This window comes from Solanum verrucosum, unplaced genomic scaffold, assembly GCF_900185275.1.
Source record: "Solanum verrucosum unplaced genomic scaffold, falcon-dt-bn FXZP01000206.1, whole genome shotgun sequence".
Taxonomy (NCBI): domain Eukaryota; kingdom Viridiplantae; phylum Streptophyta; class Magnoliopsida; order Solanales; family Solanaceae; genus Solanum; species Solanum verrucosum.
The window spans coordinates 787565-859653 of NW_026020104.1; the positions used below are offsets into that span (position 1 = coordinate 787565).

A 72089-nucleotide genomic window follows, 5' to 3' on the forward strand; every position below is an offset into this window, starting at 1 on the left:
ATTTGTCTATGCTTTAATTTCGCTCAGCTCAATTTTCCTGCACTTGATCAGACCATGTATTTTTCCACATACCAAACTTGCCCACAATCGATGTCGGTCAGCGCCCATGTCATGTCATGACACTGCCTTGCCAACTTTGTTTGGCATCAACTAAGCAATGCTAACACTTTGCCCACATGATTGGTTTACCCTGCACCTAGGTCATTGACAAAGTCATTTATGTCAACCCTTTGCTGCCACCGTGCCATGTCGAGTCTTAGGATTAGGCCCCTTACTATATATATATGAATTAATGAAAATATATATCTCATAAAAATTAGCTATTAAATAATAATAAAAATTAAACTAATACAGACTTCAACTAGCGTTATTAGAAGTCATATGAACTTTTCTTCATCGAAAATACTAAAATGTTAAGAAATAGTAAATTAGTAGAACAAAAGGGCAATGTTTACATAGTAATAATGATTTTTAAGTAAACTTCCTGGAAATCTTAATCACATGAGTAACATTGATAAATAAACTCATTATTTTGTCTTGAGCATAAAAACAACAAATCGTGATAATTCTCTAACTTTTGAGAAGTTTAATAATTTTGGAAAAAGATATTCAGAAATATATATCTAAATCAAAAAAGAAATTGTTAACAAAAACAAATGAATTTAGACTACAATAAAAATTAAACTAATACAAACTTCCACTGGAGTTATTATAAGTCATATGAATTTTTCTTGGTTGAAAATACTGAAATATTAAGAAATAGTAAATCAGTAAAACAAAAGGGCAATGTTTATATAGTAATAACTATTTTGAAGCAAACTTCATGACAATCTAAATCACTTGAGTAGCATTGATAAATAAATTCATTCTTTTGTCTTGGGCATCAAAAAAATAAATCGGGATAATTTTCAAACTCTTAAGAAGTTTATTAATTTTGGAAAAAAAATATTCAGAAGCATATATCTACATCACAAGAGAAATTGTTAACAAAAACAAATCAATTTAGACTATAATAAAATTAAACTAATACAAATTTCAAGTAACGGTATTACAAGTCATATAAACTTTTCTTCGACGAAAATACTTAAATATTAAGAAATAGTAAATCAGTAAAACAAAAGGGCAATGTTTATATAGTAATAACTATTTTTGAAGCAAACTTCATGACAATCTAAATCACATAAGTATCATTGGTAAATAAAGTCGTTCTTTTGTCTTGAGCATCAAAAAAACAAATCGTGACAATTCTCTAACTCTTGAGAAGTTTAATAACTTTTGAAAAAGATATTCAAAAACGTAACAACCCTTTCAAAAAGTCACAACTCTTTGGAAAGTCACAACTCTTTGTGAAAAACACAACTCTTTGGAAAAGTCACAACTCATCGAAAAATCACAACCCTTTGAAAAAAGTCACAACTTATCAAAAACGTCATAACTCACTGAAAAAGTCACAATCTAAGTTAGGGATATTATAGTAATTTAACATTCAATTTAGGAGTTCATGCTTTTAAGATTATATATATATATATATATATATTCTTAAATTGATATATCAATCTTCAGTTATAACTTTAAAATAATGATATCAACATATAATTATTTTTTTCATGTTTGTGTGTAATTACAATTCAAAGTTAAAATTCCACTTTAATTTTTGTAAGTAATTTTTTGTTTATTGTGTATTGATATGATGAGTTTGTTTATTTTGTTGATTATATAATTATGTTTATTTGATAAATTTATTTTGTGTTGCAGCTTTTTTTAATTTTTTATATTGAATAGATGAATTTCCGACAATTATTATGTATGATAAATATTGAGAAATTTACATTTTTATATAAAATTTACTTCTACGACTTTGCTACAACAAATCATTAGCCGATGATCATTTATGAAATTAATTCTTTTCATTTTATTTAAAAAGTCAAATACTTACTAGTTACTATAGTATATTTATTATTGTACAACTTTTTATCAAGTACATCACAAATTCACCCTAAAGATTATTATTCAACTAAATAAGTATTATATTGTTTTAGATTGTGACAATAGACAGTCGGACAAAATGTGAAGCAAAATAATACTGTAGACAATAAAATTTGCGTCGAGAAAACAATAATCAAGAATGGAAAAATATCGCAACAGTCGTATTTATCATTTCATGTGCAAGTGTTACAATCTCTATATGATTCCTCTAAATTCGCCTTTTCAAATATAAATTCAAGGGCCCTTAAGCTTGATCTTGAATTTGTCTTGAACTTTATCTTGATCTTGACTTTTACTTGAATTCAAGGGCTTAGAGTTTGTTCTTGAATCCGATGGTCTTGATCTTGATCGTTCTTGAACTTGAATGCTTGAATTCTTAAACTTATAGCTTTATAGAGAATTTTATGGCGTTTGTACCACGGATTTTCTCTAGCTTCTTGTTTAGAATTTTCTGTCCTCTTTTTTGAATTATGAGGACCCATATTTATAGTTTTAGAATAGAGGAGTTGCGATTGGAACAGGATTCCCTTCAGCCAATCAAATTTAGGTGACATGGCCTATGGGCTTTATGGAGCGGACTTGTCATCTTTGACACATGTCATGATCCTATTGGCTTCTTGTTTAACTTGGCATGCCACGTCATTTATCACGTGGTACCAAAAGAATGGGCCTCTAGGATAAGATGACATTGGACTTAGCAAATTGGGCTCATCTATTGTAGCCCAAATCAATTAATTTTGACTTTAATTAAATTCATATTTATTGGACTTGAATAATTAGCCCAATTATATTAATCCATAATTTATTTGAACTAATATATTCATGAATTTAATATAATCCGAATTTTTATAAATTTATATTTAATAAATTTTAAATGATTACAAATGGCCCCTGCTTCAACTTTTGTCAAAATAGTTTATCTTTTGAAGATTAGGCTTGAAGTATTAATTACACAATAATTGTATATCGTGTATTTTAAAGTTAACTATAAATATATTTAATTAATGTATTAATGCTCCATCATAATTGGAGAAATATATATATATATATATATATATATATATAAATATTATATTTGGGTAATTAAGAAGACTCTACTTTGAGTCTTTAAGTCACGTGGCCAGTGCCACCTTTTATCTAGATTCGCACTTCCTTTTATTGTTTTGTCTGTTTCCAAATCCTAATTGAAGGTGAATTAAGATAGAAAAAGAAAGAAAAAAAAAATTCCTTCCTAGGATCCTAACTAAAGAAGAATTATAGTTAAAGATAGGAATGGATCTTCTCACCGCCTCTTATCATCTATAATAAAAGGAGGGTTGCTCTTATTTTATTTTTTTATTCTCAACATCAGCAATTACAAGTTTTCTTGCAGATCATCGGAGCTTCCACGAGCAGGTATCAAGGTTCGTGTTTTATTCTTTGTTTTTTTGCTTTATTCCCTTTTTTTTGTTCTTCCTCTTTTTTTCGTCTTTCTTTTCAGAGACAAATATAAATAATATTTGTATTTTGCGGAGGCTAAACAATGGAGAGCTTTATCACAACACAAGAGTTTAATCTTGAGGTGTGAAGGAATGTGTTTAACGTCCCTGCCTAGAAGATTACCAATTTGAGGCTTTACTAGAATACTGTGTTTAACGTTCCCGTCTTGGAAAAATACACTACTCTCAAGGCTTTACAAGGTCCCGAATACTTAAGCATAAGGTGTGAAGGGATGTGTTAAACGTCCCTGCCTTGAAGTTCACTAACTTGAGGCTTTACTAGAATACTGTGTTTAACGTCCCCGCCTTGAAAAAACACTACTGTCAAGGCTTTACAAGGTCCTGAATACTTAAGCATAAGGTGTGAAGGGATGTATTTAGCATCCCCGCCTTGAAGATCACTAACTTGAGGTTTTACTAGAATATTGTGTTTAACGTCCCCGCCTTAAAAAAAACACTACTCTCAAGGCTTTACAAGGTCCCGAATACTTAAGCATAAGGTGTGAAGGGATGTGTTTAACGCCTCCGCCTTCAAGATCACTAACTTGAAGATTTACTAGAATATTGTGTTTAACGTCCCCTCCTTAAAAAAAAATACTACTCTCAAGGCTTTACAAGGTCCCGAATACTTAAGCATAAGGTGTGAAGGGGTGTGTTTAACGTACCCGCCTTGAAGAACACTAATCTTGATGCTTTTCAAGATCCCTAATGCTTAAATTATTCTCCCCTTCTTAACTACCCTTTTTTTCAAGTTTTATCTTCTTTCGTGCATCATTATAAATAAATATTAACACTCTTTTTTTTTGCAGTTTGAACAATAGTTTTCTTTAGGGATTGTACTTGTCCATCTTCTAAACTCAAATATCTCATCATTGGAATGGAGGGTAGTACGGTGGAGACTAAGTTTTGGGTCCAGGATCCTTTAGTTGGTCGTTATGTTGATTCATGGCCACAATTGAGGAACATGCTTCATATGAGAAGTTGGACATCCGAATACGATCACAAATCTAATAAAGCCTCCAAAGTGTCGTATCTTGAGAAACCAAATCCTCAATGTACGAATATCGCAAGCACTCTTTCAAATTTAGGTCGTCGTAGGATTCAAGACGAACTGCATTGGGGAGGACAACATTGTGCTTGAAGGTGAATATCTTTGCATTCCGGGATATTGGGAATGGACAGAAGATGTATTAAGCAAAAATGGGTAAAGTCTAAACAATGCTTATATTTGTGATGTTGTATTTGCTTCTCTTTTTACTTGTCATCGGAACTCCAATATTATACAAGCCTTTTGTGAGGCTTGGTGCCCTCAAACAAATACATTACTTACATCTGTTGGAGAAGCATCCATATCTCTTTGGGATTTGCATATTCTAGGTGGCTTGCGAATTAGTGGAGTCCCTTACGAAGAAGTGATACCTAATGCCACGGAACTTGCAGGTTTTGATGACAAGAGGGAAAGATTATGCTTGCTGCCTTTCATCATCTTAAAGAGGAAAATGATGGTAATATAGAGGTCTCTTTTAGTGAATGGATACAATTTTGGTGCAAGAAAGCTCTCAAATATGAGCTAGCTCCCCAAGAAAAGAGAAGAAATCTCGACGTCTGTCATCTACTCATACTCCAACAGGTGAGATACTAATGAGTCCACGATTTGGACTCATTTAGGGCTTTATTTTAATAGATTTAGTGTCCTCAAATGCATATTTTGTGCCAATAACTGATGTAAATCATTTATTTTCAGGTATTTGGATTGAGGAACAAATCATGGACACTAATGAGCAAAAAGGAACAAGGCAACTGAAAGAACGAAGAAAAAGAAGGTCTGATGATCGCCTAACCCATTGGGCGAGTCGTCGAATGGCCATGATCTCGCCTAAAGTTCCTGTGTGCCAAGCCATGATGGAGAAGATCAAGTCGGCGATAGAAATGAGCAGTTGGCGAGTCACAGAACGGTTCCGCGATGTAGTGCTATATCGCCCAAAGTTACAGAACTTAAAGATGTTGAAGGCCAAAGAAAAAAGGTGATGGAATTGACCAAAGGGTGGATCGCCGATTAGATCGGCATCCCGACTTATTGCGCCGAATGGTCTTTCGCAGCACATTTTTTTGGCAACTATAAATACACTTTTAAATTCTGAGTTCAGTATTTAGTTTTGATTATAGACTAATAATTATCAGTTTTGAAGTTTTAGAACTCTAAGTTTGGAGACAATATTTTCCTTAGCTTTGAAGATTTCCATTTTTGAGAAATTGGAAGTGTGTTTTTGAAATTCTTCAACCTTGACCTTTGTAAAGACGAAACTAATCGTACCCAGTTGATGGAAACAGAATTTGGTAACGATTTCTATCTTTTTATGATGTCTAGCTAAAACTTCAATTCTTGGGGTGTGATTATGTGATTATGGGTTGATTTAGCAACTGGGTATTGTTAATTGATAGTTTAAATGTTGTTTAAAAGTGATTTCGATCAGTAATTGGGGTTTAATTTAAAGGGTTGTAGTTGCAAATGCAATTCTAACTTCGTGTTTTTGGCTTGCTCGAGAGAGAGGTTTTAAAACCAAGACTACTGATTTGATGGTCTATGGGTATTGGGTTGTCATGGGTTCAGCTCAAGAGATTGAATCCTAAACCATTTTCCATACATTCATCTCGAGAGAGTGAATGGACTAAAGTGAAGGTTGTTCTTAATTGCTGCTCATTAGTGTTCGAGAGAAACCAATTTGATTCGGGGTGAACTGTTTGAGAGAAAGTTTATCCCCACTAAAGTCTAGCTTATTCACTGATTTACAGCTATTTACTATCAATTGCAATTACCAATTTGTCTACCTTAACCCATAATCCAATCACATCCCAAGAACCCGTCTCTTTACTTGTTTATTCGTGTTATTTGTTGTTGTTGTAGTTGATAATTACAATCAAAACCCCCCATATTTGACACTTGTGTCACCCTTAATTTGAAACCATGCTTTTATTCATAAATGTTTTTACCTATGATTGATTTGAACATATTTGTACTTGGCTCTTGAATCTTAAGCACGTACCACTCCCTGTGGGATTCGACCCCAACTCAGTTAGTTGAGTTTTATTCTGACTAACGATCGTTGGCACTTAGTATTGGAAGAAGTGTCATGATACATGAAATCAAAATGGCGCCGCTGCCGGGGAGTGGTGTTGTTTAAGATTCTTTAGTTAAGTTGAATTTTGTTCTTGGTAGCCATAGTTGAACTTACTTAGTTTTAATTTTGTTTTGCTTGTTTGTGTTTTGAAACAGGAAGTATGAGTGTGAACGGCAGCAATGGCAGTCAAGTAGGCCATCAAGATGACATCGGTAACCTCAACGATGTCAACGAGCCTAATGCTAAGGACCCCTATCTTATGGGTGGTATTGGTGCCATTCGCTTGCCCCCAACCGAAGGGAATGCGGTGTTCCACATCACAAGTACTATGTTGCAACTCTTGCAATTGAAGGGGCTGTTCGGTGGTTTGGCTCATGAGGATCCCCATGAGCATATTAGAAACTTCGTGGATGTATGCGGACCCTTCTCCTTCAAGAACATATCCCAAGAGTCGGTCCGGTTAAGGTTATTCCATTTCTCTTTGATGGGAGAAGCATGTAAATGGCTGGCTGAATTGCCACGTGAATCAATCACTTCGTGGGAGGAGTTGGTCACCACATTTCAAGTGCAATTTTTCCCTTCTTCGAAGATGATGACTCTTCAGGATAGCATTCAGAGCTTCAAGCGTTTAGAGGGTTAGCCAATTCATGAAACTTGGCTGCGATTCAAGAAGTTGGTACTTCAATGCCCAACTCATGGCTTGCCTGATAACGTGTTGCTGTAGTATTTTTATCGGAGTCTTGACTTGGTAAACAAGGGTGTTGCTGACCAACTTTCTCTGAGAGATTTGATGCAGCAACCTTATGTGATAGTGGCTCAGCTCTTGGATGGCATGATGATGTTTGCGTAATCAAGACACAACGTCCGATTCAAGTGTCTAAGATCGTACAATAGTAATATAACCCAACCGAATGGGTTGGGGTCGAGTCCCAAGGGAGAGGTTTCTGAGAATTAAGAGTTAAGTGTGAATATACTAGAGTTAACCATAGCTAAAAACATTATCGAGTAAAAACATAATAAATTAAGGGGTTGACATGAATGTCAATTATCAAGGGGGGTTTGTATTTGATTAACAACTAAAACAACGAAAACAAAAAGATGTGAATATAGGGAGACGGGATTCATGGGATGTGGTAGGAATATGGGATAAACTGCACAATTGAGTAAATGCTATTGATAATCAGTTGCTGAACATTTGTAACTAGGCTAGACTTTAGTGGGGGTAAATTCTCTCTTGAGCAACTTACCCCGAATCAACTCAAAATCTCTCGAACACCGAGTTGCCGCTTTTAAGCACAGCCTCCGCCTTAGCCCATTCACTCTCTCGAGTTGAATGTGTAGGAAAAGGCCTAGAATTCACTCTCTCGAGCTGAACCCATGACGACCTAATAACCACCGGCTATCGATTTAGTTTTAAAACCTCACTGTCAAGCAAGCCAAAAACACTAAGATGAAATCGTATTTTCAACTACAATTCCATTAAGTTCAAACATAACTACTAAACGTAATCACATTTAAACAGGAAATAGACTAACAATAAGCAATACCCAACAGGAAATTTAACCGATATTCACAAAATCACACCCCAAGAATTGGGGTTTTAGCTAGACATAGAGAAAAGGAAGAAAATGATACCAAATCTAAGTAACATCAATTGGGTATGATTTATATTCACTTTAAACGAGTCTAAGATGAAGAATCTTCAACACCCACTTCCAATTTCTTGGAATTGGAAGTCTTCAAATCTTCAAAAGCTAAGAATAAGGTCTCTCTACTTCAAACTTAGAAAAATAAAATGTTGTATCTAAAATTGCCTACTAAGATAAAAATTTAAACTAGTATTTATAGTTGTCAAAAAATGTGCTGCGAAGGATCACTCGGCGCAGTTATTCGGGATCGCCGATGCACTCTGCGAACCGCCCTTTGGTCTGTTTCATCGTCTTTCAACTCTTGCCTTCAGCATCTTCTCGTTCTGGATCATTGGGCAATATAGTACTGCCTCACGGAACTGTTCAGCGACACGCCGACTGTTCCTTTTCATTGCCGACTTGATTTTTTCCTTCAGGGCTCAGCACACTGGAACTTTGGGCGAGGTAGAGGTCATTCGGCGACTCGCCGAACGCATTAGGCGACTCGCCGAATGCATTAGGCGACTCGCCAAATGCATTAGGCGATCCTCAGACCTTCTTTTCTTTGTCTTTTCAGCCGTTTTGTTCCTTCTTGCCAAGTAGTGTCCATGCTTTGCCTCAAACTCCAAATACCTGAAACTTAAGAATTTTACATCAGTTATTGAGACAAAATATGCATTTGAGGACATTAATTCTATTAAAATGAAGCCCTAAATGAGTCCAAATTGTGGACTCATCAACACCCCCAACTTAATTTTTTGCTTGTCCTCAAGTAAAACTCAAATTCGGCAGTTCAAAAAGGATGTCTCGAATAGTGCTATACAAGACTTAATCATGAATGCACACACAAGACTCAATTTACTCATGCGAAGATCAAATGTGCACTCAAAGTTTCAAGTTGTTACACACCATTATCAAAGAATCTCAAGCTCACTATACTTGTTTCAAATGCAAGTTCAAGTTCAACAAAGGAAATCAAATGCTTTCACAAAAAGGATGATTCCATATTCACACATAATGGTTCAACAATTAAAAGTTCTGGAATCCAATGCAACGCTCACACTCACAAAGAAGAACACAATGCATGCTTTCACCCATAGGTTTGCCCGTATTTTCCAATAGACAATTGTTTCAGCTCACTCAAGATCAAAAAGGTCTTTTCAAGGCTTGTAATGGGGCTGAGTGCAAAGATATGGTCATTTAGGCTCAGTGACTTTCATCCTCTTAAAACGTTGTGCTCACAACACTTCCTTTCCTCTTCTTTCATTATTTTCTTTAGTGCTCATAAGTCACTCATTATTCACTTTCCATGGATTGTTCGGAAACCCTGTTTCTTTTGTACTTTATTCCACAACTTTTTCATTCTTTTTTTTATATGTAGGGGTTCCATTTTCTTAAAACCATGGTTTAAAGGAGACTTTTCTTGCACTTCTTGACTTGTCTTCTCTTTTCACCACACCCCCAACTTAGGCTTTTGGCCTAAGTTGGCTATTCAACCAATCCACAAATCAAGAGGATTATAGGTAGTGAATTAAGGGAGGTCATGTTTTCATCAAGTTTCTTCCAAAGAAAGGTAGGGTTCAAGGGGTGTTCAAAAGTGGTTCACACACTCACAAGGTAGGCCACAAAAGAGATATATGTCAAATTGGCTCACACTTTTCGAAGTTGCCTAAGATCATATCAAGAGATAGCCTTACTTAGTTGACCAGACCAACGGGGTAAATTCTAGGTATTATCATGCATGGTTCACAGTAAGCTTATCACACAAGGCATCGACACCAAAGTCAAACAAGACTCCACACGTTTGCTAGTGTGCAATGTTCATCACAAGAGACTCAATTCGATAATTGGCTAGTCACAACGAGATGCAAAGAATTCACACATTGTCTATGCAACTTCATTTGGCCTCATTGTAGCCGCGCATTCATTTATGTTTGATTATGAGCACTATTCAAGTCATCGGTATTGATCAAAATCGATACTCAAATTTGCAATAGAACAACCACATTCAACACATACAAGATGTGGCAAAAAAATTTCGAAAGGATAAAATATAATTTGTAATTAAAAGCAAGGAGCCACAAGCTCAAACCTTCCACAACAAGTAGTGTATAACATAATATTTAGCCCAAAGCCCAAATAGATAAACAAAACTAATATGTACAAAGGTGGGCCTTACCCCACCACAAATAAAAATATTTTTCCTCAAATGCAAATAAAAATATCCGAAAATGAAATAAAGTAAGACAGAGAGGGAGGTAAAGAGGGGATCTTGTCTAGTCAGTCACTCCATCTGTCTGGGCTTCAGTGCCAGGTGTCGCACTCTGAATTTAGGCATCAGTGCCTGGGGTATCAATCTAGACTTGGGCTTCAGTGCCCGTAGTCACCTCAGAAGAGCCAGCTCCACTAGAGACAGCAAACGGTGTATTTTCTAGGGAAGCCTGCACAGCTGCATCTGTCATGACTGCTTCAGTCTCCGTCAGGTCCTCATCTGCAGCTCCCTCAGTCTCCTCAAGCATCTCCTCATCAGTCTCTGCCTCTGACTCAGGATCGGTTGACTGCTCTATTCTATCCTCATGTACGGCGGTAGTTGGAGGCATCTCGGGCACATATGGAATCTCCATTGTTCCAAAGACCATGGACATATCGGTGGACTTCAGGTAGTCCACATCTTTTCTCAGCTCAGCAATGGCAGCTTTTAAAGTCGTACCTCCTCGGTGGCTCCTTGACCACGCTTACACACCGTTATCCTCGTCGCAAGGGTATCAATAGCAGCGCTCAATGGTGTCATATCATCAGTCAAAGCAGCCTAAATCATGTCAGGAATGGAGGTCTCGAACCTGGCTGCTCGACAATCCGCAGAATAGGCAAGTTGTCCCATTCGAAGTAATGATACATGGGTTATCGAAGTCCGGGAGATAGCAGCAACATCAGGTCTAGGAGGCATTGCAGCAGCAGAAGAACTAGGGACATCAGAAGATACAGCACAAGGAGTACCTAAAGGCCCAGGGGCCGGAGTAGGAAAAGATGTCTCTGCAGGTGATAAATATGTGTCTACACCTAGGGAAGAATCCATCAGGGCTACCTTCTTCTTCTGTTCAGCTTGGTCCTTTAAATATTCTACCTCGATCCTCTGAATATCGGTAGAGGATGTGGGAATCACTTCCACATCTTTCTTGGCATCTCTAGGCACCCGAGCTCGTCTGTACAACTCGGTGATCAATACCGGGAAATAAAGTGAGGTCTGGCGCTGCTTTGCATGCATGAGAATCTCTTAAGCAATAATCAAACCTAAATTTATCCTGGTTTCCTTTATGATGCAACCCAGAAAGGTAGCCTTAGCAAGGTGAAGGATTGACTCATTCTGGGATGGCACGATTGTGCTGCTGATAAAACCGAGCCAAAATCTTGCAACAACGTTCATGCATTTCTTTTCAATTGGGGCCCCTTCTACCAACCACTTTGAAGTACCATCTAAAATTAGTGGGGCTAACCATTTTTTTTATCTCTTCCAGCTTCTCTGTTCTGATCAAGTGCTGGCAATGATTATTAATACTCGTGGACATTCCCAAGACTATGTTGATAGCATCACTGTCATAAGTTACCTTCTTACCTCTGACAACCACGTAGTCGACTTCTTTGAAAGTTGTTGCTTGCTTCTTTCTCTGGGGTATTAATGCACTGTATGCACTGTTTAATTCTCTAACCCAACTTGGAATATAAGAACCACGGGGTTTGGTGAAGATTTGGAACTTGTGGTGTTTCAGGCAATCCATTATCTCCAGGTACATGTTGATAACCTTATCTACGGACAGACGACCTTCCTCAAGGATCATCCTCAGCCCCTCAGTCTTTAATCTACTTATTGACTTGGGAAGAGGACCCTGTACTGGAGGTGCCAGTACTATTGCATGTTTTGGGACTGGAGGAGTAGGGGTGGTAAGTTGCGGATTCCTGATCCTAGATGGATCATTCATCTTTTTAGATTGTAACTCCGCCCTCTGTGCTATGACAAGATCATCATCCTCAGACTCTGTAGTTTGAGGCTCTTGATGTTCATCCTCACCTTCAGATGGGGTGAGGTAAGTAGCATAAATGCCATCGCTGTCTGAGCTTTCTTCCGATAACTCAGATGCCTTGCCTTTACCTTTGCCTTTCCCACTTGTTTTGGACAGTTTTGTGGCTTTGCTCCTGGATGCAGTTGCATTCTCAATCAGTGTAATCCCCTTTGCTTTCCCTTGGCGTGCATGTTTTCCCAGCAACTTTAGACCTAGCCATGTCTGCAATCATAGTGGGAAAAATTAGATATACTTAATCAATTTCATAGAGAAATAGTTGCAGAAGGACTCGCTGAGTTACTCGGCGAGTCACCAAATCACCTTAGCGAGATGAATTGGGTTCACCGAAAGAGTTGGCTAAAATATTTTGGCAAGTCAGCGAAGGGAAAAACCTTTCGGCTAATCGCTGATCCCATTCAGCGAGCAAGGGATAGTTCGTCGAAAGTTATAGTGCATAAAATGTTCAAAAGGTGCAGACAAAGGGCGATTGAAACTACCTTCGGTGAGTCGCCGAGTGTTTTCGGCGACCTCAGGCTTTTTGCTGAAAGTTACAGACTTCAACTACTCATTTAGCATGAAATTAAAAGTGAGATGGTGACATTAAGTGAACCGCCGAGTGGTTTGGCGTGCTCGACCCAGGTCGCTAAATGACCCAACGTGCCTACCTTCAATCCAGTTTCTCAAATTAAACCCCGCAACTCCAGAAAATAAAATCAAAGCATGCACTAGTTCAATTAAGCTCAGACCCATAACACCCATCACCCCGGGATACTCAGACTTCTCCTGGTTTTGCCAAACTAAACAACATGCAAGCACAACCACACAAAATTTAATCATTTTAAAGCATACAGGATTTTCAAAAAAATAAAGACAAAATGGGTAAGATTCTCGAATTAAAATAGGCATTTGAACAATCTAATCGTATCAGAGAGGCCCAGCACACGACAATACAATAATATCATTTGCATAAGGGAACAAATTACTGACAATAAGTTCGGGGTTCGGAAGAGCAACATTTGATGCCGATTAAATTACTTTGAAATCTAGGCGGCAATGAAATCCAACTCTGAGCACAGATCAACACTAATAATACTCTAAAAATACAAGAAATATATAAACTAGAGTGCGGGTGTGAGTTTGGGCAAATAAAAAAGTGAGGAAAAGTGAAAGGATTTGAAGTTTAACTTTTTGGCTCTCTTTAAGACCGTCCAGTTTTCGCCAACTCGATGATATTATTCGTGTTTGGCGAGTAATCATTTATCCCACCGAGTTTTACAGGACCTCTAATTTACGTGGGAATCCAATCGGTGGACTTTGTAGCAATCGCCGACTGGGTTGGCGACTCGCCAAGTTGCTCATGGGCTCGCCGAGTTTTACAGGCTCCAAGTTAAAATTACTTTGAGCCAAACGGTGAACCAAGTCGAGCACACCAACCAATTTGGCGATTCGCCAACTAGATTATTTGTTCGCCAATTTTGCACTTTTCAAACTCTTCTTTTACTTTAACCCGCACAATCAACACATCATTATTTCTAGAATAACAATTTAAAGCGATAAAACCTTGGGTTGCCTCCCAAGAAGCGCCTTAGTTAACGTTGTGGCACGACGCATGACCTTACTCATACTCCATTGTTGAGGTTAGCCCTAGTGTCACTAGGTAACCCCAATTGCTCATTTGGGTGGAGATGAGGCAACGAATGACTAATGAGTGTTTCAATCAGTTGGATAGATCTTGAGTGAGAGCCTATCATTTGGTTCAACACTTTAATATTCTCCTTCATCTCCTCTAGCACTCTATCTTGCTCCGTGATCTTTTGGAGAATGATTAGTAGTGTATCCTCGATACGACTGTTCTCACTGTCTTTAGACTTTTTTCGCTCATAAGGGGGTATGTACCTCCCTTTTCTTTTGCATTGGCCTTCTATCTCTCATATTTTGGTGGCCAAATCATCTAGCTGAGTTACCAGTGCAGCTAACATGAAGTCCCTTTAGACTCCTTGGTTCATCTCAGCCAATTTGCCACCAATTCTATTGGCCATGCTTCAAGTGTCTGCTTATAATGGCAACGCAAAGAAAAACAAAACTAAAAATTAAGTAAGTAAACTACGACTAACAAAAGCGAAATTCGACTCGACTCAAAATTCTCAAGTAACACCACTCCCCGGCAGCGGCGCCATTTTGATGTTTGCGTAATCAAGACACAAATTCTGACTCAAGTGTCTACGATCGTACAATAGTAATATAACCCAACCGAATGGGTTGGGATCGAGTCCCAAGGGAGCGGTTTCTGAGAATTAAGAGTGAAGTGCAAATATGCTAAAGTTAACCATAGCTAAACCATTATCGGGAAAAAACATAATAAATTAAGGGATTGACATTAATGTCAATTATCAAGGGGGTTTGTTGCCGATTAACAATTAAAACAGTGAAAACAAAAAGATGTGAATATAGGGAGACGGGATTCTTGGGATGTGATAGGAATATGGGTTAAACTGCACGATCAGGTAAATGCTATTGATAATCAATTGCTGAACATTTGTAACTAGGCTAGATTTTAGTGGGGGTAAATTCTCTCTCAAGCAACTTATCCCGAATCAACTCGGTTTCTCTCGAACACCGAGTTGTCGCTTTTAAGCACAGCCACCGCCTTAGCCTATTCATGCTCTCGAGTTGAATATGTGGGAAAGGCCTAGGATTCACTCTTTCGAGTTGAACCCATGACGACCCAATAACCACCGGCTATTGATTTAGTAGTCTTAGTTTTAAAACCTCTCTCTCGAGCAAGCCAAAAACACTAAGATGAAATCGTATTTGCAACTACAATCCTATTAAGTTCAAACACAACTACTAAACGAAATCACATTTAACAGCAAATAGACTAACAATAAGCAATACCAAACAGGAAACTTAACCCATATTCACAAAATCACACCCCAAGAATTGGGGTTTTAGCTAGACATAGAAAAAAGAAAGAAATGATACCAAATCGAAGTAACATCAACTGGGTATGATTTATATTCACTTTAAACAAGTCTAGGATGAAGAATCTTCAACACCCACTTATAATTTCTTGGAATTGGAAGTTTTCAAATCTTCAAAAGGTAAGAACAAGGTCTCTCTACTTGAAACTTAGAAAAATAAAATGTTGTATCTGAAATTGCCTACTAAGATAAAAATTCAAACAAGTATTTATAGTTGTCAAAAAATGTGTTACAAAGGATCACTCGACGCAGTTAGTTGGGATCGCTGATGCACTCGGCGATCCGCCCTTTGGTCTACTTCATCGCCTTTCAGCTCTTGCCTTCAGCATCTTTGCATTCTGGATCTTTGGGCGATATAGTACTGCCTCGCAAAACTGTTCGGTGACAGGCCAACTGTTCATTTTCATTGCCGATTTGATCTTTTCCTTGAGGACACTAATTCTATTTAAATGAAGCCCTAAATGAGTCCAAATTGTAGACTCATCACATGAGCACAATCAATCGGGCTTGGTACACCCGCGAAGATCAGGTCTCCCCTATTACATTCAAATTGACCAAAGAGTAGATGGAGAAAGACCACGAGAGGGACCAAAACATGGCCAAGATCATGACACAACTTAACATTTTGTCCAAAACTGTCATGGGAGCTGGTGCTCGGAGTGTCAATGTCGTGGGTGTCGGGTGTGCTAATCCTGATGAGGCAAAGTTTGAGGCGTTGTACAATGAAGAGGTGAATTTCCTAGCCAACCAAGGTGGTGGTTATCGTTCAATCTACCCGAGGCAGGGTGGTAACAAAGGTTGGAATAGGGACGAAGTTTGGAAGGATCGTGATCGAGAATGGAGGGATCGAAATCCCAATTGGAAGGATGGGGAGAAGGATAGATATGTGCCTCCCCACGAGCGCCAAAAGCCAAAGGATTCGGAAGGTGTACGATCGGAGGATATGCTTTCTCATATCCTCAATAAAGTTGAGGGGTCAAACAAGATTTTGAAAGAAATGAAAGAAGATGTGTCGACCCTTATCTAGACTGTTACCTCCCATTCCGTTTCGATCAAGTAGTTGGAGACCCAAATGGGTCATATCTCGTCTCATTTAAACCCGAGTAAACAAGGGGGTTGCCTAGTAATACTATGGTCAACCCCAAGAATGAGGTTTGAGTGTGGACTTGCGTCGTGTCACGACATTAGCTAAGGCGCTGCTTGGGAGGCAACCCAAGTTTTATTTTCTTTCTTTATAAGTTTGAAATAATGGTGTATTGATTGTGCATGTCAAAGTGTGGAAGGTGTTTGGAAAGTGCAGGTTGGCGAGCTAAAAATCCGGTCGGCGACTCGTCGAAGAGGTCGGCGAGCCCGACTTAGACCGACATTGGACTCAAGATACTTTTAAGCTGGAGTCTGTAAAACTCAGCGAGCCCAGGAGCTAATTCGCGAATCGCCGACTAGGTCGGCGATCATGACTTAGTCCGTCATTTGGACCCTCACATTTACTGGAGATCCTGTAAAACTCGGTGAGGTAAGTGCCCACTCGGCGTGTCGCCGAGTGGCTTGACGAGCCAAATTAATGTCGTCGAATGGGCGAGAACTGAATAGTTTTTAAAGGACAAATATTTAAACTTTCAAACTCATTCACTTTCCCTCACTTTTAATCTTCCAAAACTCTCACCCACAAAATATTTCCTATGTTTCTTGAATTCTCATCGTATTTGAATCGTTGATTGTGTGTCGGAATGGATTACTTTTCCGCCTAGCATTTCAATCTTGATTATTCGGTATCTAAGGTTAGTTTTCCGAACCCCAAATTTATTCTTAGTAATTTGTACTCTTATGCAATTGATTTTGTCTTAGCGCTGTGTGTTGGGCCTCTCTGATCGTAATCATATATGTGTGTGCCTGTGTTAATTCAAAAATCTTGCCCGTAATGCCTTTATTATTGAATTCCCGTGATTTTGTGCCTTCAAATTGGTAAAATTTGTGGGGTTGTGCTTGCATGTTATTGGGTCTAGTCGGGTGAAGTCTAAGTAGCCCGTATTTGTGCCAAATGTCATATTTTGCCTAATGATAGAGCGGTTGACGTCATTCTTAATGACAAAAGTCGTTAAATGGCCAAATTTGGCCAAACCGGGAGAAGTCTGAGTATCCCGGGGGCATGGGAGTAATGGGTCTTAGTTTAATTTGATAGGTGCATGTTTTGATTTTGTTTTTTGGGGTTTCGGGGTTGAATTTGTGAAGTTGGGTTGAAAGTAGGCACGTTGGGTCATTTGGCTAGCTGGGTCGAGCTCACCAAACCACTCGACGGTTCACCGAAGTTCCCCATCTCACCTTTAATTTCATGTTATATGTGAAGTTTGGTTCTGTAACTTTCGGCGAGAAGCCTAAGGTCGCCGAATGCACTCAGCAACTCACCGAAAGTCCTCCTTAATCTCCCTTTGTTTGCGCCCCTGACCCTTAATGCACTATAATTTTCGGCGGGCTAATCCTTGCGCACTGAATGCTATCGGTAATTCACCAAAAGGCCTTCCCATCGCCCATATGCCAATTTTTTTTGATATTTTTGAGCCAATCCTTTCGGCGATCCCGATCTGGCTCGCCAAAGAGATTCGGCAACTCGCCGACCCACTCGGCGAGTCTATCTGCAACTGCTTTTCTATGCTTTTGTTTGAATTGTGTCTAGCACTTCTCCTGATGTTTTGCAAACATGTTACGGACGAACATCGACATGCCACCCTAAAAAAGAGCACGGGGTATCACAATCAAAGAAGAAAGATAAAATCCTCCCAAAAAGAGAAGACAAAGCCTCCAACTGGAGGTCAGAGCAGAGGCAAGAGGCCCGCAGTTGAGAGAGTGGATACTGACTCCCGGGCTGCTTTATCTGAGCCTGAGGATGACCAGCCCCTACAGTCCCAGCAGATAGATCTTCGTGCTAGAGCTCGTCTTGACCCATCTAGGGTCCCAGCTGTTGCCACTCCTTCTGCAACTGATACAGTACTAGCTCCGGCACCTCCGGTGGCTCCAGTGCCACCTGTGGTTCCTCCTCCCCGACTCCTTAATAGATTAAAAGCAGATGGGTTGCAGACTATTTTGGAGGAGAAGTTGTTTTCTACAGAGGGCCTTGAGGGAAGATACTCCAATGTGAGGGACACCCTCTACTTCCACCGGTTCGAGCAGTTCATCAGGCCCCGGGGACCCCTATATTCCTTTATGGGTCTGGGAGTTCTATACATCGTATGGTGACTTGGTTCCAAAGAGAAAGAAGAAGGCCAGCGAGTTCAGACCGGTTAAGTCGGTTGTGGTCTGGGTAAAGAAGTTGGATGCAATAGCGAGTACATCAATATTGTACTTGACAGGGGTCTTGGAGCAATGGAGGCATATGAGGGTTTGCCAGTTACTCAATCCTTGGATGACTTGAAGGGCTGGTTGGCTCCATTGATTTCTGATACCACCCCGAGGTGGATCGAGACAGGTCCACATAGAGAAAAAGGATTTGAGCATTGTTGCTCGATTCTGGTTTGGCTTCATTAGCAGAACCATAATGTCATCCCAGAACAATTTCATTCTACGCCACCCTAAGGCAGACTGCCTTGGAGCTATCATTTCCCGGAAGAGCATCGACTTGGGACTCCTCATAGAGCAAGAGATGGCCATGAGGGACAAGCAAAGTCAGACCTCATTGCCATTCTCGATCCTGAACACGGAGTTGTACCGGCGTGCTGGAGTACCTCGGGATGATGCGAGAGATTGAGGCTGAGTACACACGAGAGGAGGCCGATAGGAAGAGAGCAGCTCCGGTGGATACATCCCCAGAGGTGGACATTGATACGATACCTGCAGAGGCATCTTTGCCTACTCTGGCCACGGGACTTCAGGTACATCTGCTCCAACTTCTTCTTCTTTACTGGCTCCAAGTGCATCTACCTCTGCCCAGCCCACCAAGATCACTCAGGCTATGATGCTGAAGATGGGGCACCTGGCCCATTCAGCTTATGTGAGGGCGACCAGACTTGAGAGATCCATCCCATGGATGATCGAGAGTGCCATTATTGTTGCACTGACCCCCCTCCAGACTTCTAATGACACTCTTACCACGAAAGTTGAGGCTTGTGAGAACAAGAAGGGGGAGACCTCCGAGATGACAGCTTTGAAAGCCGAAGTAGCAGATTTGAGGAAGGACGTAGACTATCTAAAGTCTAATGACTTCACTTCATTACTGGAGGCTAATGATGATGTGGACACTCCTAAGAGTTCAGAGATTCCTCCGGCTACCACCGGAGATGTACACAGGGATGATACAGCAGTTAATGAGTCGGATGCAGAGACCGACGAGAAGCAGATAGAGATAAAAGAGGATAGCATTTATGGAGACCTACCAGATCTAGAGGAGACTATTGTATAGTCAGTGATCCAGACATCGCTGACTGAGACGTCCATGGCAGCTCCTAGTGGATCTGGTACTGCTGATGCTGCACTGGGCACTGATTCCCCAGTTCAAAGCACTACACCGGGAACTGATGCCCCAGTTCAAAGCACTACACCGGGCACTGATGCCCAGACAGATGGAGTGACTGAGTAGACAAGATTCTTTTTTACCTCCCTCTTTGTCTTACTTTTTGACTTGTGGATATTATTTTGCTTTCATTTGTGGACAAATTATTTTTATTTGTGGTGGGGTGAGGCCCACCTTGTGTGACTGTTTTTGTCTATATATTTTGATTTTTGAGCTATAAATTGTGTTAATACTGCATTTAGTGGATGATTGAGCTTGTGGCTCCTTATTTTTAATTGCAAATGATTTTTGGACCCTTTCGAAAAAATTTGTGCCACCTCTTGATCGTGTTTGAATGTGGTTGTTCTCTTGCAAATTTGAGTATCGGTCCTGATCAATACCGATGACTTGAATAGTGCTCATAATCGAACAAAAATGAATGTGCGGCTACAATGAGGTCAAATGAAGTTGCATAGGCAATATGTTAACTCTTTGCATCTCGTTGTGACTTGCCAAGTATCAAATTGAGTCTCTTGTGATGAACATTGCACACTAGCAAAAGTGTGGAGTCTTGTTTGACATTGGTGTCAATGTCTTGTGTGATAAGCTTACCATGAACCATATGTGATGACACCTAGAATTTTCCCCGTTGGTCCGGTTAACTAAGTGATGCAAGCTCTTGAGATGATCTTAGGCAACTTTGAAGAGTGTGAAACAATTTGACATTATACCTCTTTTTGTTGCCTACCTTGTGAGTGTGTGAACTTCGCTTGAACACCTTTTGAGCCTTACCCTTTTCTTGGAAGAAACTTGATGAAATTGTGACCTTTCTTGATCCATTACCCTTAATCCTCATGATTTGTAGTTTATGTGAATAGTCAATTTAGGCCAAAAGCCTAAGTTGGGGTGTGGTGAAAAGAGAAGGTAAATTAAGAAGTGCAAAGAAGTCCCCTTTGATCCATGGTTTTGAGAAATATGGAGCCCCTCCATACAAAAAAAAAAAAAAAAAAAAAAAGAATGAAAAAGTTGTGGAATAAAATTGTGAAATTGCAAAAAGAATTGGGGTGTCCAACAGTCCATCGAAAGTGAATAATGGGGTGAGCTTTGAGCATGAATGAGAATGATAAAGAAGAGGGCAGAAAGTGTTGTTCATGCCACATCTCATGAGGATAGCAGCCACTAAGCCTAAATGATCATACATTTACACTTAGCCCCATTACAAACCTTGAAAATACCTTTTTGATCTTGAGTGAGCTGAAACAAGTGTTGATTGGAAAATAAGGGCAAACCTATAGGTGAAATCATGCATTGTGTTCATCTTTGTGAGTGTGAGTGTTGCATTTGATTCCGGAGCTTTAAATTGTTGAACCATTGTGTGTAAATATGGAATCACTCTTTGTGTGAGGGAATTTGAGTACCTTTGTTAAGCTTGAATTTGCATTTGAAGCAAGTATTGTGAACTTGAGAGTCTTTGGTAATGGTGAGTCACAACTTGAATCTTTGAGCGCACAATTGATCCTTGCATGAGTAAGTTGAGTCTTTTTGTGTGCATTCATGATTGAGTCTTGTGTAGCACAGTTTGAGGCATCCTTTTTGAACTACTGAACTTGAGTTTTACTTGAGGACAAACAAAAGTTTAAGTTGGGGGTGTTGATGAGTCCATATTATGGACTCATTTAGGGCTTTGTTTTAATAGATTTAGTGTCCTCAAATGCATATTTTGTGCCAATAACTGATGTAAATCATTGATTTTCAGGTATTTGGATTGAGGAACAAAACATGGACACTAATGAACAAAAAGGAACAAGGCAGCTGAAATAATGAAGAAAAAAAAGGCATGATGATCGCCTAACACATTGGGCGAGTTGCCGAATAGTCGTGATCTCGCCTAAAGTTCCAGTGTGTCAAGCCACGAACGAGAAAATCAAGTCGGCGATAGAAAGGAGCAGTCGGCAAGTAGCCGAATAGTTCCGTGATGCAGTGTTATATCGCCCAAAGTTACATAACTTAAAGATGCTAAAGGCCAAAGCAAAAAGACGATGGAATTGACCAAAGGGCGGATCGCCGAGTGGATCGTCGAACCCGACTTATTGCACCGAATGGTCATTCGCAACATATTTTTTGGCAACTAAAAATACATTTTTAAATTTTGAGTTTAGTATCGAATCTTCATTATAGACTAATAATTATCAATTCGAAAGTTTAAGAACTCTACATTTAGAGACAATATTTTCCTTAGCTTTGAAGATTTCCATTTTTGAGAAATTGGAAGTGGGATTTTGAAATTCTTCAACCTTGACCTTTGTAAAGACGAAATTAATCGTACCCAGTTGATGGAAACACAATTTGGTAACGATTTATATCTTTTTATGATGTCTAGCTAAAACCCCAATTCTTGGGGTGTGATTATGTGATTATGGGTTGATTTAGCTATTGGGTATTGTTAATTGATAGTTTAAATGTTGTTTAAAAGTGATTTCGATCAGTAATTGTGGTTTAATTTAAAGGGTTGTAGTTGCAAATGCAATTCTAACTTCGTGTTTTTGGCTTGCACGAGAGAGAGGTTTTAAAACCAAGACTACTGATTTGATGGTCTGTGGGTATTGGGTTTTCATGGGTTCAGCTCGAGAGAGTGAATCCTAAACCCTTTTCCACACATTCAGCTCGAGAAAGTGAATGGTTGTTATTAATTGTTGCTCATTGGTGTTCGAGAGAAACCAATTTGATTCGCGGTAAACTGTTCGAGAGAAAGTTTATCCCCACTAAAGTCTAGCTTATTCACTAATTTATAACTATTTACTATCAATTGCAATTACCAATTTGTCTACCTTAGCCCATAATCCAATCACATCCCAAGAACCCGTCTCTTTACTTGTTTATTCGTGTTATTTGTTGTTGTTGTAGTTGATAATTACAATCAATACCTCCCATATTTGACACTTGTGTCACCCTTAATTTGGAACCATGCTTTTATTCGTAAATGTTTTTACATATGATTGACTTGAACATAGTTGTACTTGTTTCTTGAATCTTAAGCATGTACCACTCCTTGTGGGATTCGACCCCAACTCACTTAGTTGGGTTATATTACTAACTAACGATCGTTGGAACTTAGTATTGGAAGAAGTGTCCTGATACGTGAAATCAGATACCTACTGAGATAAACACATGGTCAAGTACTCAAGAAATGGTATTTTCTAAACTTGGAGCGAAACACCAAACATATGAGACTTATCTGACGGCCTTTTTGTCATGTTGGTTGTGTGCTTTTGTATTTCCGTTTGAAGAAGGGAATTTCATTCGGCCTGAAACTTTCAAGATGGCAAGCTTAATGGCGAGCGGTAAAAGGGTTATCCTCACGGTTCCAGTCTTAGCAAGCATATATCATGGTTTAAATAAAATTTCAAATTCTTCATAGTTAGACCATCTAACAGTTTGTTTTCCCATCCACTATGTTTATGGTTGGCTTGCTTATTATCTCAAGACACACTATCCACTTACTAGTGGACCTTCTCTACCACGAATGATGGTATATTCTGGGGAAGGTGCTCTAAAGTTTTTTGACAAAGATGAGGCAAGAAAGCATGTTCATCGGGGGTAAAGTATTGTATAGAATGCGACCATACTTAGTAGGCCTCACCCAATTTATTATATAGATCATTGCAAAGCACCAGAGTTGGAGCTAGCTTATTTTATGAGCCTTCGTTTTAATTATCTCCCATTGAGGAGGGGAGATTCCTTTGTCATTGAGTCATATAGTCCGCACAGATTTAGTCGCCAATTTGGTTTCCATCAAGATATTCCTGGCTATTTAGAAAATGATATTCATGTTGAGTCGCTCGATGAAGGCCTTAGATATTGGCGCATTTACACATCACGTGCAACTATGTCTAAAGCGACATTTCCTCCTACGGTAACTTCCGCAAAGAAGCTTTATACTACCCAATATTCATCTTGGTGGGAGAGATCCTATGGAATGTTTCTTGAGGATAATTTGGATGTTATGGTGGAGAAAGTTGGGTCAGAATTTGTTACCCTTTTAGAAGACAAAAGTCAAGATATCGAGAAGACACTTTCAAAAGTCAAGACACCACTTGCTCCCCAACATCAAAGTAAGAAGCTTAACTCCTCTAAGGCATCTAAGAAAGAAGTAGTTCATACTTCTACTGATAAAGAGAAATGTCCCCAATTTATCTTCTCTAGTAAACGGGCCTTTCAAGAAACAAGCAAAACAAGCAATGATCGATGTTGGAAGAGGCAAAGGGTTGAACCATCTGGGCTGAAGTTGTTGATTTAAGAGTCGTAGAAGTTCAAAGTGTCGATAGTCCTTCAAGATCATTGACAATTCAGAGTGACAAGATTTTCTTTGCTTTTTCTTTTTTTTTTTCTTGAATAAAATGGCTTTGCTAACCCACCCTTTTCACTTCTAGGTCAACATTGTCGGACATCCACTAGGATCGCCACGTGAAAGGCCACAAGTTAGCGATAAGTCTACTGCAATATCAAGACCTAAGGCAAAATTAATTTCAAATACTGAGCAAGAACAAAAGACATCATCTACTTCTTGTGGCCAAACTTTAAAAGGGTTGACTCATAATTCAAATAAGCTTTCTCGAGCTCTTCCAAAGATTAATGGAGCTATGTCTGTCTTTGAAGGAAAAGGTGTTGTGTTCAACCATAAAAGGAAGTACATCTTGGGTCTTTGGGAAGAGATTTGTGGAAAAATTTCCAAAACTTCTCTAGACAATATTTCATCTTACAAAGATGATATTTATGAGATTTTCAAGGAGATGAGTGAGATGAATTTATTAGATCTTTCACCATTGAAGAGCTTGGTAGATTATTTTTTCGATCATGCTACTTCTTATGATCAAGAACAGTCTAATTTTTTTTTGACAAGGCGCATGAAGATAAGAAGATGAAGTTACTTTCCAATGCCAAAGAGCATCTTGAATTGTTCAAATTAGAAGAGGGTGAGAAGGCAAAACATGTTTCTTCTAACAAGAAGTCGCTAAAGAAGGTTAAGCGGAAGCTAGCAACTTTACAAGGAGAGCGAGAAGGATTTGAAGCTGTTTTAGAAGCTGCTAAGAAGAATGTTGAGGAGATTCAAGCCAAGATTTTAGCTACAGAAGATGAGATATCCTCATATGAAAATATGAGTTTATTAACGCCTGAAGATTCGATTAGTTTGGAATAGAAAAGTGAGTGCTTGGAGGCTAGTCGTCAAGATTTGACCAACTACAAGTTATGCTTAGATTAGGCTTTTTCTTTGTCTTTCCCTTCTTCTTTTTTTCTTTAGCATTTGATTGATGTTTTAGAAAATTTTAAAGTAATGAAGTTCTTTCCTCTTCTTTTTTTTTCATATCATGCATTTTTATTGCATTCTCCAATTTGAATTTGCTCTTTAATTCTTGATTGCAAGCTTTTAGTAATTCAAACTCATTCCATATTTTGCATGCCAATAAGAATGAATATAGTGCAAATTCCACATTTATAAGTTTGCACATTCAAACTTGACTTATGAATTTGTGGATTTCAATGCTTCAACTCGTAACAAGTTTTAGGACCTTAACTTGTAAATTCATAGAATTCGAAGAAATACTTGCAACTTGATTGATTTAAGAGTCTAACATGCAAACTTGTAGGACTTATCTTACCATTTTGTAGGATTTGAAGACTTCAACTTGTATACTTGAAGGATTTGAAGACTTCAACTCGCATACTTGTCTGAATTTAAAAACTTCAAGCCTATTGTCAAAAAAAAGCTCATGTTTTTTTATAAGGGTTCCCCCCCCCCCTTTCCATTGACCTATCAATACTTCGTACAAATCTAAAGTTTGATAAAATAAAAGATAAAACAAAATAGTTATTACTTTAACTTTTATGTGAGATCAAGTGGGAACATGTGGTTTTTTTACACTCATGCAACTGAACTTAGGATATATTTTGAGCGCCTACGTACCTCAATGAAGATGATTGATGTTTGCGTAATCAAGACACAACTTCCAATTCAAGTGTCTACGATCGTACAATAGTAATATAACCCAACTGAATGGGTTGGGGTCGAGTCCCAAGGGAGCGGTTTTTGAGAATTAAGAGTCAAGCGCGAATATGCTAGAGATAACCATAGCTAAAAACATTATTGAGTAAAAACATAATAAATTAAGGGGTTGACACGAATGTCAATTATCAAGGGGGGTTTGTAGTCGATTAACAACTAAACAGCGAATATACAAAGATGTGAATATAGGGAGACGGGATTCTTGGAATGTGAAAGGAATATGGGATAAACTACACAATCGGATAAATGCTATTGATAGTCAATTGCTGAACATTTGTAACTAGGCTAGACTTTTGTGGGGCTAAGTTCTCTCTCGGCAACTTACCCCGAATCAACTCGGTTTCTCTCGAACATTGAGTTGCCGCTTTTAAGCACAGCCTCCGCCTTAGCCCATTCACTCTCTCGACCTGAATGTGTGGGAAAAGGTCTAGGATTCACTCTCTCAAGCTGAACCCACGACGACCCAATAACCACCGGCTATCGATTTAGTAGTCTTAGTTTTAAATCCTCTCTCTCGAGCAGGCCAAAAACACTAAGATGAAATTGTATTGGCAACTACAATCCCATTAAGTTCAAACACAACTATTAAGCAAAATCACATTTAAACAGCAAATCGACTAACAATAAGCAATACCTAACAGGAAATTTAACCCATATTCACAAAATCACACCCCAAGAATTGGGGTTTTAGCTAAACATGAAAAAGAGATAGAAATCAATACCAACAAGTGTTTCCAACATATAGGTATGATAGAAAATGTTTGTAAACACGTCTAGGATGAAGATTCTTGGATACCAACTTCCAATTTCTTGGAGTTGAAAACCTTCAAAATCTTCAAGCTCAAGAACAATGTCTCTCAAAAACTCTAAGAACTAAAAACTGAAAATATTCTAAGTCTCGGTAATAATTCTTTACAACTTGATTCTAAGCTACAAAATTAAATGAGTATTTATAGTTTTCAAAACTTTACTCTGCGAAGGATCACTCGGCGCAGTTAGTCAGGATCGCCAATGCACTCGGCGATCCGCCCATTGGTCTGCTTCATCGCCTTTCAGCTTTTGCCTTCAGCGTCTTCGCGTTCTGGATCATTGGGTGATATAGTACTGCTTCGCGGAACTGTTTGGTGACACGCCGACTACCCCTTTCATCGCCAACTTGATCTTTTCCTTCAGGGCTCAGCACACTGGAACTTTAGTCGAGGTTAAGGCCATTCGGCGACTCACCTAATGCATTAGGCGATCCTCAGGCATTCTTTTCTTCGTCTTTTCAACAGTTTTGTTCCTTTTTGCCAAGTAGAAAAAATATGCATTTGAGGACACTAATTCTATCAAAATAAAGCCCTAAATGAGTCCAAATTGTGGACTCATCAAGGATCAAGTCACAACGTAGTTCTGGGAGTGAGTGATTTTTTTTATTTTATTATTATTGTGCCGTACATAGTTTATACTTTTGCGGGCCAGGAGTGACATGCAGTTTAGGCTCGTACCTTAAGGAGCATCATCTTACTACAAGGGTAGTACCTCTTTAGGAATTTTGCATTAATAGGGCCGACCCTTACGCCATTAGCATCAACAAGCTTGTAAGCACCATGTGAATATGCTTCTTGTACAACATATAGTCCATCCCACTTTGAGGTAAATTTACCCCCAGACTTGTGCGAAGTAATGATGGGTCTTCTTACCGCGAGAACTTGGTCTCCAACTTGGAAGCACCTCAAGCGAACCTTCTTATTGAAAGCACAAGATAGACGAGCTTGATAACATTCAAGGTTTTGTTAGGCTTCTAGCCTCTTTTCATCAAGTGCTTCTAACTCAGCAAGACGTAGTCAAGCGTTTTCTTCTTCAGTAAGCCCTTCTTGAATAGCAAGCCTTAAGGAAGGTATTTAACGCTCGGGTGGCAGGACTGCTTCAACTTCAAAAGCAAGTGAATATGGTGTTGCTTGAGTTGGTGTGCGGTTTGTTGTCCTATATGCCCACAAAGCTTCTTCCATTCTATCATGCCAATCCCGTTTGGACTTGGAGACAACTTTCTTGAGCAGGTTGCATAGAGTCTTATTGAATGCTTCAGCAAGACCATTGGCGGCAGCATGATACATAGAAGATTTTCGCTACTTGAAGCCAAAGAGATCACAAATATTGTTCATTAACTTGTTATCAAATGGCTTGTCATTGTCTGTTATTATGTAGCGAGGGATGCCAAAGCAATAGATGATATTCACTCGGATAAAATTTGCAACATTCTCTTTCTTCACTTCTTTAAGAGCGACAACTTCAACCCATTTTAAGAAGTAATCTGTCGCAGCCAAGATGTATAAGTGTCCACCAGAATATTTTGGTAGTGGTCCCACAACATCCAATCCCCAAGCATCAAATGGCCAAGATACGATAGTTGGGTGCAATACTTCGGGCGACTGATGTATGAAATTCGCATGAAAGTGACAAGCATCGCACCTTCGAGCATAATCTAAGCAATCATTCACCATGGTTGGCCAATAATACCCCATCCTCTTTATGTGAAAGTGGAGTTTCGGTCTAGATTGATGTGATCCACATACTCCTAAGTGTGGTTCTTGCAGAGCTTGAATTGCTTCTTCCTCTCCCAAACATCGTAATAGTACACCCTCAAATGATCTTCTAGATAATGTGTCCTTGTAGTAAAGAAGTGAGGTGAACGATGACGAATGTCAGTCCTTCTCCTTGGATTTTCTGGAAGTATTCCATAACACATGTAGTCAATAATGGATTTTCTCCAATCTTCCTTTGTGGCTTCAGAAATGGTGAAGAGATGCTCAAGCTCATTTTCTATATATTCTTTCTCATTTGACAGTGGTACTATCCATTTTTTACAAATAGTCACTTGCGTTTGATCAGGAAGGGTTAGCGTTGAAGCTAGGGAAGCCAATGCATCAGCTTTCTTATTTTCCGTTCTACACACATGTTGGAGGGTTACATCTCTAAGCCATACTATCAACTTTTGAGCATAATCATCATAAGGACGCAATTCGGGCTTCTTCACCTCATAACTTCCCAAGAGTTGGTTGATCACCAACTGAGAGTCACCAAAGACTTGTAAGTTTAATTGTTTCATGTCGACAGCCATCTCAAGTCCAAGTATCAACGCTTGGTATTCAGCGACATTATTGGAGCAACATTGCTTAAAATTAAAGGAGAATGGTAGAATCTCTTCATGTGAAGTGATGAACACTACACCAGCGCCAGCTTCACCACGATGTGCAGCCCCATCAAAGTACATTTTCCAAGGAGGTTGAATTTCAATAGACATCGCATCTTCATCAGGAAGCTCATCAGTTAACTCTCAATCATCAGGTATCGGATGGTCTGCCAAGAAATCCGCTAATGTTTGTCCCTTCACAGCTTTTTGAGGGATGTACACAATCTCAAACTGTTGGAATTGGAGGTACCATCTTGCTAGTCGGTCACTAAGGACAGGTTTTGACATAACAAACTTGATGGGATTTGCTCTAGAAATAAGGCGGACAACATGAGCTTGAAAATAGTGCTTCATCTTTTGAATTGAGAAGAAAAGTGCCAAGCATAACTTTTCAATTGGCGAATAATTTAGCTCATTCGATGTCATCATTCTACTTAAGTAATAAAGAGAGTTTTCTTTACCTTCACTATTCTCTTGAGCTAATAGGGTTTCCTGTGTCGCAATGTAGAGTATCAATGGCTTTCCAGGTATAGGGGCTGCCAAAATTGGAGGTTTCGCTAGATACGATTTGATACTTTTAAAGGCATCGCTACATGTTTGGTCCCAATTAAAAGGAGCACCTTTCTTCGTGAGATGACCGAATGGTTGGCATCTTCCCGCTAGATTTGAGATGAACCTCCTCAAGTAGGCTAGCTTTCCTTGGAAACTTTTTAACTCATGAATATTTGAGGATCATGCATCTTCGATATTGCATCAACTTTGGCTTGATCAATTTCAATTCCTCGATGTCTCACAATAAAGCCAAGGAACTTGCCAGAAGTAACTCTGAAGGCACATTTCAATGGATTCATCCTTAGTTTATATCTTCGGAGCAATTCAAACACCATTCTTAAGTCTTTCAAATGATCACCCCTCTTTCTTGACTTTATCACTAAGTCATCAACATAGCATTCAACATTTTTATGGAGCAAGTCATCAAATATATTTTGCATAGCCCTTTGATATGTGGCACCAACATTCTTTAAACCAAACGTCATCACTTTGTAGCAATAAATACCCTTAGGTGTACGAAATGCAGTGAGTTATTCATCCTTTAGTGCCATGCGGATTCGATTATAGCCAAAAGAACCGTCAATGAATGACATCGCCTCTTAACCAGTGGTGGCATCAATCATCAGCCCCAGAATGGGAAGAGGAAACTCATCTTTAGGGCATGCATTATTGAGATCTCTAAAGTCAACACATACTCGAATTTGACCATTTTTCTTCCTCACAAGAACAATATTTTAAATCCATGTAGGATATTTGACCTCACGAATAAAGCCTGCCTCAATGAGTTTGTTAACTTCATTTTCTATCAATGGAACCAAGTCTGGCCTAAAGCGTCTTTGAGTTTGCTTAACAAGACGAGAACCATTTTTGACTGCCAACTGATGTACCGCTACTTTAGGATTCAATTGAGGGATTTCTTTATAAATCCAAGCGAAGACATTCCTATATTCTTTGAGTATATTCATATAAGCGATTTCTTCATCAACTTCTAGAAAAGTACTCAAGTAAGTTGGCCTTGGGTCTTCATCAGTGTCAAGGTTAACTTCCTTCAAAGGATCTATTGTGGTCTTTAGTCCTTCTTCAAGTTCTGGTGGAGAATCTCCAGCATCTTTCTCTTCTAGAGGATCATTGTCAATGACAGATATATAACAACACCAGACAACATCTTCTAACTCTTCATTAATATTCATTTGAGGCAAAGAATCATGCTCATTCTAGATTGTAACATGATATGAGGAGCCTACACTTTCTTCATCTTCCTCACGCTCCTTAGTGTAAACCACAATGTGAGCCTTTGCCTTGAGTTCCTCTTTACACGAAACCACAAGCTCCACTCGTCGCCTCATTCTAGAAGGAATCAAACTTTTGAAATCCTTTCGAATCAAATGTGAAGCAGGCGTTGTAACTTTTAAATAACTTCTCAGATTCTTGTTTTTCTTCAATGGACCTAATTTCTCAAACACAGAAGTTCTTGCAGTCGATTCTCCAAGTCGATCAAAGATGGAAGCCTTTTTGTTGGGAGTAATGACATCATCTTCAAAAGTTATATGGTTATTGCTTACCCTTCTTAAGGAAATGTGAATTGTCGATGGTTGGCTATAGCCCAGGCCTTCACGTGCTTGCCTAGTTGTATCTTCTGATGGAAGTTTCCCTTAACATTGATGGCTCATTAGAGTTGAATCCAGCCTTCACAAATAACTTGTAAGCATTGGGATCAAAACCTTCTCTTGTGCGTTTTGTAGGGAGCACCACATCTCGCACTTGATTTTGAGCGATTGACTTTTCTGGCAGCTTTGAAGACATGTTTATTGCATCAATCAGTCTGATAGGAAGAGTTAGCCTTCTCAATACATTTTCTTGAAGGTTAGATGATTGATCTTATTCTTTCTTCACTTTTGGAACATAGCAAAGTCTAGAAGTTAGCTTTTTCTTCGAAGACATGATCTTCCCTTCATTAAGAATGGGACAGAGTTCTTTAGCATAAACTTTTACCTTTTCGACAGCTGCATCGATTCTTTTGATTATGATCTTATCGGATATGATCGGTTTGACATCATTAGATTTGGCCCCTTTAACAACATGACTTTTCAAATAGAATTTCGCATCGGCAAAGTGTGTCATAACTTCGGTGAAAGGATTATCATCTGCAACTATCTTCCTTTCAATCATGCCTTCAAGATACTTCAAACATTGATAGTAAGAAGATGAGACAATTCTATTCTCATGTACCCAAGGCCTGCCAAGTAATATATTGTATGACGTCTTTGCGTTGATCACATGCATCCATGTTGTTGATCACAAATCTTTCATGTGGATCTCTAATTTAATAAAGTCTATAGACCTCTGCCCCCTTGATTAAATCTTTGTATCAACAAACGACTTTTACAAAGTTCTCTTGTCGTGATACCGAGTTCCTTCAATATGTGGATAGGCAGAATGTTAACTCCAAATCCTTCATCTATTAAGATTCTATTTTTCTTCTTCTCTAGCACGTGACCCACCATATACAAAGGATGATTGTGTAGTGTTTCACCAAATAGAAAATCATTATCTGTAAATGTGATTTTTGTATCATGTGCATGTACTTCTTAGGAAGAAGGTTCAATAGGTTTTTCAGAAGGTGAGGGAGACACCATTGATGAGATTTCCCTTGTTTCCTTTTCATCGTCACTAGGAGACACTTTTGGTAAGGATTCACTCATTGTTCCTTCTTTATCAGTAGGAGGCACCTTCGTTGTTTCTGCTTTATCAGCATTGAAACATGATGCCTTGACACTGTCTTGAGTAGACTTTATGTCGAACGAACTTGGTAAGAATTCCTCTAGAGTCACAGGATGTCGGGGTTTTTGGTAGTGATGCACTTCTACCTTTGCCCTCTTTGGGCGTTGGATTGATTTCTGCTTCTCCAATTTCTTCACCATTTTTCCTCTAATCGGTTGCTCGGATGATCCTTTTCGTAAGCTTGACTTGTTGCCTCTTCGCCTAGTCACAAGAATCCAGCCTTTATCACCATCTATATCATTTTGAGATTTGTCTTGCTCCAATAACTCTTCTTCATGCTTTTCAGAGATATATATTTGGATCGGATCGAGCGAGCCAAATGTGATAGAGATTTGGTTAGAACCAGCCTTCTCATCATCAATGACAATTTTCTTTCGTTAACCAATCGCATCACTCTATCCTTGAAGACAAAACATTTTTCAAGAGGATGACTTACAAGGCTATGATACTTGCAATAATTTGGGTAATCAGCTTTTCCCGCTTCATCAGGTCGCTTCATCTCTGGTAAGTCAATGAGCTTTAACTCAAGCAACTCATCAAAAATCTCAGAAACGTCAGAATCCAAGAAGGGATATTTTTCCCTTGCATCTCCCTTAGTGTCGACTTTTGATTTGAATGTGCTTGGAAAGTCGTTCTCATATTTTTCTTCATGCCCTCATTCGTGGTGAACTTCGCAGGCGACACATTAACATTCATGGATTCTTTATTGTCATTTCTGGGCACAAATTTGCTCCATCTCTTGGGTTCCTGCTGTCCCTTCCTTTGTGAGGATCATGGACAAACGTCATATCTTTTCCAGCAGAGGACATGCTCAACTCCATATCATGAGCGTGAGTAGCTAGATCTTCGAAGGATTTTAGTTTTATTCCTTGTAAGATGTAAAGAAACTCCCAATGCATTCCTTGGATGCACATTTCGATTGTAGAAGCTTCACTAAGCCCATCTTTGCAATTTAGGCTCGCGTTCCTCCATCGATTTATGAAATCTATAACCGGTTCATCCTTCCTTTGGTGAGTATTCGTGAGTTCTACCATGCTCACCTACGCCTTGTGCTATAGAAGCGATTAAGAAATTTGTTCTCTAGTTGTTTCCAACTATCAATATAATTAGGTTTGAGATTCGTGTACCAATCAAAGGCATTTCCTTTTAGAGAGCGGACAAATTGTTTGACGAGATGGTCTCCATAGGTACCAGCATTATTATATGTCTCCACAAAGTGTGCAACATGTTGTTTTGGATTTCCTTTACCCTCAAATTGTTGAAATTTGGGAGGTTGATAACCAGCAAGCATTTTGAAGTTATCAATTCTAGCAGTGTATGGCTTATCATACATATGAGAAGACTTGGTGGAGACTTCATACTTATCTTTGATAGTGCCTTCAATAAACTCTTTCAAGCGATCAAGTGGGATCATTTCTTCAGAAGAAACTGGCATCTCATTAACAATCGGTGCTTTCTTCACAAGATCTCCGATCTCTTGAACTTCAACAGCCTTTCCAGACGCATGACTCGCTTCTCCATCTAAAAGTCCTTCCATCCTATCCATCAGCTTATCAATTCGAGACTCTTGGTGTTGTACATGCTTTGTCAATCCTTCAACTAACTTCGTCAGATTTGCGAGTTGTTCCTTAGGAGAGGAAGCAACAGTCACCATCGTTTGCATGATCATTGGAGATGTAGGAGAGTAGCATGGATTATAACGTATGTTAATCTTCAACGGACTCACGTTACGCGATGCATGTGGAGATGATTCATTAGTTGAATCATAATTCTCCCTTGTGGTAGAGTTCTTGGAACTAGATTGCTCAAGTAGAGCCAATGTCTTCTTGATCTTTTCAGCAACACTACTTCCTCCTTCTAAAGCATTTGTGGAGGAACTTGCTCCTTTTGGAGTCAAAGACCCAAAAACAGGAGTTGATGTTGACGACACTTGAGGTGTTTGTTGTCCTAGCGTAGCAGCCTTGCTTCTCGTAACAGCTCCGAAACTTCCAAAGGTAACACCAAGAATGCCTTCAACTTCAGTAGAGAACTTGGAGCTAGTGGCCTTAGAGGCAGTTGATCGAGAGTTGTTCTTCATGGAAGTCATCTCGATATTCTTTGATGCTTGAAAAGTTGAGATGAGAGGTAGAGATTGTCCCACTGGGCGTGCCAGAATTTGTAGACAATAAAATTTACGTCAAGAAAACAATAATCAAGAACGGAAAAATATCGCAACAATCGTATTTATTATTTCAAGTGCGAGTGTTACAATTTCTATGATTCTCTGAATTCCCCTTTTCAAATATAAATTCAAGGGCTCTTGAGCTTGTTCTTGAATATGATGGTCTTGATCTTGATCGTTCTTGAACTTGAATGCTTGAATTCTTAAACTTGTAGCTTTATAGAGAATTTTATGGTGTTTGTACCACAGATTTTCTCCAGCTTCTTGCTTAGAATTTTCTGTCCTCTTTTCTGAATTATGAGGACCCCTATTTATAGTTTTAGAATAGAGGAGTTGCAATTGGAACATGATTCTCTTCTGCCAAGCAGATTTAAGTGACGTGGATTATGGGATTTATGGAGCGGGCTTGTCATCTTTGGCACATGTCATGATTCTATTGGCTTCTTGTTTGACTTGGCATGCCACGTCATTTGTCACGTGACACAAAAGAATGGGCCTCTAGGATAAGATGACATTGGACTTAGCAAATTAGGCTCATCTATTGTAGTCTAAATCAATTAATTTTGACTTCAACTAAATTCATATTTATTGGACATGAATAATTTGCCCAATTATATTAATCCATAATTTATTTAGACTAATATATTCATGAATTTAATATAATTCGAATCATTTTATAAAATTATATTTAATAAATTTTAAATGATTACAAATACTACCTCTGTTTACTTTTAATTGTCATGTTGGCTTTTCAAAAGTCAATTTTGCTTATTTTTAAAGTTAAATTAGATTACATTAATTTGATATTTTAACAAAAAAATTAAATATTCAAAAACTATACTATGAATTACAACTTTTTGCATATCAATGTGATAAAAAAACACATCTGAAAATGTTATTCAAAATTTTTATGGTTTGACTGTATAAACAGAAACAGGACAATTAAATCAGTTGGTTGTTCAGTCCCGCATTTGCACACTGTTCCGGTTGTTACGTAATTTGATCCACTAGTAGGTAACTATCGATCTCTCTCAACCCCCTTCGAAATTGCTGATTGTTGTTGATCCTATCCTAGGGTACTATCCGATCTGCTTCCTTCATTGTAACTCTATGCTAAGATTCATACAGTTTGCAAGAGTAATACGCTGTTGATCTCTTCTTCTACCTCTGAATTCATTTAGTTTACAGTAATATCCCCCTATTTGCAAAGCATAATACTTTCTGGAGGAGGGATACCGTAGTTGCATCAAAATATTCTGATTTCTAATTGTTTATTTTGTATTCTTTATTGTTATTCTTATGCATAGTTGTTTCACAAGTTTAATTGCTTCTTACTTGACGAAATGTTTAAATTCCAGGTGATACCCATCCATTGATTAAGATTTTCTAAGCTGCGAAAATGGTAATATTTCACTGCCTTATTATGTCGTCTGACAACTATTTCCCCCATAATTTTTGCTGAATATTTTACAATCTCCTTTAGATAAAATGAGGCATTTTCTAAGAAAAATAGATTTTTTAATTTTGAAAAGAATCTTGTTATAATAACTGCAAACTGGCCTTTTGGTATGTCCTGCAGGTTGTTCTAGCTGCATCCATTATTTCTAAATCAGGCAAAGGTATTATCTGTACTATCTCTGTTTTTTTGTTTTTGGAATCTCTGGTTTCCTCAAAATAATGTGAAGTCAGTCTAATAGCTTTTGTTGTGCTATTCTAAACTAATTTGTCATCCACTTGATAATTGATTTGTTCTTTTGACAAAACTAATGAGATCTACTTCTCTGCATTCTTATTTGCAAAGCGATGTGAGTAATTCCCGTTTTGAAGTTTACAGATTGAACATTATAAAATGGCCAGAAAAGCACTTAACTAAGTATGTTTGTTCAGATATTATCGTTGAGAAATGTGAAACTCGAGCTCAACCATTACAATTAAGATTTAGGAATGCACGTGATAGTACAAGTTGGTTTATATTATGGTTGAGAGAAATGGAAAATTGCAATGAATGGAGAAAAAGAAAATTCCATAGGTTTAGCTGGAGGTATGAGAGTAGATAACCTCTGATTCATACATAAATTGGACTTTTTTTTTTTGATGACGCATGATTTACATTGAAGATGCCAACTTGATATGAACACAATGCGTGGAGCAACATGAATAATATAGTTCAATGTAATTTGCAACGGTAAAGGTAAGGCGACGTGCACAACTGTTCTTCCCTGGCCCTACTTGTGGGATTTCACCGGGTATGGTGTTGTTGTTGTTGTAATGTATTTTGCAAAGGCTAGGGAAATCTACTGGTTATTCATCACTGATTGAAAGCAGTTTTGCTATATATATAGTGTGTTTTGGTCTCAAGTTTAAATCCCAGGGAAGGCAAAAAGGCACTTGGTGATTTCTTCCTATCTGCCTAAGCTTTGTTAGGCAGAATTACCCGGCACCTATGATGTGGGAGGTAGAAACAGTCTAGGTGTGTGCGAGTTTCCCCAAACACCATCATAAAAAAGAAAAACATTGAAGTGTTTTTTGCTGGTTTGACTTGTGAACATTTGGAGATCTTTACTCAGTTCTTGTCATGTTTAATAACTGACAGTATATCCTCAAATAGATGTATTTATCTTTGTAAATAAATTTGTAAATCCTTTTTTTTCATCAAAAGAAGAGATGGTTTGTGTGCTAATACTGTATGGATACATCTGGTTATGTAACTTATCCATAAGGACATTTGTTTTGGTCTGAATGAGAACAAAGTTAATGCCCTAGGGATACCAAGGAGAAAACAATAAAGCGCTAGAAACTGTGGCACATTCTAGGTGTTTGCTTAATGTGGAAATAACTTTTTATTGTTTTATATTCAGGGTGAACTAATTTCTCTGGGAAATTCTTTAAGCAAAATCTAAAAGATTGAACATGTTTGCCAAATAGAAATATTTTGGGGTTGGGAGAAACATGGGAGCAATACTGAGCAAATAAGACTATGAGACTCTGGATAAAAGCATAAATCGGTGGGTGATGGAGGAAAGTAGTAGTTAGGGAAGAGAGTAAAATGAAGTCTTAGTATATATGTGAGAAAGTTATACAATTATTTTTGAAAGAAAATGTCAGGCTCCAAAATATGGTTGTCCATACAGCTATTCACTCTATTAGTAATATATAGATGGGAGAGAGTATAAAGCACTACCACTATTCAAAGTTGTACAAATGGAATAAAAGTTTATGAAGAAGAAAAGAATAAAAAATTGAACACATACTCAAAAGAGAGAAAAGGAAAATGGCACATGTCTGTAATCCCCCTATAAAATGAGAAACTTTTGGACAGACAAACAATTATTTGCTTTTTTTTATTTATTATGTAATAAGGCTAATCATATAATGATTAAAAAATTGGAGGGAAAAATATATTGGAACCATTATGGTGTCTACTGCCACTATTTAGTTTTTCATGCATACCTATGATGTTTCCATTATCTAATCTATAGGGTATTAATTCTGTACTTATTTTAGGTTGCAATGGTTTGTATTGTTAACATTTGACAAAAAAAAGTTTCTGCTTCCTCTGATAATTCCCTCCTGTAGTAGGTCGACTGTCCATTGATAATTCTGGTAAATAGTTCTGAGATTTTCTGCTCTTACATAGAAATTATAAAAGAAGAGAAGCAGCTTCTTTTATTTGATAGTTGTATGTCTAATTTGACTAGTTCTTGCATCTGGGACACTCAATATTCTACTTCTCTGGTATGGGATGCATTTCCCACACATCACCATTGACCGTATCACCTCTTCTGCAGCACTTATCTCGAGGCAGTTTGTTGACATGTCTCATATAAGAATTGAAGGGTATCTTGCAGCCTTCCCCAAATTGGTTGGAACGGGAAAACAACATACCTATGTGGAGACTGAAAACGTGCGTTATGTTTATCAGCCGATAGAATCTCTATACTTGCTGCTAGTGACAAACAAACAGAGCAACATTCTCGAAGATTTGGAGACACTGAGGCTGCTGTCTAAACTTGTATCCTTTATGTTTTTCTGATACAAATTGACGATTCATTTCTTTTCAGCACTAGATTATTCTGCCCCAGCTCTGTTCATTGAGTTTTGATTCTTTTCATAAGAAATGTGATAGAAAGTAAGATAAACAAGATGAGAATGAAACTTTACTTGTTAAATAAAGTGCAAGAATCTTAAACACTACATTAACCAATAACTATCTCCTATGGAGTGGACAAATTTCCAGATACAAAGATAATAATAATACTTTTTCTCTGAATTCTCCTAAATACACATATTTAAACTAACATAAAGATAACTCCTAATAGATAGAGATAGAGATAGAAACAGTTAGTGCTATAGATAATTGTTGTTGGTAATAACTTCTGCTTATAACTACTACTTATATATTTATCCTATTTAAAACAAAGAAACTAAGATAGATTATCTCCACATGCTTGTCTAGATTTTCTTCTGGTGTAAGTCCGTAAAGGAGAATTCATATCAGTGCATCCCCCTGAAAAGTCGCCTTGTTCTCAAGGCAAAAAGAAGGAAAATCTTCAATGAGATCATAATTCTCCCAACTAGCTTCTTCAGGGGGCATTCAACCCATTGAACTAGCAGTTCCAAAGAAGAAGCACCAGCATCTTTGACCCATCGATGTGCAAGAATCTTGGCAGGAGATATGGCGAGTTCCCAATATTCAATAAGAGGAAGAGGGGTTGGTGGTATAACAGCCTGTTGACCATGCGCAGGAAAGAGCAAAGATACATGAAAAATTGGATGGACTTTGGGGGAAGCAGGTAGCTTTAGTTCATATGCTACAGATCCAACACATAGCACACTTTTATATGGTCCAAAAAATTGAGGTGTCAATTTTTTGCACCTGTGTTGAGCCAAAGAATGTTGACGGTAAGGCTAAACATGTAGAAAGATAGAATCTCCAACTTGAAAGGTAACATCTCGATGATGAGAATGAGAATTAGCTTGCTGATTCATTCGAGTTTGAGCCATTAAAAGGTTATCCTTGAGAATTTTCAGCATGACCTCATGATTCAAAAGTTGTTCTTCAAGTTCAACAAAGCCTGTTTCTCCATGAACAAAAGGAGAAATGGATGGAGGGTCTCTACCATACACAACCTTGAATGAGGTAGTCTCTGTGGATGAGTGGAAGCTCGTGTTAAAAGAAAAAATTTCCCATGGTAAATACTCACTCCATCTATGAGGCTGCTACATAACAAAGCATCGTAAATACGATTCCAAACATCTGTTAACCACTTCTGTTTGTGCCTCACATTGTGGATGTAAGATGTACCCATTCTTAGCCTTGTTTGGCTAAGTCGAAAAAGCTCCTGCTGGAAAGAATTGAGAAAGATAACATCCGATCAGATAAGATTGACCGAGGAATGCCGTAACCTGTAAAGACGCACAACTTCTCTGCAAAAAACATTAGCAACAATCTTGGCAGTATATGGGGTGAGAAAGTGAGATGACATGAGAATACTTGCTGAGACGATCTACGACAACCAAAATTGTATCAAAACCACCAGATTTGGGAAGTCCTACAATGAAGTCAAGTGAGACATCTTCCCATATTCTACCAGGTATAGGCAAGGGTTGTAGAAGTCTAGCAAGTGCTAGAGCCTGGTATTTGGCTTGTTGACAAACCAAACAATTCTGAACAAAGATCTTAACATCATGCTTCATCCTTGGCCAGAAAAAGTTGGAGGAAAGATGCTTCAAGGTTTTTAAATATCATTCATGTCGGGTAGAAGGTGTGTTGTGAAACTCTGAGAGAATCTTTTGTTGAAGAGAAGATTGATCCGGAACAACCAACCTTTTGTTGAAATAAATTTTCTGATCTACAAGGTGAAAATCTGGTTGTAAGGAAGGATCTTGGTAGATTGCTTGAATAATGTTACGAGTATATGTATCTGGCTTGAGAGCATTTTGCCAATTGGAAAATTTCATTGGCACAAGAATAGCAAGAGCCAGAAATTCAGCATTTATTGACCTCCTTGAGAGAGAATTAGCTCCAAAATTGTCTGTCCCAGCGTTGTAAACAATAGTGAAGTCGAAGGGAAGCAATTCCATTAATAATCCTTGCTGTTCATTAGTGGTAATATGCTGGGAAAGGAGATATTTGAGGCTGCAATGATCTGTTCGGACATAAAAATGATGGCCCAAGAGGTAGTGTTTCCATTTCTGCAAAGCTAAAACAAGAGCAAGCAATTTGTGGTCATAAGTATACTTCAAACGACTGGAAAAAGAAAGTCCCTTAGTAAAATAAACGATAGGATGGTCATCTCGAAGAAGAATAACCCTTATTCCTTCTGAAGAAGCATCACATTCCACCATAAATGGTTGAGTGAAATTCAGAAGTTGTAGTACCGAAACAGTTGTTAAAGCTTGCTTTAGAAGTTGGAAAGCATTCTCAACTGAGTTCGACCATTAAAAAACATTTTTCTTGGTAAGTTCAGTGAGGTCGAGCCGTCATTCCATACCCTTCACAAATCTGCGATAATAACCTGTTCTGTTAGCCCAAGAAATCCACGTAATTCCTTCACATTATTTGATACTGGTCACTCCAAGACTGCTTGAACTTTATCCTGGTCAACACCAACCCCATTTTTTGAAATCACATGACCCAAAAAAGAAATGTGGATTTGCCCAGATAAGCATTTAGAAGTTTTGGAATAGAAACGATTATCTCTGAGAAGTTGGAGAGCAAGTTGCAAGTGACTGATATGTTGCTCAAAGGTTTGACTATATACCAAGATATCATCAAAGAATACAAGAATTGAATTTGCGCAGGTATGGTCTGAACAAATCATTCATAGCACATTGGAACGTAGAAGGAACATTAGTGAGACCAAAGGAAGGTTTGACTATATACAAAGATATCATATACAAGAATTGTATTTGCGCAGGTATGGTCTGAACAAATCATTCATAGCATATTGGAACGTAGAAGGAGCATTAGTGAGACCAAAGGGCATAACAGTGAATTCATAATGACCAGAATGTGTACGGAAGCAGTTTTATGAATGTTTGCAGGATTGACATGTATCTGGTGGTAACCAGAACACAAATCAATCTTCGAAAAAATAGTTGTTCCATGCAATTCAGCAAGAAGCTCATCAATATTTGGAATAGGGTACTTATCTGGAATAGTGATTTGGTTGAGACCTCTATAATCAATGGACATACGTCATGTATTGTCCTTTTTTTTTACAAGAAGGACAGGGCTAGCAAACGGACTGGTACTTGACCTTATAAAACCCTTTTGGAATAATTCAGAAACTTGTTTGTCAATTTCTAATTTTTGGAAGTATTGACAACGGTAGGGACGAATGTTGTATGGTTTTGAGTTGGGAATCAAAGGGATGGAGTGGATGTGTTGACGAAAAGGTAGTAGGGCACTGGGTTCTTCAAAAAATTGATTCAAACTTATGAAGCAAGCTTTGAATATCAATGGGTAGAGAATTACCTGAAATATCAGCCTCCTTGGAGAAATATTGGAAAGCAACTGGTACATTTGATTCTTTTGGAACCCCTTGAAGCTTATATCACTTCCCATTTAAATTAAAAATCAAAAACATCTCATTCCAGTTAGCTTGGACTGTATTTAAAGAAGCAGGCCACTTAATTCCAAGCACCAAATCTGCTCCTCCAACAGAGAAAGGATAAAAATCTTGATCAATAGTTAATCCAGGGAATTTCACAACAAGATTTTGGCACCAACGATTGCAACGTATGATATCTTCATTGCTGATCTGGACTCCAAAATAGGGCATAACTTGAACAAGCAACTGTAATTCTTCAACAATTTTTTCAGAGATAAAATTGTGGGATTACCCACCATCAACCAGAAGCAACACCTTGCGTCCATGTAATGTCCCTTGAAAATTTCATCATTGTGCCTGTTATGTTACCTAGATAGGTGTGGAATGAAATTTTCGCAAGGTCAGTTGTTCCTGCATCCCCTTCAATAATGTCACTTGGCATTTGTTCCGCAGATTCACCACCTTCAATGGTACCATTTGTCTCCATAAGAGTGAGAGATGTTGTCTTGCAACGATGACCTGGTGCAAAATTTTCATTACACCTAAAACAGAGTCTTTTGGCTATGCGATTCTGCTTCTCTATCTCCCAAGCATGATTCAGAGAAGGATGAAGAGACATCTGTGCAAAATTAGGATTGATTCGTGATACGAGTTGGTTGCCTACTGATTGGTAAGGAATTTCACGTGCAAAACCAATTTGGGTTGTGTTGGATCATGACATATTTGACCATTGAGACCCTTTATGCCTACTATTGGAACCCACTTTTTGCTCAAATTCCATTGCAAGGCTCATGGAATTATAAATAGTTCTAGGCTTATGAATTCTTACATCTAATCTGAGTTCCTCTTTAAGCCCAGTAAGGAACACCCCCAAAAGACAATGTTCAATTCTTGACTGGGGCAGATCGTTTAGCAAATTCCTAGGATACTCTTGTATTGTGCCAAATTGTTGAATGCTACATAAATGTTCATCTGGATTTTGAAATTCAACATGACCATAGTTCTCTTGTAAAGCTATAACAAGGTCCTCCTATACAATAATATACGCTCACTGCATGAAGAGATCAAGCGCATCATCCTCCAAATACATGGATGCAACATCTACCTTTAGATCATCAGGAATTTGATAGTACCAAAAAAAATAAAATTCATCCTTCAAAATCCAGCCACAAGAATATCCTCCAAAGCGAGGAAATTCCATCTTTATGTGTGGCCTATGAGTTGATTTCTTCAACTACCAAGGCATATCCATGTCAACATCAACATCCTCGACCCAAGAAGACCTTCCGGTGTCACAAGAACCTCTATTACGTTCTTGACCTTTTCCTTTAGCAGATGTACCAGGATTAGCATCAAGTTGAGTACCACTAGATTGAACCTTCGCAACTGCATCTAATGCTTCCAAAAATGATATTATAAACGTTAATTGCTAGACAATTTGATCATTAGAGGGATCATTAGAATGATTCGTGACTAGTTGTGGTAGTGGTTCATTAGAAGAACGTGTAGATACCACCATCTTAGATCTTGTTGCTCTGATACCAAAATGATAGAAACTAAGATGAAACAAGATGAGAATGAAACTTAACTTGTTAAATAAAGTGCAAGAATCTTAAACACTACATCAACCAATAACTATGTTTGTATGGAGTGGACAAATCTCCAGATACAAAGATAATAGTAATACTTTTCTCTCAGAATTCTCCTAAACACACATATTTATACGAACATAAAGATAACTCCTAATAGATAGAGATAGAAACAGTTATTGTTGTAGATAACTTCGGCTGGTAATAACTTATGCTTATAACTACTATAGATAACTACTGCTTATATATTTATCCTATTTAAAACAAAGAAACTAAGATAGATTATCTCCACATGCTTGTTTAGATTTACTTCTAGAGTGAGTACGTAAAGGAGCATTCGTATCAAAGTCTATATGGATGGAGAGGAACCAGAGATGTTTTAAAAACAAGAGCTGCTCTATGCAGAATTTGAAGCTGAATTGCCTGGTTCTTTTCTTTTTTTGGTGTAAACATGAATATCCTCAAGATGCAGAGGATATTCCTAGTATTTTAGAGTTCTTATGACCTCCATAGGAGTTCTTTGCTTTTTGCGACTTTTGGATGTAAGTATTACTAGAATACTACTTATGTATTCTTTTGTTTATAATACAAGTTACCTTTCTCAAAAAAAATAATCTAAGTTCATTTTCATCAAGCTGTTAAGTATATCTCCGAAAGCTTTTTTGAGCTCGTTGTTTGATGATGTGTTCATCACATGGAAAGGTCATTTGAGCTGATACCTTGACTATTACTAGGTGCCTGAATATTCTTTTTCTCTTGACGAGGAAGGAGTTTGCAGGACAGCATTTGAGCTTATCTTCGCATTTGATGAAGTAATTTCTCTCGGGCACAAGGAAAATGTTACTGTGGCACAAGTCAAGCAGTATTGTGAAATGGAGAGCCATGAAGAGAAACTGCATAAGTTAGTCTTACAAAGCAAGATTAATGAAACTAAGGATGTCATGAAGCGCAAAGCCAGTGAGATTGATAAAAGCAAGGTAGTTCAGGATGCCAGTGCTACCTTTGCCTGAACCTTTTACCTTCCTTTGTCTTGATTTCTTTGAGTTCTATTAGAAGATTCAACATGTGGCCATTGCTTTGCAGATTGAGAGGAATAGAGGTGAGAAAGGAGGTTTCATGTCTCTGCAATCCATGGGTTCTGGAAGAATGGATACCGGCTTTGGCAGTGATACAAACTTATCTAGTTTAGGAGGCAGTGGTTCTGGATTTGGAGCAAGCACTGATGTGGATTCATTTTCCACCAAGTCCAAGGGTTTGTATTTGTTGTACCTTATAAACATGCTATGTGTCTCTAGCTCAAACACCTTGTCGAGGGTGGCGCATTACGAAGTATTGCATATTTTTCCTCATGGCTTCTTATATTCTTTGAGAAAAGAATGTGGAGCTCTTTCAACTCTAATTAGTATTAGATCTCTTTATATAGGGAGGAAAGTTATTAGAATTATATTGGGGAGGACTACTGTTGTCAAAGGTGGCGCCTAAGCCCTGAAGCGAGGCGCAAAACATGTTTAGCGGTTCGCCTCGCTTAGGGGTGCTTCAGTGTCGTTACAAGGCTCTGACATATTTTTCCTCTGCTAATGAGCGTAATCCTAATTTGAATCCTGGAATCAGTTGGTAGGCCCAAAAAGTTTGTGCATTTACATTGTGTTATTTCCCTCATAGTTCTTAAGCTTTTTCCTTTCCATTCTTTGAATAAGCATGTTCTTTTACTTGTTGAAAACACACATAATTTTTGGAAAAACATCGAGGGCGTGGTCGAAAACCAATTTGGTATAATTAGCTCATCACATTTATCTGATCAGGTCGTCCAGTTGCATCTGCTACAGGCCCCCCAAAAGGTCTTGGTATGCAGCTAGGTAAAACACAAAGGACCAACCAATTTTTGGAATCCCTGAAAGCTGAGGGTGAAGTCATTGTCGAAGATGTCAGACCAAGCATTGGTCCGTCCAAGCCAGCTGCTCCACCACCAACTGATCCTGTCACCCTTACTGTTGAAGAGAAAATTAATGTAACATTAAAGCGTGATGGAGGTATCAGCAACTTTAATGTCCAGGGTACCTTATCTCTCCAAATTCTGAACCAAGAAGATGGACTTATCCAAGTTCAGGTTCTCTCTCTCTGTTTGTTCTCTTTTCTCAGCATGTGTAAGCATCTTTATGAGTTTCTTTTATTGCATCTTTAGAGCTATTTTAAAAATCAAGAAATGGTAATACTGCACTTCCTCTTCAAAGCAATGGCACCTGTTGGTCAATAGATATTGGCACACACTAGACACCAATAGTCACACTGGTCTTCATTGGATCCAAACAAAGAGAAAGCTAAAAAATTCCTGATATACTGGATTTGGTACCTGGCAAGCGCGAACCAGGCAATGACAATATCTAGTAACATAGTTATGACAACTTCTTCTGATGTACTGGAAGTATAATGTAATAAAGTTTATTAGAAAGTATTCTTTCAAAGATTTTGTGTCAATATTCGAGGCTTGCCGCCTCATGCTCAGTGAAGTGGATTGAGAACCATGAGGTCCCGTGTTCAAATCCTAGTGGAGGCAAAAAATATTAGGTGATTCCTTTCCATCTGTCCAAGCTTTAGTGTTTAGAGTTACTGGCCCAGTAACTAGTGAAAGGTAGCAGGTACCTCATGGAATTGGTCGAGGTGCACGAAAGCTGGCCCGGACACTGCGGTTATGAGAAAAAAAGAATTGTTTGTCAAATAACAGTTGTATTGAAGGGTATAATGAAATCACTATAGATGCATTTTTCTTTGATTCTATTGTGTGCATAGAAGGTATGACTTGTTACATATATTTTTGACACTCTACAATCATATGAATTGCGTTGATATTAGATTATTAACATCTTATTTTTTCCCTAATGTATTGTGTCCCTTTCTTTATTAAAATACTTTTTCCATGAGTTCCTTTGGTTTGTTTCCTCGTCCCCTGGTGAGTACCCCACTCTTTCTCTTTGTAGTTTGTAAAGAGAACTAAAATAAAAGGCAGGGTACTTAAGTCATCTGTTATGCTTCTAGTTTGAATCAAATGAATTCATAGTACAGTTACAGGCAGTCATGGTTTTGGGTGGATTGTACTTTTTATTCGTATAGATGCAATTCATGATTCCTACCCACACGCTTGTCTGCCTTATTCTTTAAAGCTGATGATAAAAGTCCTTTGCAAGCCAAGTATTTGGCATTCACTTATCTTCATTCACATAACTCTCTCTTTGGTTTCCTTTCCATTGTCATCTTTAGACAGATTGTGTCATGATTTTATAGATCAAATGTGTATGCCAACAGGTTTTTTTGACTGCCCCTTCCTTCTTCTTTTTTTCGGGAAAAGAAGTATGTTCTAGCGCCCATATCAATTTGGAATATGTTTTAAACATGAGGCTCTAGCTCCTAGATTGCAGACCTATCTGATCTTAGAAGGCAGGGATAACCTTTGATTGTTTTGCTTGATGGTATTTGCCATCTCTTTCTGTATGTTCAGATTGAAACCAGTGGTAATCCAGCCATCCACTTCAACACACACCCAAATATCAATAAGGAGTTATTTTCTAATGAAAATATTCTAGGCCTCAAAGAACCTAGTAGGCCTTTTCCTGCTAATCAATCTGGTGACGGAGTTAGTCTCTTGAGATGGAGAATGCAAAGTGCAGATGAGTCAATTTTACCTTTAACTAGTAAGCTTCGTAATTTTTGGTTTTTCCTGTGTGCATCTCTGTTTTTTCATGCTTTAGTTTCAGTCATGTTTAATCTTTATTATCAATTTCATATTTTTTTCTCAGTTAACTGCTGGCCTTCAGTTTCTGGGAATGAAACCTATGTGAATATTGAGTATGAAACCCCAGCACAAACTGATCTACAGAATGTTGTGATTTTTGTACCTCTCCCAGCTCTCAGGGAGGCCCCACGTATACAGCAAATTGATGGAGAGTGGAGGTGGCACTCTTAACTTTAAGCTTCCCTCCTTTTATATCAAAGATGAATATTGTGGATATTTTGAACGATACTTGCACAGAACTTATTGTGGTAGAGCTTTAAAGGCTGAAAATGGTTTTATACAAAGCTGTCAATATCTCTGGAGTGCCTAGCAATTGTTTAGTGCCTTTAAGTCAGTTGTATAATACGGTCAAGGCAAGGATGTGGTTTCATGTTTAAATTAATGTGTCACCTGCTGATTTCCCCAATTTTGGTCAAGCTGTTTCACTAGGTTTCTGGGATAAGAATTTTGGAGATAGTGCAAACTTTCTTTGGTTCTTTAATGGAAGGGGTGGATGCTATTTGGTTGTTCTTGTTCAATGCTAAACTCCAATTCCATGTGCGTTCCTAGATGAAGAAATCAGTATTTTGTATCCATCTTGTTGCACCTTGTATAAAGTGTCCTTGATGATAAAAAAGGGAATTTTCGTGTGGATATATTAGTTTAGTGTCAAATTGTTCAGTCTCATTGGTTGTGAAGAGTTTTGAAATAATGAATTTAATTGTAGTAGGTGCACGAATTGCAGATGTATTTTTCCTTTTATGAAGTCATGCAGCTAAAGCTGAATCGGAGGTGGCATGATTACTTTTAGAACCAAACGTGAATGAAAGAATGAACACATATAGTCAAAATTGTCGACCAGACACTGATAACTGCTACTCTGATTTGTACCCCAAACCAAGATTTGTTAATATGTCCAAGACTATCCATGTATTGTAATGTGATTGGGAGAGCATCTGCGGAGTTCTGTTTATATGATCAAATGTTCCATTAAGATTCAATATTTTCACCATTGACTGCAGGTATGATTCCAGAAATTCTGTTCTGGAGTGGTCTATAGTCCTCATTGACAATTCTAATCGCAGGTTAGCTTATGTTGAAACTTGCTTTTGTTCTGAAACATGCGATCTTAAGTACTTGTTTCTCATTCTAATGTGGAAACGGAAACATTGCAGTGGATCTCTGGAATTTATTGTTCCGGCAGCAGATCCTGATGTCTTCTTCCCGATTTCTGCCCGTTTTACTGCCTCAAGAACATTCAGTGACCTGAAGGTTTGCCTGTTTTTACATACTTGTGTCTGGAGATAATCTGATGATCCTGATTTCATCTCCTCAACTATTTTGATTTGTTTGCATCTGATCCTTCGTATGTCTGTTCTGTGATAATTCTTGTTCATTTTCTCAAAGAGATGTTGTAGTAGCGGGTGGAACTCAGTAACAATGTTGTGGGAGTTTACTGTGGTTTAGTTTGATGTTAGTCAGAGTAATTGGAGACTAGAGTTGATTGAAATGTTGATTCATTGTAATTTTCAGGTTGCCAACATTCTGCCTTTGAAAGGTGGGTCTCCACCCAAGTTCTCTCAAAGAACGTTGCTGGCTACCGAGAACTACCAAGTCGTGTAACCGTAATGGTGGCATGGATAAATTATGTTTGTTTCTAGCAGCATATTGTTTGTAGGAGCCCCTTTTCCCTTTTTGGTGTTCTAGTGGGGGAAGGGCATACTTTGGATTTTGGTTTGTACTATGCCCTTATTTTTGTCCTTGGGAAAGTTCTGGGTCATGGTCAGGCTGAGAGATATAGTAAGGACGTTAAATTCTTGTGCATTTCATAGTTTAAAGATAATAAAGGTGGACCAAAGATATTACGACTATTTACTCTGCCCTCCAAATCATAAAGGTATAAATTATACAATCAAGTCTAATCTAGATCTGCATTTAACAAAATCTTGTGTTTCTAATCTATCTATATATAACATAATAGGCGAGGTGAAAATACATACAACAAAATTTTGTGTTTTTAATCTATCTATATATAATAGGTGAGGTAAAAATGCATACGTGTCAACATCACAAAAAATAGAATTTTGAATTATTAAAATTAATTTAAATTCTAAAATAAAAATAAAAATTGCAAACACCATAAAAACTGAAAAAGTACTATAGGTAAAATTTCATAGGTAAAATATTTATACATACTATAATAATTTATACCAAATTTTATACACCTTTTAAACACTAATAAAATATGTAATGATTCACAAATTTATTGAAATATCAAATTTCATACCTATTTCATACCGCAAGATATCTATACATATTAAACTAAACTTTACTAATTGATACCAATTTTTATACCCTTTCTAAACATCAATAAAAAGTATAATAGTCCATAAATTTGTTGGGATATCAAACTTCATACATATTTCATACAATAAAATGTTTATACATACTAAATTAAACTTACTAATTGATTCAATTTCTATACACTTTGATCTTGGGTCTTGTTGAACTAAATCATTGATAAATTCAACTTTGAGAGGATCAGCTTCAGGCTTGTCAATATATGCGGTAATTTTTGTTTAAATGGAGAAGAAGAGCAATGGAGAAGAAGAACAATGGAGAAGTTAGAAGACAAAGAAAAATCAGTATGGATGGAAAGAAAATGTGGGGGTGGGGTGTGGCATGTGATAAGGTAAAAGAAATTCCCGAAAAGTGTAATTGATAATTATGAACTTATTCACCCATAATTTTCTCTTTCTCTCACCCATTAACATTATATAAATTAATAAAATATAATTAATTAATTCTATTATTATATTTTAAAGCAGTGCTTTAAAATAATGTGTTTAGTATTTAAGTGATATACAAATTTTAAATATTTTTAAAAAATTATTAACCTTAAATTAACAAAACATTAAATTGAATATAACTCGGTAAGATAAATTAATAGTATTACTTTTACTTTTAGAAAAAGTAGAAATAATTTATTTTTTTTTAAAATGAAACGGTAATGTAAAAAATAATGTTGTGTATTTCTTTTACAAAGTATTACTTTTAGAAAATGTAGAAATATTAAAAAAAAAAGTGAAACGGTAATATAAAAAAATAATATTGTGTATTTTTTTTTTACAGAAAAGGAAAGATAGTGAGTTACAACTTAAAAGAGTCCTAATTTTTCTATGTTATATATATATCAATTTAAAATAACATTTTTCCAAAATAAAACAACATCTATTTCAGATTGCGATCAAGTCCACTAATCATCTAAGAAATGCTTAGGATTTTAGAGTTCTTCTTGATTGATTGATTTATTTATTCAATTTATTTATACTTTATAGTGTATGTTGTTTGTATTTCTATTCTTCTTTTATTTGGTAGATCTGTTGAAGAATTTTCTTAGTTGGCGAAGAAATACTCTCAAAGGTGCACGAAATAGAGATTTGAAAATGTGAGAAGGAAAAAAACAATTTTATTGCAGGAAATACTTATGTAAAAAATGGTAGTGTTTTTGTGGGTATTTTTCACTATATTTCTTTTTATTAGTGTTGACGTTAAGTTTTTGTGATGACTGTATTTGAATTTGTAACAAATATTTAGCTTTAGTCCGATATTAAGAGAGAAAAAATCCATACTACAATTAAATCTGAAAGATTAATTTTAATTATTTTATTATTGTTGTTGTTGTTATTGTTGTTGTTATTATTGTTATTATTATTATTATTATTATTATTATTATTATTATTATTATTATTATTATTATTTTAATTATTTTTTTTCAAATATGGAAGCATCGGTTGGTGTAAATGTTACTCATGTTTGTCTTGGTTCCAAAATTTCTTTGGTTATGGTTACATTTGTCATTTTTTTTAGGTTGTTCAACGTTTTTTTTATGGTTTGATGGTAATGAGAGTTCGGTATATATTTCATCCCAGAATATAAGATTTATAGTTCTCCTATTAGAAGACATTCTTCATCGATTTATCATATGTTTTAAAAAATGATTATTATGATAAATCCAGGAATAAAATTTATGAACATTCTACTTTTGTTTGCTACAAATATCATACTAAGTACACCTATTTTTATCTAGAAGAGAAAAAGATCAACAAAATATATCTCAAACAATAAAATAGATATGTCCTACAGTTCACATTTGGTACTTTGATGCTTCTGTAGTATATAATTTTGATTTTTGAATTTGATTTTACAATTTCAAATTGAGATAGATTAATTAGTTTCAAAATCTATACTTAAAAAAATAAAATGTAGATCCAAACCAAATTTATTTGTTTCAGTTGCAAAGAAGAAAAATCATAAAATATTAATCTAATGTGTTCAATTAAATAATTTAGTGATCATATTATCATTTTAACTTCATAATAAATTTTATTAGTTATTTAAAATTTGAAGTATTTATTACATTATAAAACATCGGCGAAACGCGCACTGACATATACTAGGTCTTGATGATGGGAGGTACAGTGTTTCATCAAAAGAGAATACTAACAATAGCAACCTACATAACATAGTGATTGAGGTTATAAAATGAAAAAATCACGCCACATTTATATAAGACCCTACAAAGTCACAAGTATATATTTTAGTAAGTAATTTTTAATATAATAATTTAATTACAAATTCCAAAAGATTAGGATAATTTTATAGTAGATTATTTATTTTTCTAATTAAGATATGCTATAGTAAAAAAAGGAAAGAAATCCTCAAATCTTTTTATTATTTTTTTAAGAATTTGAAGATGATACATGCCTTCCAAAAAAGGAAAGGAATTTTTAAATTTTTTTCCATATTTTTCTCCAAAAGACCCATACATATCTCCATATCTCTACTGTTTTCCTCACTAGTATACGTACCCGCGCGTTGCGCGGATAATTTAAAATGTGATAATTTTATACTTAAAAATAACTAATAAAACATAATATGCACTTAATAATACCAATAACTTAAAATTACAATGACAAATAATTTTATCCTAAAAATGACACGTGGTTTTTTGTGATGCATATGCATGTAGATTTTTAATTAATATTTAATATTTATTTTTTTATTTTAATGATAATTAATATAATACTCTTAAAAAAACACAAATTTAATTGAAAAATCTTTTTATTTAAACCTCCCAACTTTCACTCAGAAAACTAAAAATAATAATAATAATTTGAACGTCATTCTTGGCCAAATCGATGCAATACTATTATTTTTTGTAACAACTTCAACTATTTCAAAGATGCTAACGGATCATAATCAGAGGCATTATACTTATTTTATTCGGATATTCAACTTAAATAAAATATTCATTATAATTTATCTTTCTAATATACCAAATATCAAATGAATCAAAACTTACATTTATTTTTCTAATTCTCTAAATTTTTCACCATGATACATAAACTTAAAGGATGTTTTTCACTTTCATGTGCCACTTACTCCTATTTTTTCTTTATCTCAACATCGAGCAAAAATCTGATGGTATAGTATAATTATTAAAAGTCGATAAAAATTTAAAACAATAGATACAAAAATATATAAGAGTATAAGAAGAAGAGATTCGTCTTATTTTTTAAAACGTGGGAAGATTTTTTTTTTTTAAAAAAAGGGTAAAGTTATCTTCTTCTTTTTCTGTTATTTAAAATGAAAATATTTTCAGATTTAAAAAGATTTTCAGATTTAAAATATTTTAAATTACAGATTATAAATTAACTTTGTTAATTGAATATGAATTATGTTTTAAAAAACTCCATCGTGCATAAGTATTCTTCTCCTTTAAATAGATTTTAAGATTTAAATTGTTTTAAATTTTTAATTCCAGATTTTAAATTAATTTTATTTATTACTTAGTTAATAATATTTTTTTGTTCCTTTTCTGATTTTAAATTTAAGTATTTCCTTACTAAAATATATTTATATAAATATTTCTCCTAGTATTTATTTAATTTTTTCCTTTCCTGACATAGAATTTATGGCCCCGACATCAATATTCTTGTTTTATCTTCTTCATTGCTAATAACACCCCATCTGAAACATAACATTTTAGAATTTCAAAATATTTGTAATATAAAAAGTAAGTTTTTCGCGAAAAGAATTCTTTCAAAGAAGCATAAACTACCGTTAGTTTCATCAGACCAATAATTGTACCACTATTGTATTCTTGGATTGGATATTGACATATATAGAATTGTACTCTTTGATTGAATATTGACATATATAGAAAATTTCCTTCACTCATGGAGGATTGATCCCTCCTTGGATGTATCTTACTTTGATATATATATATAAGAGAAAACTAATCATATAGATAATCATGATACTATATTATATCAAAAAACTCATAATTTGAACTATTATAGATTTTTTCAATATGAAAAATAAATTCAAGAAGACAACGAAAACAAAGTAAGTGTATGCATCCCAAAGTATTTCTTTCCCTGTTGATTAACGGGGAAAAAAAATAGAACAAAAGGAGAAGAAGTGGGTGGGGTTGGTTTAGAAGAAGTGGGGTAGTTTATTTATAGGATAATTGTAATGCAGTAAGAAGTCATTCATTATGAGAAGTTAATAAATCGTTGATAAGAAGTTGTCATCAATTTGAAATTCAAAAATCATCAATCAGATAAGGATTGTGATCAATTCAAATTAAAAATAAAAAAATAAAAAAAATATAGTTTTTGTATATTTTTGATATTTTCGAATTTTTCTGGGGGAATTTTATTTTGAAAATTGATACCGGGAAAAGAATTTTATGTGTGATAGTCATTTGGAACATTTCTGAAAAAATATTAATATTAATATTATTATTAGTTAAGTTTGTAATTTTTATTTTATAATAATTTAAAATTTGAAATTATTCCTTAAAATTATCCATTAATTGAATTGTTCCTTAAAATTATCCACTGACTAACGTGGAGCAATTTTTATTTTTATTTAAAATTTGAAAATTAATAATCACACTCATGTTCTGCAATGTTTATTTTTTGTTTTTCAGATTTAGATAGTTAAATTTTTTAGTTATTATCTTATATAAATTTTGAAAATTATAAAATGATTATATCACGTTAATTTTAAGTAATCTTTTAATAAATAAATTTAATATTTTATTTTCGAATTTAAGATAATTACAAAAAATTGGATTTTATTATTTAATCCTATTACATGTAATTAATAAATTTTAATTATTTAAAAATCCTACTTTATGTGGTGATGACATGTGTCGTTCTAATTCTAATTATTGACATATGTCTATATTTATTTATTTAATTATTATTGATTATTAATTATTTAAAATACTGAAAATTTGTGGTGTTGACATGTGCCAATTTTTCTTCTCCTTTTATATATAGATAGATTTATTATTGATTATCAATTATTTAAAATACTGAAAATTTGTGGTGTTGACATGTGTCATTTTTTCTTCTCCTTTTGTATATAGATTGATTAGATAGAGCGCATAAATATATACAATTAAATGTTACTTCATTACCTCTTCCTTCTACCTAAAAAAAGGCATTAAATCCTTGTTAGAAACAATATAAGCAATGAAATAGTAATTTATAGAATATAATGTACATTTTTTTACGTTACTTCATCTTAGAGCCTTGTATAACAATGATAATAAATCTTATTTCCTGTAAGAATCAAATAAAAAAAATTCTACTTCAATTATATAAAAAATCTATTAAAAATACAACGGGGGACATGCAGAACATTCTAGTATATGTATTCGGGCGTTGCACAAATATTTTAATCAAATATAATTTCATAAAATAAGGATGCACAACAAAATAAATTTTTTAAAAAAAGTTTTAAAAAAAATAAATGATTTTAGAAATAATTCGCGCACACGTACAATATCTTCATCCTTTTTATCATCCTCATTACTTTGCTTTTCATTTTTTAATACGCTTTTCCTTTCAGTAAACTATCAATATGACATATTGAGTAAAAATTAAATATTAAAATGACAGTTTAGCATCCAATAAAATAATTTACTTTTTATATTCACACTAACATATCCGTAAATTATAAAGTATTCACATACTTTTAAGAAATCGGTGTTTTCAATGATGTAGTTTTCTATGTAAAAAATACAATTGAAAACAAATTTCATATTTTCTTTTGAATTTTTTTTCTTATTTTTCTTCATCTTTTATTCTCTTTCTTTTCTAAAAGAAAAAAATAACTAATCAAAATTTAAATATTTTATCTTTCAAGTGCAATTCAAATTAATTTTTTTATTTAATTTTAATACATTTTATACCAAATAGGTTATAAATTAAAGTAGTTTTTAAAATTGATGAATTATATATAAAATTATTCCAAGTAAAAATTATTATTTACAAATAGTTTCAAAGTAGTTATAACTTCTCAACTTTATTTTTGATAATTCAGAAGTAAATATCTTCTAAATTTTTTCTTTATCGACATCCTAAATATTTGAGGGTTAGAATTTGATGTAAGATGTGTTTTTAAATAACATGGAAATTATAAATATTATTATTACTGTGTTGATTTTAAAATTTTTTTATCAAAAATAGAAGACAAAATATAAAAAAAATGAAATAATATGAAAAATTCTTAATCTGGAAATTAACTCTCCACTCGAATCGCAACTGCATTAACTACCCCACGTTACCTCGTTATCCCTGTTTCCTAATTTTTCTCACACAAATTGAAATGGAAGAACTATCTTAAAGAGACATTGTACGAACTATGAAGTGCAATATTTAGTCACACAAATTGAAATAAAAGAACTATCTTAAAAAGACATTGTACGAACTATGAAGTGCTACACATAGGTAGAATTGTCTTTTGCCGCTGTGCAAACACCCGCTCTCCATCCATTAATCATCTAGCTATAAGCAGTTGCCGCCTTCATTAGGTATTGCACTTCTGCACTGAACAGACAACAAAAGTCAGAATGAGTCCATCAACTTTTGAAGCAATGGATATTTTTAAGTCAAGAAAATAAAGAAAAGACTTTATTGACAATAGATCAAAGATATTTTAAGCAATAACACACCAAGAGGGCAAAACTATATGTATAATTATTATTATTAAATGAATAACTAAATAACAATACTCTATAGATTATAATTTATTCAAATTTTATTAATTAAATAGATTAGATAAAATAAAAAATTATTCATATTTTGTATTACCATCAACACATCAACTAATAACAAAATCTAATACTGAAATAACTCATGAATAGTTGCATCTCAGTACATATAACTTTTTTTCATATACCTGAATTAAATAATATAATGATTTAGTCATCGTTTCAACATGATCATGTAATACATTTCAAGTTGAGGCATCATTATTCAAGTTAGGAAAAAAAAGTTGAGGAGTCATTATGATAATCCATCTCTATTAATTATCATCCCGCCAGTTAAAAACATCGATGTTGGTGCACATCACCTTATCACGATTTGGTCAAGGAGATGGCTAAACAATGCAAGAAATACAAAGACGGACAGGATCATGCACAATACATGTTGAACTATAGAAGTGGATGATGACATAAGTTCTAAAAATAATAGATTTTTATGAAAAACTGGGTTGATAAAGTTGTGGGTAGCAGTTTATTTTTGGAAGTCGTGGGGTTATGAAATTGTGTATTTTATAGGGATAAGGTTAGTTAGTTATGCTTTGAAATTAAAAAATAGGAGATATTTGTCAAAAGACAGTTTTTATTTTCTACTTTTTTTGTTAATTAGTTATTTATATTATCTTTTTGTGTTTCGTAATTTAAATTTTTAATTTAAAAAATAGATTTTTAATTGGTAGTAATTTTAACTTTTTTGTTGATAATTTTGGTAGTAATTCTAATTTTAAATACTTAAAAGGAGTTTTAGTATTTATTTTGAAAAAGTTATTTTTATTTGTTTTAACGTCAGATTTGTTATTTAATTTGTTTGACATTCAGTTTAAAATTTAAAAATAGTAACTAAGTTTGCATAATAAAATTGTAAGTTAACAAATAAAATAAATAAATGAAGTGCTTTGTTTTAAAATAATTTTCGGACTTGATATTTTATGAAAGATGATACTAATTATTATAATATTATTTTATATCTCCTACTTTTTTTATTCGAAATCAAAAGAATAAAAAATATTTCGAAAACAGTAAAAGTTAAGGTAACTTTAAATTATTGAATTTTTAAAAAAAGCTGTAAAAACTGCTTGTTGAATTTTTCATTATTTTTGTAGTGTTTGCAATTTTATTTTTTATTTTTAGATTTTAAATTAATTTAATAATTTCTTAAATTCTCTTTTTTTGTGGTGCTGACACGTAGGCGTTTTTTCTTCTCCTTTTATATATAGATAGATTTTAAAGCTTAATTGTGTGCGTTTATATTTTTAGTTATATTTTTCCAGAGTTCTCTTCTTTTTATCCATTGTTTACAGTTTTTTTACTGTGTTACTGAGTTTTCTTCAATTTCATTTTGGAGTTTTATTTGTTTTTTTTTTGTTTCAAATTGAAATTATATTAATTTTTTTTAAAAAAAACTATCTACTCCCCAAAAGAGTTCGAGATTAGTCTAAGAGAATAGCCTTGGGTTGAGCGATCGACAAAGCTTCGATTTTGGTGGATCAATAATTTCAAAAGAACTTGTTGCCGACATTGAGAAGTTACCGACAGCCAAATCAAGATCAAGAATGAATAGATAGACATGAAACATATCAGAAAATAGTTTGTTGATCATTTCTTTGTTGGATATCTTTATTTAATTATTGAAGGTGTTTTGTGAAGCTTATTTTTTATATTAACAACTAACTTTATGTTTCTTTTACAGTTGAATGATTCAATTGCATAACGTGATTTTTCATATTTTAATATTTTCAATTGTAGTACTTATGTAGAGTGCTTTCTCAGCACTACAAAATTCAACACTTTTAAAATTCAAAAAATAAATTTAAAAATCTTTTAAATATGTATAAACAAAAAGAAATAAAAAAAAGTGTAACCAACTATTTTAAAATAAAATTTAAAAATGAAAGGTAAATTTTTAAATAATAATAATAATAATAATAATAAAAGTAATAATAATATAATTTATAATATAATAATGCTAATAATGTGGATAAGAATGAATTTAAATTGCTAATCAATTTTCACAAAAACCGTTTATTTATTTTAAATTTTAAATTTTTTTATTTTTAGATAAGATTTAAATATATAAGGCAATTTTTTAATAATAATATAATAATAATAATCTAATATATAAAAATATAGTAATAATTTGGATAATTATTATTATTATTTTTAAGAAACTAATATTATTTCTCTATAACTTAAAATAGTAGAAAAGAAAAAATGAAATAAAAACAGTTGTGCACAATCATTTTTTAAAATAAATAAATAGGAAAACTACCCACACATTAAAACACGTCTGTTAAATGAAGATTTACTTTAGTTTTTAAAAAATAAAAATGATTTTAAATGTGTTTTTTTTTTTCAAATTAAGTAACCAACCACGTAATAGTACTATTTTAGAAAAAATGATAAAGTAGTTACTTTTTGAATTTGAATTTAAAGTGGTTACCTAAAACTACTCTACCCATTATCTCTATTATCTATATATACATAACTAAAGTCAATTAAAAATTAATTGATCTACTTTTCTTCAAATGTGTAATGTTGTTTGTTGAATTATTTACATTCTTCTTATCTTCATCTTATTATGGAGTGAATAGGTAGATTATTTGATGGCTAGCAGAAGAAAATTGAATATATTTACAAATAAAAAAGTTAAAATCCAAGAAGAAGAATAATAATATTTATCAAAGTGAAAATCCTTCAATGGTTAATATTGTTAGATTATAATGTTTTATTGTGATTTTTTTAGTTCATATCATTCAATTTGATTTGTTTCTGTCATGTTTTGTACTTAAATTCTTTCGAATGAGTTTTCAATGTTTTTTAAATTTACATTAGTAATTTTTGATGATTTTTAGTGTGATCAATATTTTTTTACGATTGTGTTATTTTTTATTTATAATTTTAGTGAAGTTATTCTAATACCTTTTTATGTTATCATTTTCTATTTTTTTAAAAATTCAATCACTTGTACTAACATGTTTTTTAATATTGAATTATTAATTAGTCATATCTGCACATTTATTAGAGTGTTAAATATACGCATTTATAAATCGTAATTTTTATGGAATCATTAATATAATAGTATTGATAAATATGTAATATAATTTATTATCATAGTTTAAGCATGTTACCCCACTTTCTTATAGCTCTTTAATAATAGACTTGATGGTGATAGAATATATTAGGGAATGATAAAAAAAAAATGTTTAATTTTATTTGCAATTGTATGTTATTCTTTTAATTTAATTTTAGTGAAGTTAATCTAATGCTATTTAATTTTATTATTTTCTGTTATTTTTTTATTTAGTCATTTATATTTACATGTTTGATTATTGAATTATGGATCTATTGTTCTTCAAATGTGTAATGTTGTTTGTTGAATTGTTTTCATTCTTCGTATTATCATCTTTTTATGCGCCGAATATGTAGATTATTTGATTACAAGTCGAAAAATATCTGTCTACAAATATAAAAGTGATTTATATTTTTTGATTTAGTTTAAAAGATCAACTGGTAAAACAAATATTTAACTACTTGTAGGATTGTGTTTAATTGATGGTTAAAGGTGAGGTATACAACTGAATTAAATTTTTCCGCATCTATCTTTATTTGAGAATTATAGATAATGGTAGTGTTAGAACTTATTATTTAGATTTTTATTTTCTTTATTTTTTATCAGATTGTTTTTATTATTTGTATTTTAAATAATTATTATATTTTAATAAAATACAACCTATAATCTATATGTTCTATCTTTACTGATAAAAATACTTGAACTAATAACAACAACAACAATAATAATAATAATAACAACAACAATAAATTTCTTTTAACTTAGATTAAATTTTTAAATTTTTGTAAACTTTTAAATTAAAATTATTCATTTAAGAAAATACACTAACAAAACAATTTGTTTAATTTACTTGAAAATACAGTTTAGCACTTCCCTTTTAAGTTTATCCTCATGTCTTCACTATCCTAGAAACACGGATGCACAATTTATATATATATATATATATATATATATATATATATATATATATATAATTGTTGTGCTTAAGTTTCCTGAATTCAAGTGCTAATCTTTATATTTTTTCGTGTTTATGTTGTCGAATTCGAAAGGTGAGATTTTAACAATTTTGTTCACTATACTAATTCATATCTCTTATTATTATTATTTTGCAAATTTTCAACCTTAGCACAAGATAAATAAAAAATTGTCATAACAAAAATTATAAAATGATAAACCTATCACTATCATAAACATAGAAGGCAATACATTATGTTTATCATAATATTACTTTAAACAATATCACAATTATAAGTCATTTAGCAAATTTAAGACTATTCACAATATTACATAACAACATTAAATTAAGTTGAAATTTGCGATATAACTATAATTATACACAATATATTTTAGCGAATAAAGTTCAAATCAACAACCTCATTTTCATTTGTATGTTTTCTGAAACAATTAAAATTAAAAGTTAATATATCCAATACATACATTGAGTAAATCCAATATGGCGGTTGTATTAATTATGATTATTTTTACATTTATGTCAATTTTTTAATTATATTTTTACACAAAATTAATACAAATAATATTTTGAATAAAACATATATAGAATGTATCAACATGTTATTTAATCTTATGATATCAAATATTTCATATGGAATGTTAGAATTAATAAATTATTACCATAGTTTTTATTATTCAAACGACATAAAAAGTATAAAGTGCAAACACATAAAATTATTTGAAGTATTTGATGTTTGATCAAGATAAAATAATCATAAAAAAATGTTTCCTTAAAAAAAAATAAAAAATCAACATAATATATACACACACACATTAAAAGCTATGTAATATTTTAATACAATAAATATATTATTAAGTACATACTATATTTTATTATTATTGTAATAATAAATTAAATATATTATTAAGTGCATAATTTATTTTATTAGTTATTTTTAATTATAAAACTATTACATTTTAAATCATCCGCGCAACGCGTGGGCACGTATACTAGTAAGGATAAAGAGATCATATAAAATGAGCAACAAAAAGATAGACATTATTTGAATTTATCAATAATTATTGTTCAAATCGATATAGTTTTTTTTTTTTTTGGCTAAATAAGATGCTTAAAGAGATATCTATTGAATATATTTCTTAAAAATGAATAGAGTTACCCAAGCTCGTTCACATATCATGATTATGAATTAAATAAAGGAGTGTTTGAGGTTTCGACACTTTAACATAAATAAAGGAGTGTTCAAAATAGATTCTTTGAACATGTTTCAATTTGCTAACGGGAAGAATGCAACCAGAAGAGTAAATAAAATCTTCTATATCATTGAGTGACTAGATTAAGAGAAATCTTGACAAGTTACTCAAAATATTATCTCTTCCCTTCATCAATAGTATTGTACTAAAGTTCCGGATTTGATCGTCAAACAATGTATCAATTATATTTATCACACAATTATTAACTAATTCAATTTTATCTCCATTAGGCAATAATAATGAATATATTTTTGTTTATTGGGTGCCTTTTTCTAATTACTTTGAGTGCAGTTTCATTCTCCAAAGTCCTAAAATATTTTTATCCCTATGTTTTCCCCATATTGCGATATTGTGTTGCTATTTCGCTACTAAGGATGTTTTCTTATATCTTGTTCTACTAGTAATACCTCAGTGTATGTATTATGCTATTAACGGATAAGAATTAAAATTTACTTAGTTCTTATTAGAACATTTTACTCCAAATTCAACTTACTGATTCGTTGAAATTTTACGTTGAAAAATAGTTAAACACCAATTCATATTGCACTATAGTTGGGTTTTTATTTTTTGATGCAAGGATAAAGATTATATTATATCTTGCAATTTTAAAGGGACAAATAAACTCGAGAGATTTATTTCGTCCATCAAGGATATGCTCTAGTTACAACATGTTGTCTTTTTTGTTCTAAAAAATATTTTTTCATGTCCAAAAGAAGACACAATAAATTGTGTCTAATGGTATTCGATTAAAGAACAAAACAAAAAACTTAAATAGATTAGGTATATAGATGAACCGTCTTCTAATTAACAAAAAGAGAAGCAAAATGAATTGCTAAAAGAAACCACTGGCTTTCATAGTACTAAGGTATGGTATTATGAAAGATAAACATTTTAGCTAAAAGAAGATGAGAACTTAATTTTGTTGATTATGATTTAGCGTTGTGTACCTAATGATATTTTGCCCCCTCATTCTTCATTTTGTTCATATGATAATCTTAATTCAGTGCAACAAAAGAAGTTGAATGACCACTTTGATAACATATAGATCCTTGTTCATTGCCAAAATCATAGGGCAATATGATTTTCACTTAACATGGATCAAGAGTTCGTTAACTTCTAAATTTCTTGTGTTTTCTATACGTATTTGCAGATTATTTTTTGTGAAATTTGTGATGTTACAGATTTTTTAGGATTAACTATTGTATGCTATCACTGTAAAAGTATTGACGTGCATTAGTAAGTTCTCTATCTCTCTCTTTTAGCATGAAAGGATGTACAAACAGTTAGGAAAGCTGAAATAAACTATTACATGCTATATTTTTTATGCACACATAGTCCTTTTCCTGTTTTAAAAAAAATATGTTTTTCTCTTTCTTTCAAGCATTATGTGCTGGGGTATGTAGATACACAAAAAAGATAGTTATTTTAAAAAATGTGATATTGACAAGAGGGTAATTTCTTCATCGGAGTCTTGGAAATTTCGGCGATGTGTTGTGCACACTAGGTGATGCGTCTATGCTGTTTGGCATACCTGATCTTAATCTCCCTTAAGCCCAAATTTGAGTGGTAGCAGTCTGGATATTTCGGTGAGTTGCGTGTAGTTTGGCGGTTCACCGATTGGTTTGGCGACCTCCGCAACACTTCGCCAAATGTCCACATAGTGAAGATTATTTCTAACCCTACTCTGTCGTTTAGTGCAAGTTATCTCATTCTTATGTTACTTCTTTCTAGGGTCTTTTGTTTCTTTTGTGTTGTGTTCGTTCTTTGATTATATTGAGGATAATGTTGGTTGCTTTTGGTGGGGGTGGCTTGTTATTGCTCGTTGTTCTTTCGTATTTTCAAGTGTCAGTTGTGGTCAATACCGATGACTTGAATAGTGCTCTTAATTGAACGACATGAATGTGCAGCTACGATGAGGCAAACAAAGTTATATAGGCAATATGTGAACTTTTGTCATCTCGTTGTGACTAGCCGGTTGTTGAATGAGTCTCTTGTGATGAACATTGCATGCTAGCTAGAAAGTTTGGAGTCTTGTTTGATAATTGTATTAATGCCTTGTGTGGTGAGATTACCTTGAACATTGTGCATGATGACACCTAGAATTTACCCCGTTGGTCCAGTTGACTAAGTGATGCAAGCAATAGACATGATATTGGGAAAATTTTTTGAAGAGTGAGCCTATTTGACAATATACCTCTTTTCTGGCCACCCTTGTGAGAAGTGTGAATCTTGTTTTGGCACCTATTGAGCCTTACCCATTTTCTTGGAAGAAACTTGAACAATTGTGACCTCTCTTTATCCCTTCACCCATAACTTTCATGAAGTATGATTTGTTTTAATAGCCAACTTAGGCCAAAAGCCTAAGTTGGAGGTGTGGTGAAAAGAGAAGGAAAGTAAAGAAGTGTGAAAAATTCATTCCCCCTTGTTTTTGGATTGATTTGAAAAAAGATGGAAACCCTCCATGTAAAAAAAAAAGAGAAAAAGAAAAGAAAAAGAAGAAGGAAAAGAAAAGACTGAAAAAGAGAAAAAGTTGTGAAAATAGCAAAAGAAATGGGGTATCCGATGATTCATGTCTAGTTGAATAATGGGGTGGATTATGATTATGATTGAATGAGGAAGAAAAAGAGAACATGATTTTCAAGCCATACTTCATGAAGGTAGAAGCCACTAAGCCTAAATTGTCATACCATCGCACTTAGCCTCATTAGAAGCCTTAAAAACCTTTTTGATCTTGAGTGAGCTGAAACAAATGTTGATTGGAAAATAAGGGCAATCCTATGGGTGGAGTCATGCATGTGTTCATCTTTGTGAATGTGAGAGTTGTATGTAATTTCGGGACTTTAAATTGTAGAGAATTTTTGTGTGAATATGGAATCATCGTTGTTGTAAGGGCATTTGAATACCTTTGTTGAGCTTGAACTTGCATTTGAAGCAAGCATTGTGAGCTTGAGTACTCTTGATGATAGTGAGTCACAATTTGAAATTTTGAGTGCATAATTGATCATTGTATAAGCACTGTTTGTAGACATCCTTGTCGAACTGATTCATTTTAAGTTTTACTTGAGGACAAGCAAAAGTTTAAGTTGGAGGTGTTGATGAGTTTGAGATTTCGACTCATTTGGGCTTTGTTTTGATAGCATAAGTGTCCTCAAATGCCTAATTTATGCTCTAAAATGATTTTTTAAGTATTGATTTACATCTATGAAAGCTAAGGAGCAAGGCAAGGACATGATCGGGCAAGAAGGAGCTAAAAAGCTGAAGAAATGAAGAAAAACGATCATGGTGATCGCCAAGACCACTCGGCGAACCACCGAGTAGCTCATCACTCCGCCCAAAGTTCTAGCATACTAACCTTGAGGATGAGAGAAATTGGGCGAGGCACAAACCTTATCGGCGAACCACCGATTGGATCGCGAAGAAAGTTTATACTGCCGAAAGTTACAGAACGCGCCATGAAGATGCAAGTAGATTGGCGACCCAAAGGAGCGAAGGGCGAAACACGGAACCCATCGGCGACCCCGACTTAGATCGCCTAAAGCTACGGTGCATAATTGGATGAAAACATGAAGCTCGAAGGCGATGGATAGGGGCGTTTGGTGAGTCACTGACCAGTCAGCGAAGCCCGACTTTCCTCCCCGATTTGCCCCAAACTGCCAAACTCTGGATCAATAGAAATTGATATTTTGAAGAGAGAAGGTATCCAAACATTGTGAAACACATTCCCAAAACGAAAATACACTGTTCTTGCTCAGTTTTAAAGCTTTCAAGTAGATTTTTTAGTTGGATTTTGGAATTAAAGCCAAGTTTACTTATTTTAAAACATTAAAAATTAATACCCAATCATGGAGCATGTAATAGGTATTGAATTTTTACTTTTTGTGATGACTAGCTAAAACCCCAATCTTAGGGGTTTGACCATGTGATTAATTACCTACTTTAGCTGATGAGTGTTAGAAATTATTGATTGTTTTGCTAAATCGAAGTGGGTCTAATTTATTGCTGCTGTTATTTAGCTGTATTGAATATTTATTTCATTGTTCCTAGCGTTTTATGCTTGCTTGAGAGAGAAGTCTAAAACCAAGGTTATAAATTAGCACTCGTAGTGACTGGGCTTTTGTGTGTTTAGCTCGAGAGAGTGAATCTTAAGTCCTGTTCTACCTTCTAGCTCGAGAGAGTAGATGGAGTGAGATTGTGGGCTGGTTTTCATGTTTAGTCTGTTAAGGTTCGAAAGAACTCAATTGAAGCGAGGTTGTTGTTTGAGAGAAAGCTACCTCATCTAGGGTCCATTCTACTCGCGAATATTTAGTAAAATTTTGTAATTAGCTAACACCCATTTAGCGTAATTGGTAGTTGATTGGTCATTCCCCCAAGTACGTCTAAATCATTTGATCACCCCTGTTATTCGTTGTTACCATGATTGCTAACTGATATCAATTTCCCCATTTGACATTTTTGTCACCCTTTTGACTTATTTAAGTAATTCCGATAATTTCTATTCCTACAACTAATTAAATCACATTCACTACTTCGTAATTGAATTCAAACATATACTTCTCCCTGTGGGTACGACCCCAACTCTTTATTGGGTTTATACTAATTAACGATCGTTTACTCCTAGAATCGGATGAGGTGTACTTGAGACATTAATCAATATGCATAGCCTATCACCAATAGAGTTGTTTGTTATTTGCATCCTTCGATTTTAAGGGGGCGATTGGGTTATGTTTTCTATTTGTATCTTCCAAGCTAATAGGGTCCGATTAGGTTATTATTTGATGATATTATGTATTCCTGTGATATTGATCTGCTAGTTGATCGGCTGTGGTCTAGATTTGTTGATGTTAGCTCTCCTGACCTTAGTTTCTTGACTCTTGTATCATAGCTGGCTTGTAAGTAGGTTGTTGGCTTGCATTTTGAAGTACATTATTGACTTGGTTCCTTACCCTTTGTATTTTTTTCTGCTCCTTATTACTTGTCTACAATACTATACCTCCTGTTTAGTTTCTTGAGTTGTACTTTCCTTATTACCAGTTATTTATAATTGCTTTATCTTTGGAGCTCTGTTGGACAATGCCTACTAAGTACCGCTTGGTGGTACTCATAATACATTTCTACACCCTACAGATCGTGGTATGAGTTCTCGCCGTTGATTTGGATCTTGTGCGTAGATAAACCCATAAACTATAAACTGTGGAGATATGCATGTTTTTATAAAGGCATCGAGGTTGTTGTTGTGAAAGGTTATTCTTACATAAAAGATTCATAGGGTTGAAAGGTTTCCTCCACTAAAATTGAATCAAGTTTTAGGAGATATTCTAAATGAACTCTAGCTTGGATTGACTACTTGATTGTGCCTTTCCATGGATAAAAAGATGAATAATGACTATCCTGTGGGATTTATGCTTAGCACCGAGTGGAGAAGTGATGATTACCCATGTCCCATAACTATCCATAGCTTTGTCTTAGATATAAATTAGCTAGTGGATCCACTTTAGATCTAGTTTATGGTTCTTACCTTGGCAAGTAAGGACATCTCTTTTTGGTGTGGAATAGACATAGATAAACATTAGCTAGTGGATCCACTTTAGCTCAAGTTTATGGTTCTTACCTTGGAAAGTAAGGACATCTCTTTTCGGTGTGGGATAGACACCGAATTCTATGTTATAACTCACAGGGTCTATGTTGGTTAATGGAAAACTTCCCACAATAATGAACTAATGTTACTTTCTAAAAGTATCTCAAATATGCTTTAAAGATGTTTAGCTTGCATTGACCATGGTTACGACTTATGTTTTCTAACATGTTATTTTATGATTTAGCTTGGTCATCGCATGTCATGTAAAGTCCTTTTTAGCATGATTTCATAACTCTTATACATTGTTATCATATTTAGTACATTCCATGTACTAATGCATAATTGTGCCTATATTGTTTCACTAATGTAGGGTCCAACGTTCCCATTCCTCACACTCGTGGCTAGTTGATCGTTTTAGGCTTTTGAAGATTGGTGAGTGGTATGTTTCGAGGACCAAGACTCTTTATTTTTTTATGTCTTTTCGTTTCAAAGTTGTGTGTGATGTATGGGTTACGGCTCAATCACTTTCCTTATGATGTACTAGTTGGCTTGCGACTTATGTTAGACTTCCGCTTTTATATAACTCTTTATGATATACAATTGCCTTTTGAATTCTTTAAATTCTATTATCTTGTATGATGTATGATAAGTGACTTGTATAAGGTCACTATGGGTCTTATATGCCATGTTACGACTAGGGTATACTTTAGTTTGTGACAATCAGTTTGTTTCTTTTGTAATCACACGTTATGGTTTGATATTCTTTGTAAGCACCTTTTATTTGTAATGTGAAATATGTTCAACCTGATTTCCCCTAGTGGAATACGTTGGTGGCCTTCATCGGCTTCGGTCAAGTTATCAAAAATTTATCAATTTCTCTTTATGTTAGAACTATGTTTGACTTGATTCCTGATCAATGGAATACATAGGCACCACACTGGCTCGATCATATTCCCGTAAGATTTTCATCTCCCTTTATAATGGAAACTGGGGAAGAAATTTGAGAGGATCTCAAAATTCTTTAGAAAAGACTTTCTCCAACAAGTCAACATGAGAGTTCACACCAACATTACAACTCGAGCAGAATTACCGAGAGCGTCTCAGAAACTACAAGAAAGTTCAAGAGTTCTTCTATGTTTTATATCGGGGTAGAGATTTTGAGGAGGGTCCTAAAAAATACTATCAAATCTATATATCGAGACCAGACAAGCTTGAAAATCACATGTCGGAGAAGCATCAAAACTGCAAAGCAAAGCCAACATTAATCAGTCCTAAGAATTTTTCTTTGAATGGAGGAACTATAAAGTCACAAGGCATCATTAGACCCGTAATGTCCTCGTCATAATAATCCAGATGATTTCTACTCTCACTTTGTCTCAAAAATATATTCATGTTACCTTATTATGATTTATAACACATTCTTTTAATGTTGTTGTAGGTGAATATTCTAGCACAATGGCTAAAATTTGTGAGATGATATCCAGACCAATAAGAGGTGAACAACTTCATCTTCAAACTTATATTTTACTTTGTTACTAATTACATTTGAACTCCATATGTGTTGTTACTAGAATTGAAGGCAAAATTCAAAAGATACTTCCAAATTTTGAAGAATCAAGACAGACGTTCACTAGCAAAAATACAAGTCACAAAGATGTTGTATATGCTGTGGAATTCGGACACCATGGATTTAGTTTGACAAATCAACTCCTATCCTTTATTCTATGTTGACGAATCTTATCCGCCATTATTTCAATTCCCTTGTCTTTTGGTGACAAATTTTATGTTCTCCAAGAATTATATTAAGTTTCAGGTTCAAAGTATGTCATACCTGATTTCTTATTGTAGCAAGATACGTAGGCAATCCTATATAAGGATTCGATCTTTCTACTGTTTCAAACTAAAAACCTCATAGGAAACTGGGGCATGTTTTTGGAATTAGTCGTTCCTTATTTCTTATGAACTATTTCAATTTCGTACCCTTGTACTGGAATCATGGGCACCTTTTTGAGACGGTTCAACGTTTTAAAATCTCCGCCCATCTTCAACTTTCAATCAAGCAAAATTTCTCTTTATAGGAATTTCAATTTAGAGTAGGGACACACCTCATGTGAGATCCATAATTGGCCATTCTTCCTCCAATTATTCATTTATGAAAGATATTTTCACATAAGGTCATGTACTGCAACGAGTGCAATTAACATCCGAATGGATGTAATCCTAGTTACCGGCGAGTATATGTTGAAAAAACTCAAGGTCTTCTTTTTGTCTAAAGCCTTTGACAACAAATATTTCTTTGTATTTGTCAATAGTTCCATCAACTTTTATTTTCTTTTGAAGATCAACTTTGAACCCACTAGTTTATTTCCTGGAGGAAGATCAATCAACTTCCAAGTATGGTTTCTCAAGATTGAATCAATCTCACTATTGATAGCCTATTTCCAAACGGATGAGTCCGCAAAAGATATAGCTTCTTTGAATTTATGAGACTCATTTTTTCAAGAAATGTTATAAAATCATATCCAAAGGAAGTTGATGTTCTTTGACATTTACTATGCCTCTAAATCTCTTTATTCAGTACATTCTCCTTTGGTTCTTCTCAAGGTGTTTTAGACCTTTCACTAGAAAACTCAAGTCTAAGTTTATACAGATATATGTGTTCAAAGAACTCAGCGTCATTTGATCAAATTACTGTATACTCATGACTATCTGAATGTTCGGACTTATGAATAATAATCAACATGTTTTACTGTTTGTGACATACTCAATGAAAATACAGTCCACGCTCTTAGGTCTTATTTTGACTCTTTTGGTGATAGAAACTTGAACTTTGGCTTGACACTCCCACACTTTGAAATATTTCATGTTGGATTTATTCCTTTTCATTTCTTAAATGGAATAGAATGTATCTTGCTATGGGGCACTCAATTGAGTAGTTGATTTGTTGTAAAGATAGCTCCCCCCACTCACACATATTTTGTGATAAACCTGGATTTGTAAGTGAGTCATTCATTATTTCCTTCAAAGTTTGATTTTTTCTTTCCGCAATTCCATTATAGTGGGGTGAGTAGGGACAATAATTTGATGAATGATACTATTTTCCAAACATATTTATGCAAAAATAAATTCATACTGTTCATCCCTATCACTTCTTATCATTTATCTTTTACCCAACTGGTTTTCAACTTCAATTTTATATTGTCTAATTTGTTGCTTGATCTTTACCATTCAACAAATAGATATAATAGTATCTAGTGCAATCATTAATGAAGGTTATGACATACTTTTTACCACCCTGAGATCAAAAATTCAGTATGAATCAATTATAAGGGATTGTGACCTTTCAATAGATTTATAAGGATGCTTAGCATACTTAGATTCAACACATACTACACGTTTTGATTTATTCCACTAAGAAATAGGCAAAAGCTTCTAAGTTGATCAGCTTTCGCAAGGTTTTGTAATTGACATGTCCCAAACATTCATGTCATAAATAGTTAGACTCAAGTAAGAAGACTAGAAATATTGAGTTTGAAAAGATCCTCCGTGAGGTAATCTTTTCCTACAAATAATTTATTCTTACTTAGTATAATTTTGTTAGATACAAACATTGTTTCAAGTCAGCACCATGTTCATTTTAGAAGGTCCTTTCCATAACCTTCAATTTTGTTTATTATTGAATTACCCATGAATATAGTCTCATCGGGTCCAACAAGACTAAATGAACAAAATGCTTATTTTACAACACAAACATGACATATTGTAACACCTCTGATTCAAGAAGATGAAAAATGCAGCTTTCTAGGACCGTGTGTCAGACCACGGACCATAGGTGGGGTCCCGTTGTTGGGTTCCATACTTAGGGATCTCTGATCCCGCCCACAGCCGACCAGTACGGTCCGTGGTCTAACCTACGGACCGTAGGTCTGGCCGTAGCTGAAGGTCAAGAATTATTTAGAGGAAAATGGTTGGATCAACTTCAAACGGTCATATCTTTTAGCACAAAATGAATTAGGTGGCTCATGACCAATAAAATTGAATATACTTGAATCCTCTTTCCAACGCCACTGAGTTTGCTAAAGTCCAAGCTTATATAGTAAACGTTATGCTTGTTGTAGTGAAGCTTTGTCGGGCAGGCCACAGATCATGACCCAGTTGATTGGTAGTGGTCCAAACGACGGCCTGTCAGTCCCCTCGTGAGTGGCACTTCGTCAACTTTAAGTCAGGGTTATTTTTTCCTTTCCCTATGCGTTGGAGACTTAAACTACATCGTTGATGCCTAAACTATGTCATTTTACTCAGTCTAAGCCTAATAATCTAGTCAGACATACCGGAATCCTCATTCTAAAAAAATCATCTAAATTAGAACGAAAAGAAGAGAAAGAGGCGCCAGTTTCTTTCAAGAACAAGCATTAGTGTTCTTCAAAGTTCAGCCCCAAAATCTAAAGAATTTCTCCGTAGATTTCACACCAGGTATGTGAGATTTCACTAGTGGATTCCTTTCATCCATTTGGTCCCTAGAATTCAATTCCTTGATTTTTCATATCTTGTTTAGACTTGTTTCTAAAACCTTGAAGATTCGTTGGGATTTTAGTTGTTGTAGTATCCATAATCGAAATAGCATGTTTTCTTGGAAAGTTTGCATAACTCACTGTATACAACTCAGAACCCTAGTTTGTGTAATTTCTCTTAGTTTATGAATTATAATTGCTAGGTTAGTAAACAGAAA

General features: G+C 35.0%; 1 protein-coding gene and 1 pseudogene across 1 annotated transcript; both read left to right on the top strand.

Moving 5' to 3' along the window:
- The first annotated feature begins 23616 nt into the window (after positions 1-23616).
- On the top strand, positions 23617-24927 carry LOC125825108 (uncharacterized; annotated as a pseudogene).
- Positions 24928-35402: 10475 nt separating this feature from the next.
- On the top strand, positions 35403-49234 carry LOC125825128 (coatomer subunit delta-like). The gene is made up of 12 exons (XM_049504463.1): positions 35403-35471; positions 35816-35859; positions 36037-36076; positions 38246-38469; positions 44337-44579; positions 44686-44854; positions 45405-45709; positions 47096-47288; positions 47394-47547; positions 48391-48453; positions 48544-48640; positions 48902-49234. The coding sequence occupies exons 2-12, from the start codon at positions 35857-35859 to the stop codon at positions 48989-48991; spliced, it is 1581 nt and encodes a 526-aa protein (XP_049360420.1). The 5' UTR covers positions 35403-35471; positions 35816-35856; the 3' UTR covers positions 48992-49234.
- The last annotated feature ends 22855 nt before the right edge of the window (positions 49235-72089 follow it).

What these genes read in the sequence shown, in the direction of transcription:
- LOC125825128 (XM_049504463.1), top strand. An exon ending in TGAGGCTGCTGTCTAAACTT is followed by an intron (nt 38,470 to 44,336) that starts GTATCCTTTATG and finishes GACTATTACTAG; the next exon opens with GTGCCTGAATATTCTTTTTC. An exon ending in ATGGACTTATCCAAGTTCAG is followed by an intron (nt 45,710 to 47,095) that starts GTTCTCTCTCTC and finishes CTGTATGTTCAG; the next exon opens with ATTGAAACCAGTGGTAATCC.